Source organism: Ranitomeya variabilis, chromosome 1 (assembly GCF_051348905.1).
Source record: "Ranitomeya variabilis isolate aRanVar5 chromosome 1, aRanVar5.hap1, whole genome shotgun sequence".
Classification (NCBI taxonomy): Eukaryota; Metazoa; Chordata; class Amphibia; order Anura; family Dendrobatidae; genus Ranitomeya; species Ranitomeya variabilis.
The window spans coordinates 317,692,695-317,764,783 of NC_135232.1; the positions used below are offsets into that span (position 1 = coordinate 317,692,695).

The 72,089-nt window shown below is 44.9% G+C and overlaps 1 protein-coding gene across 10 annotated transcripts; it reads right to left on the reverse strand.

Annotated features, from left to right (window-relative positions):
• Positions 1-19,823: 19,823 nt before the first annotated feature.
• On the reverse strand, positions 19,824-39,787 carry LOC143816829 (heterogeneous nuclear ribonucleoprotein C). 10 transcript variants are annotated; one of them, XM_077297747.1, is made up of 10 exons: positions 39,505-39,765; positions 29,994-30,528; positions 29,392-29,503; positions 25,711-25,986; positions 25,323-25,401; positions 24,341-24,388; positions 24,125-24,258; positions 22,838-22,948; positions 21,620-21,756; positions 19,824-20,311 (listed from the first exon to the last, which is right to left on the reverse strand). In XM_077297747.1, the coding sequence occupies exons 3-10, from the start codon at positions 29,396-29,398 to the stop codon at positions 20,231-20,233; spliced, it is 873 nt and encodes a 290-aa protein (XP_077153862.1). In that variant the 5' UTR covers positions 29,399-29,503; positions 29,994-30,528; positions 39,505-39,765; the 3' UTR covers positions 19,824-20,230. The 10 variants fall into 10 exon arrangements, with proteins under 10 accessions (XP_077153862.1, XP_077153854.1, XP_077153829.1 ...); XM_077297739.1 differs by having other exon boundaries at positions 29,994-30,023; positions 39,505-39,763; XM_077297714.1 differs by having other exon boundaries at positions 24,101-24,258; positions 29,994-30,023; positions 39,505-39,763.
• Between the last annotated feature and the right edge of the window lie 32,302 nt (positions 39,788-72,089).

Below are 72,089 nucleotides of genomic sequence, written 5' to 3' on the forward strand. Positions count from 1 at the left end.
TTTGCTGGTCACTTTGCGGCCCTTAATTATATGCCTTTGTGCATAAAGAGGATATTGATTGTACCATGGGGCAGACTCTATCTGTGGCCAAAAGAGACTGACTTTGCTTTAGCTCTGGTGGAAATATTATTTTTTTCTCTTGAACCATTTTTTGTGTATTGACATATTGTTATTCCCCATGTCATTATTGTCTTATGTGAATTTTTTCCTAATTGGACAACAACTGGGGATTTTTTATGTGCACCTTATTTCTGTTTGTTGTTTTTTCCTTGCGCTTTATTTCATCTCTTTTCATAGCTCATTGTTTTCCCACCTGTAGCTATCTAGGAAGAAAACAGGGGTAGCAGTGGACAGCCACCGTTGAGTGGGGGCGCCAAAATCATTCTATCAGGGTGCCAACCTCCACTGCTAGGTAGGGAGAGCAGTTAAGTGCAGGGATAGCACTAGGAGAGGTGCACTTTTTTGATCCTGTTTTTTTGTCACTGGGATATTTGTAATTTTAAAGATATTTAATAAAAAACATTTTAAAGGGTTTACATGTTCACTCATTAATGGGAAAGGCCCTGCGTTTCTTTCTTTGTAAGACGCCGATCATGAGTTCGTGGGCCAACCTTTTAGCCTTCCCATAGTAGATCGCACTGCCTTATTTAACTTGTCCATAGCATCTACTGGGAACTTCCTCTGAACTACTCAGAGTATTGTGCGGCGTGGCTCTTTTCCTGCGAGCGCGACAGCTTTTCTGTCTCCTACTGCTGGTGAGGCTGCAATTGCTCAGGCGACAAGGTTTCCATGGTTGCCACCGAATGCATGCCTGTCACTCCTTTAAAATAGTTTTAGGACTCAATTAACCCCTTCAGGACCCAGCCTATTTTGACCTTAATGACCTGGCCATTTTTTGCAATTCTGACCAGTGTCCCTTTATGAGGTAATAACTCAGGAACGCTTCAACGAATCCTAGCGATTCTGAGATTGTATTTCGTGACATATTGGGCTTCATGTTAGTGGTAAATTTAGGTCGATAATTTCTGTGTTTATTTGTGAAAAAAAAGGAAATTTGGCAAAAATTTTGAAAATTTCGCAATTTTCACATTTTGAATTTTTAATTTGTTAAACCAGAGAGTTATGTGACACAAAATAGTTAAAAAATAACATTTCCCACATGTCTACTTTACATCAGCACAATTTCAGAAACAATTTTTTTTTTGCTAGGAAGTTATAAGGGTTAAAATTTGACCAGTGATTTCTCATTTTTACAACAACATTTACAAAACCATTTTTTTTAGGGACCACCTCACATTTGAAGTCAGTTTGAGGGTTCTATATGGTTGAAAATACCCCAAAGTGACACCATTCTAAAAACTGCACCCCTCAAGGTGCTCAAAACCACATTCAAGAAGTTTATTAACCCTTCAGGTGTTTCACAGCAGCAGAAGCAACATGGAAGGAAAAAATGAACATTTAACTTTTTAGTCACAAAAATGATTTTAGCAACAATTTTTTTATTTTCCCAAAGGTAACAGGAGAAACTGGACCACGAAAGTTGTTGTCCAATTTGTCCTGAGTACGCTGATACCTCATATGTGGGGGTAAACCACTGTTTTGGCGCACGGCAGGGCTCGGAAGGGAAGGAGCGCCATTTGAATTTTTGAATGAAAAATTGGCTCCAATCTTTAGCGGACACCAAGTCACGTTTGGAGAGCCCCCGTGTGCCTAAACATTGGAGCTCCCCCACAAGTGACCCCATTTTGGAAACTAGACGCCCCAAGGAACTTATCTAGATACATAGTGAGCACTTTAAAACCCCAGGTGCTTCACAAATTGATCCGTAAAAAATGAAAAAGTACTTTTTTTTCACAAAAAAATTATTTTAGCCTCAATGTTTTCATTTTCACATGGGCAACAAGATAAAATGGATCCTAAAATTTGTTGGGCAATTTCTCCTGAGTACACCGATACCTCACATGTGGGGGTAAACCACTGCTTGTGCACATGGTAAGGCTCGGAAGGGAAGGAGCGCCATTTGACTTTTTGAATGAAAAATTATCTCCATGGTTAGCGGACACCATGTCGAGTTTGGAGAGCCCCTGTGTGCCTAAACATTGGAGCTCCCTCACAAGTGATCCCATTTTGGAAACTAGACCCCCCAAGGAACTTATCTAGATGCATAGTGAGCACTTTAAACCCTCAGGTGCTTCACAAATTGATTTGTAAAAATGAAAAAGTACTTTTTTTTTCACAAAAAATTTCTTTTAGCCTCAATTTTTTCATTTTCACATGGGCAACAGGATAAAATGGATCCTAAAATTTGTTGGGCAATTTCTCCTGAGTACGCCGATACCTCATATGTGGGGTTAAACTACTGTTTGGGCGCACGGCAAGGCTCGGAAGGGAAGGCGCGCCATTTGACTTTTTGAATGGAAAATTAGCTCCAATCGTTAGCGGACACCATGTCGCGTTTGGAGAGCCCCTGTGTGCCTAAACATTGGAGCTCCCCCACAAGTGACCCCATTTTGGAAACTAGACCCCCCAAGGAACTTATCTAGATGCATAGTGAGCACTTTAATCCCCCAGGTGCTTCACAGAAGTTTATAACGCAGAGCCGTGAAAATAAAAAATTATTTTTCTTTCCTCAAAAATGATTTTTTAGCCCGGAATTTTTTATTTTCCCAAGGGTAACTGGAGAAATTGGACCCAAAATGTTGTTGTCCAGTTTGTCCTGAGTATGCTGATACCCCATATATGAGGGTAAACCATTGTTTAGGCGCACGGCAGGGCTCGGAAGGGAAGGCACGCCATTTGGCTGTTTGAATGGAAAATTAGCTCCAATCATTAGCGGACACCATGTCGCGTTTGGAGAGCCCCTGTGTACCTAAACATTGGAGCTCCCCCACAAGTGACCCCATTTTGGAAACTAGACCTCCCAAGGAACTAATCTAGATGTGTGGTGAGCACTTTGAACCCCCAAGTGCTTCACATTAGTTTATAAGGCAGAGCCATGAAAATAACAAATAATTTTTCTTTTCTCAAAAATGATTTTTTAGCCCGCAATTTTTTATTTTCCCAAGGGTAACAGGAGAAATTTTACCCCAAAAGTTGTTGTCCAGTTTCTCCTGAGTACGCTGATACCCCATGTGTGGGGGTAAACCACTGTTTGGGCACATGTCGGGATTCGGAAGGGAAGTAGTGACGTTTTGAAATGCAGACTTTGATGGAATGCTCTGCGGGCGTCACATTGCGTTTGCAGAGCCCCTGATGTGCCTAAACAGTAGAAACTCCCAAGTGATCCCATTTTGGAAACTAGACCCCCAAAGGAACTTATCTAAATGTGTGGTGAGGTGAGCACTTTGAACCACCAAGTGCTTCACAGAAGTTTATAACGCAGCGCCGTGAAAATAAAAAATCATTTTTCTTTCCTCAAAAATAATTTTTTAGCCCGCAATTTTTTATTTTCCCAAGGGTTACAGGAGAAATTTTACCCCAAAAGTTGTTGTCCAGTTTCCTGTTTGGGCACACGTCGGGGCTCGGAAAGGAGAGAGCACCATTGGACTTTTTCAAAGCAAGATTGGCTGGAATCAATGGTGGCGCCATGTCACGTTTGGAGACCCCCTGATGTGCCTAAACAGTGGAAACCCCTCAATTCTAACTCCAACACTAACCCCAACACACCCCTAACCCTAATCCCAACCCTAACCACAACCCTAACCCTAGTCTTAACCCTAACTCCAACCCTAACTCTAATTCCAACCCTAACCCTAAGGCTATGTGCCCACGTTGCGGATTTGTGTGCAGATTTTTCAGCACCGTTTTTGAAAAATCTGCAGGTAAAACGCACTGCGCTTTACCTGCAGATTTACCGCGGATTTCCAGTGTTTTTGTGTGGATTTCACCTGCAGATTCCTATTATAGAGCAGGTGTAAAACGCTGGGGAATCCGCACAAATAATTGACATGCTGCGGAAAATACAACGTAGCGTTTCCGCGCTGTATTTTCCGCACCATGGGCACAGCAGATTTGGTTTTCCATAGGTTTACGTGGTACTGTAAACGTGATGGAAAACTGCTACAAATCTGCAGCGACCAATCCGTTGCGGATCCGCAGCCAAATCCGCACCGTGTGCACATAGCCTAATTCTAACCCTAATTCCAACCCTAGCCCTAATTCTAACCCTAATTGTAACCCTAACCCTAATTGAAACCCTAACCCTAATTCTAACCCTAACCCTAAGTGCAACCCCAGCCCTAAGTGCAACCCTAACCCTAAGTGCAGCCCTAAGTGCAACCCTAACCCTAAGTGCAACCCTAGCCGCAACCCTATCCCTAAGTGCAACCGAAACCCTAAGTGCAACCCTAACCCTAAGTGCAACCCTAACCCTAAGTGCAACCCTAACCCTACCCCTAACGGAAAAACTAAAATAAATATATTTTCTGCATTTTATTATTGTCCCTACCAATGGGGGTGATAAAGGGGGGGTTTATTTACTATTTTTTTTATTTTGATCACTGTGATAGAACCTATGACAGCGATCAAAATGTACAGGCAACGAATCTGCCAGCTGGAAGATTTGGCGGGCGCACTGCGCATGCACCCGCCATTTTCCAAGATGGCGGCGCCCATGCGAGAAGACCGAGGACACCGGGAGGGACACCGGGACTAGGTAAGTAAGGGGGGTGCAATCGGACAGCGGGGGGGGGGGGGCAGAGGGGAGGATAGGGGAGGGTCAGAGGGGAGAGGAAGGCGCTTAGGACCAAACGGAGGGGTACAGAACACTGACGGCAGCTGCAGATCGCCACCGTCAGTCAGTGGGGGGCCAGATCGGGGTCTCCAGCCATGGCCGATGCTATTGCAGCATCGGCCATGGCTGGATTGTAATATTTCACCAATTTTCATAGGTGAAATATTAGATTGCTATGATTGGCTTTCACTTTCAACAGCCAATCAGAGCGATCGTAGCCACGGGGGGGCGAAGCCACCCCGCCTGGGCTGTAGTACCACTCCCCCTGTCCCTGCATGTCGGGTGAAATTGGAGTTAACCTTTTAACCCGGCCTGCAGGGACGCGATCTGACCATGACGCATATGCTGCGTCACAGGTCGGATTGGCACAGGTTTTCATGACGCATACGCTGCGTCAAAGGTCGGGAAGTGGTTAACAGAAGGGTGCCACCCCTTCCTTGTACACACCTGCCCAGTGTGTCATTTCTACCGATGCCGATTGCACTTTTCAATAGCGCTGCTCGTTGTCTAGGGGTATGCGCGCACCCCCGTGTGCTCCCTGAAGTGCGCCGGTTTTACCTTGCTGCGCACTCCCCCGCAGCCTCAGACACCGCGCGCACCCGGCATTTACTTCCGAATCACGCTCCCGTTGTTTCAGACTCTGCGCGCACCCGGCATTCCCCTTCCAGTGAGCGCTGGGGTCAGTTCCGGTGTGACTCCCCCACATGCTGCTGCTATGGTGCCTTGCGGCCATCCTCCTACCCAGGCCCCGGGACCACACCACCGAATGCTGTTATTCCTGTGCACCCCTGCAGGACCTTGATGCCTGTGAGGCAGAACGTGGAGGGCACGGTGGTCTGTCATGCCCGCAGGCTGAAGAGCCTCTCTGAGCCACCGGGAGGGCACGTGGCTTGGGGCTTCCTCTTCACCCGGGCACCGATGTGCCTCACAGGCTGCCATATTACACAGGGAGGGCATGGCTGATCTTTCTTCACCTGGGCATCGCCTCACGGGCTGTGGCCAGGCTTTCACTCAGGGAAGGGAACGGCGAGACATGGCCTCTGAGGCACGACCGCTACCTGGTGACAGATGAAGCAAACCACTGCCTGCCGAAACCCACCTGACCCAGCCATCCTCTTCTAAGGCTTCTTTCACACTTGTCTTTATTGATCCGTCACAATGCGTAGTTTTGGGGAAAAAAATGCATCCTGCAAATGTGCCCGCAGGATGCATTTTTCCCCATAGACTTGTATTGCAGACGGATCGCATACGTCGCGTCCATCGTGCACTGGATGTGTCGTGTTTTGGCGGACCGTCATCACGAAATACTCAAGCTACTTACCGGTAGCGGTGTTTTTCAGGAGCCCATGACAGCACTAACGAGAGAGGGGATCCGCCCTTCAGGGACAGGAAACCTACAGATAAAAGGGCGGCACTACTCTCCCGCATCAGTTGGATTACAGAGCATGAGAAGACCTCCTTGGTTAGTAGCACATAAATAATTTAAACATTTCACCCTGTGATTAAACTCCTGAAAAACACCGCTACCGGTAAGTAGCTTGAGTATTTATTCAGTCGCCATGACAGCACTAACGAGAGATTCAGAGAAAGGAGTCTTAGGGAGGGACTACTGCTTCCAGCACCCTTCTACCAAACGTGAGATCGGAGGAGCCACCCAGATCTAATCTATAATGCTTAAAGAAAGTAGACGGAGATGACCATGTGGCCGTCTTACATATATCCTCAATTGACACTTCCGACCTTTCCGCCCAGGATGTCGCCATGGCCTGAGTGGAATGAGCTCTTATACCTTCCGGGACTTCTAGGCCACCTGCTGAATAAGCCAAAGATATCCCTTCCCTAATCCATCTACCTAAGGTGTTTTTAGACACCCTAAACCCTTTCCTGACTCCCTGAAAGGATAAGAACAAAGAACTATCTTTTTTCCAAGGGTCTGTTAAAGTTATATATCTGAGTAGACATCTTTTAACATCTAATGAATGGAGTTTGAGTTCTTTTTGATTTTTAGGATTAGGACAAAAAGTGGGGAGATTTATTTCCTGAAGTCTGTGGAACTTTGATGCTACCTTAGGAAGGTAAAGAGGATCCGTTCTTAAGGCCCCGTCTCACATAGCGATTTACCAACGATCACGACCAGCGATACGACCTGGCTGTGATCGTTGGTAAGTCGTTGTGTGGTCGCTGGGGAGCTGTCACACAGACAGCTCTCTCCAGCGACCAACGATCAGGGGAACGACTTCGGCATCGTTGAAACTGTCTTCAACGATGCCGAAGTCCCCCTGCAGCACCCGGGTAACCAGGGTAAACATCGGGTTACTAAGCGCAGGGCCGCGCTTAGTAACCCGATGTTTACCCTGGTTACCAAAAAAAGCAAACAGTACATACTCGCCTTTCGGTGTCCGTCAGGTCCCTTGCCGTCTGCTTCCTGCTCTGACTGAGATCCGGCCGTACAGTGAGAGCAGAGCGCAGCGGTGACGTCACTGCTGTGCTCTCACTTCTCACTTTACGGCGGCAGTCAGTGAGAGCAGGAAGCAGACGGCAAGGGACCTGGACACCGAAAGGCGAGTATGTACTGTTTGTTTTTTTTTACATTTACGCTGGTAACCAGGGTAAACATCGGGTTACTAAGCGCGGCCCTGCGCTTAGTAACCCGATGTTTACCCTGGTTACCAGTGAAGACATCGCTGGATCGGTGTCACACACACCGTTTCAGCGATGTCAGCGGGGCCTCAACGACCAAAAAAAGGTCCAGGCCATTCCGACACGACCAGCGATCTCGCAGCAGGGGCCTGATCGCTGGTACGTGTCACACATAGCGAGATCGCTATGGAGGTCGCTGTTGCGTCACAAAACTTGTGACTCAGCAGCGATCTCGCTAGCGATCTCGCTATGTGAGACGGGGGCTTTAATACTACTCTATCGTCTCTAAACTGGATGTATGGAGGCTGTCTAGAGAGGGCTTGTAGGTCACTAACTCTTCTTGCTGATGTAAGAGCAACTAAAAGAGCTGTTTTAAAAGACAGGATTTTTATAGGAGCAGAATCAATAGGCTCAAAGGGGGGTTTAGTTAAAGCTGTAAGTACTAAGTTTAAGTCCCACGGGGCTAGTTTTTTCTTAACAATGGGTCTTGACCTAGCCGCTGCTTTGATAAATCTAGCAACCCAGTAATTGTTAGCTAAATTACAATTGTATAAAGCCCCTAAAGCTGATACATGGACTCTAAGGGTGCTAGTGGCTAGCCCAAACTCCGGACCCCTCTGCAGGAATTCCAGAACTTTAGTAATACTGACTTTCTGACCAATCTCTGCTCCTGAAACAGTTAAGAACTTTTTCCAGATTCTAACATAAATCTCCGTTGTGGAAACCTACCTGCTTTTAAGTAAAGTATTAAATCAGCCCTTGTGAAAACCCCCTCCTTTTCAGTAATGTCCCTTCAAATTCCACGCCGCCAGATGTAATTTGGACACTCGGGGATGGAAAATTGGACCTTGGGAGAAGAGGTCTAGGAGTTCCGGAAGAATCCAAGGCTGGGAAAATAGAATTAGTCTTACCGGTAATTCGGTTTCTAGGAACCTTCCACGACAGGAGGATCGGAGGTTGTCTCCCCGCCCTAATAGGGGACAGGAAACAAAGAGGTTAAATACCCCTCCCCTTCCTGCAACCACCAGTGTTTTTTCTGGACACAGTAGCATGAATAGTTACCACTTAAGTGCAGGAATCATCTAATAAATACATTTGATAGGGAGGGAAATTAGTGCTGTCGTGGAAGGTTCCTAGAAACCGAATTACCGCTAAGACTAATTCTATTTTCTCCAGTCACCTTCCACAACAGCAGTATCGGAGTTATACCAACCGCTAATTTCTTTAGGGAGGGACAACTGCTTGGAGAACGCATCTGCCAAACGATAGGTCCCTATTGAAGTTGAGCCTGGTGAATGCATGGACTGACGACCAGGTGGCGGCTCTGTATATCTGCTCCGATGATGATTTCCCCTCTCTGCCCAGGAAGTCGAGACTGAACGGGTAGAGTGGGCTTTAAGTGAAGCTGGAGGTGTAAGCTTCTGTGATGAGTATGCAAGACTAATGGCATTTTTAATCCAATTAGCGATTGTGCTTTTGGCTGCTTTCTTGCCCTTATTTCATCCTGACCACTGGATGAACAGGTTTTGGTCCAACCTCCAACTTTCTGTCTGTTGGAGGTAGAATAGGACCACTCTACGGACGTCCAGGGTGTGAAAGGCTTCTTCTTTTGGATTAGAAGGATTTGGACAGAATGAGGGTAATATGATGTCTTGATTTCTGTGGAAGTCCGAGACTACCTTAGGCATAAAGGAAGGGTCTAATTTGAGGATTATACTGTCCATGGTTATGGTTAGGAATAGCTCCTGGACTGATAAGGCCTGTAGTTCCCCTATGCGCCTGGCGGTAGTGATAGCTACCAGGAAGACGGTCTTAAGGGTCAGAACTTTTAAGCTGGAGGCTGAAAGGGGTTCAAAGGGGTCGCCGGTCAGACCTTTTAAGACAACGTTTAAGTCCCAAGGAAGGGTGTGGATGTGAAGTCTCAGACGGATTCTAGTTGCTGATGTTATGAATCGCTTGATCCATCGGTGGCTTGCTAGATCTTGGTCGAAGAAAGACCCAAGAGCTGACACCTGAACCTTTAAGGTACTAGGTGAAAGCCCCAGTTCCAAGCCCTTCTGGAGGAATTGAAGGATCTGTGCAATATTTGGATTGAATGGATCCGGCCTATTCGGGAAACACCATGACGAAAATCTTTTCCAGACTTTGCCATAAATGGCGTTAGTTATTGGCTTCCTACTCTTTTGTAGGGTTTCGATTACTTCCTGTGAGAGACCTCTGGCCTTCAGTATCTCGGCCTCAATAGCCAGGCTGCTAGTTTTAGCTTGTGTAGGTCCGGATGGATCAGGGGACCTTGTTGAAGAAGGTCGCGTCTTTGGGGAAGCAGAATCGGGCCCTCTAGACACATACTTGTTAGTGCGCTGAATCAGCTTCTCACTGGCCACCATGGGGCTATCAGAATCGTTGTAACTTGATCTATCCGGATCTTCTGTAATGTTCGGGGTAGCAAAGGGATTGGCGGGAAGGCATATGCCAGGGTAAACTCCCAGGGGTGGGAGAAAGCGTCCAGTCCCTGCGCCTTGTTTGAGGTCAGGGAGAAGATGTTTGATTTTGTATTCCGGTTGTTGGCGAACAGGTCCACATCGGGAGTTCCCCACCTCTGGACTAAGGATAGGAATACATCCTGATTTAGAGACCATTCTCCTGGATGGAACTCCCTCCTGCTGAGATAATCCGCCTGGGAGTTGTCCAATCCCTTTATATGAACTGCGGAGATGGACAGGTGATTCTCCGCCCAGGAAAAAATCCTTCCAGCCGTTATATTTAGGTTTGAATGTCCTGTGCCCCCTTGGTGCCGAAGATAGGCCACAGTGGTCATATTGTCGGACATCAGCCGTACATGGTAACCTTGGATGAGGGCAGATGCGGCTCTTACCGCCTCCTCCACTGCTTTTAATTCCCTCAGATTTGAGGAGCTGTGTCTTACATCTGGGGCCCACAGCCCCTGAAAGTGGGAGCCTTCGATCACGGCGCCCCAACCTCTCTGACGTGCATCTGTCGTGAGTACTCTGAGAGGGGTCTGATCCCAGCTGACTCCTCGATGTAGGTTTTGGGAGTTCAGCCACCATGAGAGGGAAGATCTCACATGAGAGGGAAGGGGAATCTTCCTGGTTAGAGCCATCCGGTGACCTCTTGAATACGTCAGGATGTGAGACTGCAGAATTCTCGTATGGGCTTGGGCCCAGGAGACTGCCTGGATGCACGATGTCAATGAACCCAGGATTGACATAGAGTCTCTTAGAGTCGGGTTTTTTTGGCTTCTGAACCTGGAGATCCTGTGGATAAGATCAATCCAACGGTCTTTGGGTAGAAAGGACATCCTTTTCTCCGAGTCCAGAAGGACTCCTAGGAATTTCTTCCGTGGAGATGGTCGGCGATCTGATTTTGCCAAATTCGGGATCCACCCGAGTGACTTTAGGGTATCGAGGACCTTCGTCACATCCTGATTGAGACGCAAAGGGGATGGAGTGATGATGAGAAAGTCATCCAAGTATGGAATGACAGACCCCCAGTTGACGGATAAAGAATACCGCTTCTGACATGATCTTGGTGAAGACTCGGGGAGCAGACGAGACTCCGAATGGAAGGACATTGAATTGGTAATGGCTGACTCGCTTGTTTTGGGAAATCGCGAACCTGAGAAACCTTCTGTGATCTGGATGTATTGGTACATGATAGTATGCTTCCCCCTCAGGTCCAGCGTCGCCATTACCCAGTCCTGACCAATCAGCGGGATTGCTGATTTGATTGATTCCATTTTGAATCTTCGGTACTTTATTACCTGATTTAGAGGTTTCAGGTTTATTATGATACGGTGTTTCCCCAGAGGGTTTTTTCACCAGAAAAAGGTGGGAATAGTGACCTTCTCCTATTTCCTGATGTGGTACCTGGGAAATTACCTCTGCTTGAAGCAGGCTTAGAATATCCGTCATCAGAGATTCTCGAAGTCCTTTAGACTGTAGAGGAGTGATGGTTAGACGGTGAGGAGGAGGACTCTCGAACTCCAATTTTAGGACCTCCCGAATGGTACACAGGACCCACTGATCCGTGGTGATCGTCTGCCACTGGGAGAGGAATCGCGAGAGTCGACCCCCCGACCGGAGAGCAGTCATTGCTTCTCAGAGGTCTGCTGGGGTTGGGGGACCAGGATATTTCTGGTTTCCCCCCTTTGAGGTAGCTCCACCGACCCGATTTGCCTTTGCCCCTGTAATTTTGTTGGGGAGCTTGGTCACGGGGGGAACGAAAAAAACGCTATCTAGGGTTCTTTTGTTCCGGAAGGACTTTTTTCTTATCTGAAGCTTTGTCCAAGATTTCATCCAGGACAGGCCCAAATACATAATGACCCTGGAAGGGAATACCACAAAGCTTGGATTTTGAGGTAATATCCCCTCCCCAGGATTTAAGCCATAAAGCCCTTCTAGCCGAATTAGTGAGGACAGCTGATCTAGCGGCTACTCGTACAGATTCTGCGGAAACGTCTGTGAGGAATCCAGTCGCCTTCTGAAGCAGAGAGAGGGAATTAAGAATCTTCTCCCTAGGAGTACCTTGTACAAGGTGATTCTCCAAGGTACGCAGCCAGAGAAACAAAGATCTGGCTACACATGTTGAAGCCACGTTAGATCTCAGCAAATTGGTGAAGTGTCCCAAGATTTCCTCAATAAGCTCTGTTTTCCGATCCATGGGATCTTTAAGCTGAGAGGAATCTTCAAAGGGTAGAGCCGTTTTTTTGGTTACCCTTGACACTTGCACATCCACTTTGGGCATTTCTAATAGGGAACAGTCTCCCTCAAGGGGAAAACGATTCTTAAACTCCGATGGGGCGTCTAACCCCTTTTCCGGTAAGCCCCACTCATGGAGGATAAGACCTTCGATATTTTCGTGAATGGGGAATCCTGTTGTGAATTCCGTTCTCGGACTCCCTCTGGTGGCTTTGAGTGGAACTGCTGGTCCTTGAGGTTGGCTTTCCTATTTAACTCCACTCAGATCGTTACTTCATGCCAGCTGTCAATGTCTCAGTATTGGTTCAGATCTCTCTTGGACTTCTCAGATGACCTGTCTACTCCAGCAGAAGCTAAGTTCCTGCTAGTTCATTTGTTGTTACTGCTTCTTGAATATACCTCCGCTTCATCCTGACCCTGACACAAAGCCAGCAAGATTTTCTCTGCCTGATATTCAAGAAGCAGTAACAAATGAACTAGCAGGAACTTAGCTTCTGCTGGAGTAGACAGGTCATCTGAGAAGTCCAAGAGAGATCTGAACCAATACTGAGACATTGACAGCTGGCATGAAGTAACGATCTGAGTGGAGTTAAATAGGAAAGCCAACCTCAAGGACCAGCAGTTCCACTCAAAGCCACCAGAGGGAGTCCGAGAACGGAATTCACAACAGAATCCCTTCACTGATTTAGGTTTCAAGCCCCCAAACATGTCATCCTGTACTGAATGACCCTCTACCTCGTCTTCTACTCGCATGGTGCCCCTCACCATGGACACTAACTCTTCCATGTCCTCAAAGGAGAAGAGATATTTTTTTATTGTCAGATTTGGGAGCGGAAGTAGAACCTTCATTCTCCCAACTGTCATCTGAACCAGAGTTATGTATCTCGCCCGAGTCATAGTCGGAGACTACCGGGGCCATCTTTCTTTTCTTAGGAGGGGGAGGCTGCGGTGCTGGGGTTTGAGAAAGGCCGCCATGGAGGACTGAACCTCTTGTCTAATGAGGGTTATGATGCTGTCCATGAGTGAGGGCTGTTCACTACGCAGGACTTCGTCTGTGCATGGTTGGCAGAGCTTCTTTTTATACGTGGAGGGAAGCTTGGATGCACATGCAGCACACTTGCGGCTGGGCATTTTATCCTTCCTATGGGCAGGGACCTTGTCTCCCTAAAACGAGAAAGGTGGACTAAGTCACTTGAATTTTTTTTTTTTTTTTTAAATGGACAGCAAGGCACATCATCCCACTACTTACAGTAGGGGGGTGTACGCTGGGCTCCGCAGGAGCGGAGTAGGGGTTTGTCGTCCATATGGTCAGTGGTCCAGGCAAGAGGGTCACAGACAGAAGGTCTGGGCAGGGGACGCTGGCCGGCGCGCGTGGGAGCTTCAGTGTATGGAGCCGAAGAAACCGGAAGTTCAGGTACGCGTCACTTCCGGTATGCGCGCGTCATCCACCAGCAGCGTGGAGGAAGCCGGGGAGCTGCAGGAGGACCCCGGCGCACCGCACCGCCCTGCTTTGCCTCCCGAAAAAGGTGTGGGTAGAGGTCCCAAGTCACGCAGTAGACGCGGAGATGGGAGCAGTCCAAGGAGGAGAGGGGAGCTCCCGACCTCAACTGCCCGGCTTCAGGTAACAGTGCTCCCGATCGCCGGCCACGGCAGCACTATCAGAGAACCTCTTCATGCCCCATAGGGGACAAGAAAAACACTGGCGGTTGCAGGAAGGGGAGGGGTATTTAACCTCTTTGTTTCCTGTCCCCTATTAGGGCGGGGAGACAACCTCCGATACTGCCATGGAATTAAGAGGGCGTCCACCACATAAGGATTGTCTCTGGGGTTTAGGGAGCAAAACTGGTGACTCTTTGCTGGCGAAGAGATCTATATCCGGGCACCCCCATAGAAGTGTGATCTGGTTGAAGACGGTTTGATTTGAGAACCCAATCTCCTTGCCTGAGTTCTCTGCGACTTAGGTAATCTGCCACGATGTTGTTTTCCCTTTATATGAAGAGATGTGAGCGACAGTAGATGAGATTCGGCTATCTGAAAGATACGACCCGCCACTTCCATTAAAGATCTGGATCGGGTTCCCCCCCGATGATTAATATAAGCTACCGTTACCTGATTGTCTGAAAATAGCCTGACGTGTTGGCCCTGTAAGGACATAAGCAAATAACTCTGAGCTCGTTCTACCGCCAGTAACTCTAAGGGTACTGTCACAGTGCCATTTTCATCGCTACAACGGCACGATTCGTGACGTTGCAGCGTCGTATGATTATCGCTCCAGCGTCGTAGACTGCGGTCACACGTTGCAATACACGGAGCTGGAGCGATAATTTCATGACGTATTTGCAATGTAGAAGCCGTTGGTTACTGTGCGCACATCGTATACAACCTGTCACACGATGCAATCATGCCGCCACAGCGGGACACTAGACGACGAAAGAAAGTTTCAAACGATCTGCTACGACGTACGATTCTCAGCGGGGATCCGGATCGCAGTATCGTGTCAGACACAACGATATCGTAACGATATCGCTAGAACGTCACAAATCGTGCCGTCGTAGCGATGAAAATGGCACTGTGTGACGGTACCCTTACGTTGAAGGATAGGTTTTGCTCGGGATGTGACCAAACTCCCTGGACCCACCCACGTATCACCCATATGTGCTCCCCAACCCCTGGGGCTAGCATCTGTGGTCCCCACACGAGATATATGGTTTATCCAGGGAACACCTGTCCGCAGGTTTGGCGTTTGTAACCACCAACGTAAGGATTGTATAGAAGCATCTGACAAGGAAAACCTACTTTCATGGTGGCCTTTAACTGACAAGTATTATACAGTATATCCCACTGTAGGACTCTGGTGTGGTACTGGGCCCAAAGAACCGCCGGGATACAAGACGTGAGTGAGCCTAACAGTGACACTGCCCCTCTTAACGTGACTGATGAATTGTCAACGATCTTGAGTATTTGCTGAGTAATTATGTCTACCTTTAAGAATAATCTTTATTTTTCTATAGAGCTAACATAGTCCGCAGCGCTTTACAGACATTATCATCGCTGTCCCCAATGGGGCTCACAATCTAAATTCCCTATCAGTATGTCTTTGGAATGTGGGAGGAAACCGGAGTGCCCAGAGGAAACCCACGCAAACACGGAGAGAACATACAAACTCTTTGCCGATGTTGTCCTTGGTGGGATTTGAACCCAGGACTCCAGCGCTGCAAGGCATTCTTGCAACCTGGAGTCTCAAATGAGACCCAGGAATTCTTGTACTGTTAGGGGTTGTAAACTGGATTTTTTAAAATTAATAATCCATCCCAAACTTTGTAAGGCTGCATTTACTTTTGCTAGTTGGGCCGAGCAGTGTGATTCTGAGTGTCCTATGATCAATAGGTCATCCAGATATGGAACCACTAGAATATCTTGTTCATGAAGTTACGCCATGACCTCCAACATTATCTTTGTGAAAACACGAGGGGCAACTGCAACACCAAAGGGGAGGGCCCTGTATTGGAAGTGTTTTATTTCCCTGCCTAGTGAGACTGCCACCCTTAAAAACTGTTGGTGGTCTGCGTGTATAGGGACATAATAGGCGTCTTTAAAGGTACCTTCACACTAAACGATATCGCTAGCGATCCGTGACGTTGCAGCGTCCTGGCTAGCGATATTGTTTAGTTTGACACGCAACAGCGATCAGGATCCTGCTGTGATATCGCTGGTCGTTGATTAAAGTTCAGAACTTTATTTGGTCGTCAGACCGGCGTGTATCGTCGTGTTTGACACCAAAAGCAACGATACCAGCGATGTTTTACACTGGTAACCAGGGTAAACATCGGGTTGCTAAGCGCAGGGCCACGCTTAGTAACCCGATGTTTACCCTGGTTACCAGTGTAAAATGTAAAAATAACAAACAGTACATACTCACCTTCGCGTCCCCCGCCGTCCGCTTCCCACACTGACTGAGCGCCGGCCGTAAAGTGAAAGCACAGCACAGCGGTGACGTCACCGCTCTGCTGTTAGGGCCGGCATTCAGTCAGTGCAGGAAGCGGACGCGAAGGTGAGTATGTACTGTTTTTTTTTTTACATTTTACACTGGTAACCAGGGTAAACATCGGGTTACTAAGCGCAGCACTGCGCTTAGTAACCCGATGTTTACCCTGGTTACCCGGGGACCTCGGCATCGTTGGTTGCTGGAGAGCGGTCTGTGTGACAGCTCTCCAGCAACCACACATCGACGCTGCAGCGATCGGCATCGTTGTCGATATCGCTGCAGCGTCGCTTAATGTGACGGTACCTTAAGACCTAAGACTACCATGAAACACTTGTCAAACAATAGTTTTATTGCTGTTTTTACAGACTCCATTTTAAACGACTGGACCCATAAGAACTTATTCAGGCCTTTAAGATTGATGATAGTACAAAAGGAATTGTCTGGCTTTTTAATCAAGAAGAGGGGGGAATAAAACCCCTTACCTCTAAGGGTACGTGTCCACGATCAGGATGGCCGGCGGTTTCGTCGGAGCGGCAAACCTGCCCAGCGCTAAGCCCCGCCCCCTTCTGGGACACGATGATGCCGGATGTGTTCATTGCACACATCCGGGATCATCGCACCCCACGCATAGGGCCCTGTTATTCCTTGCGGCAGATCAGCATCGCTGCAATGAACACGGACATGCTGTGATCTTAAAAGACACGCAGCATGTCTGGAGTCGCAGGGCCGACGGATGCATGTTACCACGCATAGTGGAGACGGGATTTCATAAAATCCCCTCCACTATGCTGGAACATCTGGACGCTGCGTGTTTGACGCTGCGGCCCCACGCAGCATCAAACACGCAGCGTTTCCTGAACGTGGACACATACCCTTAGTGCTTCAGGAACTTCCACCAATACACCCTTTTGTTGAAGTTCCAGAACCTCAGACTCTAATGCCAGCTGTTCTGCAGGTGAAGAACATATAGGTGGTAACAAATTTATCCCAAGGAATTTGCTGAAAATCAAACTTTAGTCCCGATTTAATAGTGTTTAGGACCCATGGGCTACAGGAAATTTTAAGCCAAGCCGGATAGATGGCCAAAAGCCTGCCTCCCACCCAGTCCGGCAGTCATTGTGGCTTTCTGTTGTCCCGAAAGGAGTTGAACATGTAACCTCTTTCTTTCTATTGGTGTCATATCTAGACCTTTCTCTATTAGTTCTTGCACGGTCAAACCATCTTCTATTAGTACCCCATCTGTAGGCGGGTCTTCCTAAGTAAGGGAAACTTTTGCCATCACCTGCTTTCTCCAATAGTTCATCTTGAACTGACCAGAACAAATGCACCCCCTCACACGGAATACTGCAGTTTTGATCTCGCCTGCATGTCCCCTGGCCAACATTAGCTAATTGGCTCTACGAGCAGCATTCGAAAGGGCCGCTGATTTGGCTGCCAGCTTCACCGAATCTGCAGATGCATCAGAAAGGTAAGCTGCTGCTCCTTGAACCATAGAAAGGAGAAAATCTCATTTCAGAGTCTTGTTTTTAAGCTGATCCTCTAAACCAGGGGTCCCCAACTCCAGTCCTCAAGGCCCACCAACAGGTCGTTTTCAGGATTTCCCTAGTCTTGCCCAGGTGATAATTGCATCACCTGTGCAATACAAAGGAAATCCTGAAAACATGATCTGTTGGTGGGCCTTGAGGACTGGAGTTTGGGAACACTGCTCTAAACTGTCCAACCACACCATCATAGACCGTGCTGGACAGGTGGCTGCAATTGACAGCCTGAGAGCTCCTGCTGACGTTTCCCAAGCCCCTTTAAGGAACATATCAGCGCTCCTGTCCAGCGGGTCCTTTAAAGATCCCAAATCCTCAAATGGTAGAGAGGATTTCTTGGAAGCTTTGGGGCTTTATCCCATGCTGAAGAGCAGCTTCCTCAAAAGGATATTTCCTTTTAAACGATGGCGGAAGAGCCTTTCCTCTCAGGTTTTTTCCCCATTCTCGTAGAATCAGGAAGTTCACCTTTTTAACCACTGGAAAACATCTACGAGATTTCCGGTCTAGACCTTTAAACATAACATCCTGCATAGATTTCTCCGACGGGGTTTCTTCAATTCCCATAGTATTTACCGCCTTGACCAGGCGGTCTATTCGTTCAAAAGAAAAACATGAATGACCAGACTCAGTCTCTGAAGATGAAGAAAAAAAGAATCTGATCTTAGCTCCCCTGAATCACTGTCCTCAATTGAAATCGGAGATCTGGGCTCTCTTCAACTAATCTCCCTCTCCTGGGAAAGGGATTTGGACGAACCTGACTTCCTGCCTGACCATCTGTCTCAGGCTGGTAAAGTCTGGCGTCTCCTCCGCTATCAAATGCTGAATACAGGGTCCACAAAGCTTCTTTATGTGGCTGTCCGGTAAAGGAACTCCACATTCAGCACATTCTCCATGTTTAGTCTTAGTGGACCGTTTCTTTCCCTGATAAATAAGGAGAGAGGGAACATAAGGGGAGACACATATCACCAAGTGAACTTTCTCAGATCACTTACCCCTAGAAGGTAACCGAGTGGTACTGTAGCCTGCGGGGGGTCCTTCACAGTCGGTGCATCATCCTGACAGCTTGATGATCTTCCAGGCTTAAGTTTCTGACTGGTCCTCTCTCTTTCCGGGTGACTACTGCCACTGGACCTTTGCTGGATAGTCGACACTTGGGGCTCCTCCAATGAATGACACTGCTTCTCCGGAGATTGCTGCAGCGCCTGGGACTCCATCTCCAAATGGATAAGAAGCATGCAGTAGCCCCTAGGGATTTTTTAAATAGCCTGGTCGCGCTTAGGTACCTCCCCTAGTCTATCTTCACCTTTCTCCATAAGGTATGTCTGTAGGGTCCCCTGTCAGGGACAGGAAACCAACTGATGCGGGAGAGAGGTGCCGCCCTTTTATCTCTGTAGGTTTCCTGTCCCTGAAGGGCGGATCCCCTCTCTCGTTAGTGCTGTCATGGCGATTGAATAATGTTCAAGAACGTTTTTCGTACGTCGCATCCTGCACTTTGGAGTGCGCATGCGGAGATCTCTAGCTCCTCCCAGGCACTTTAGAAAGGGCAGCGGATGCGTTGAAAAACTGCATCCGCTGCCCACGTTGTGCCAAATTTTAACAACTTCCGTCGGTACGTTGCGCCGACGCTTTGCAACAGCCCCGTACCGACGAAAGTGTGAAAGAAGCCTAAGGGTTTCATCTTGAGGGTTCCCCATCAAGGACAGGAAACCAACCGATGCGGAGAGAGGAACCGCCCTTTTTATCTTGAAGGTTTCCTGTCCTTGAAGTGCAGATCCCCTCTCGTGGTGCCATCATGGGTGATGGAAAAAGGTATGTTTGTTAATATAGCCGTTAAGCAAGGTAGTACTTATTCATCTAAAACTTGGCTTATGAAAGCAGCTGCTTTACTGCCAAGAGCAGGTTTTGCCTGCTGGAAAAATGCAAGGTGAATATCACAACAAGAGGATATCCTACAATAGAATAATATTCAGCTGCTCACAGGTAAGCAATAAAATTAGTGTATACCAGCTTACTAATGCTGCAGTTCAGGTTGATCACAGCACATTTATTTTTATTTCTGCACAAGACACTTTCTCCAGAACAGCATTTCCATACAGCTAAAGCTTAGTTTGGTTGCATACAGATTGGTCAAGTTACAAAAAACAAACCCAGAAGTAAGCATTTTTTGTACAAGTCTTTCTGCATGTTTCTTCTATTTATAGACAAGACTATTACGTTATAAAAACAAAGTTTATTTCTAAAGAAATGTAATTTTTCATTTCAAATTTTACACCAACTTCAACTGTAGCAACACAATGCTAAGAACATTGTCAAAGGTATAGCATAGTGGATATGTTTTATCATGAATAAAAAAAACTAAAATGACAGGATCTAAAATTAAAAAGAAAAAACCCAGGGGAAAAAACAAACAAACTAGTAGAGACCGCAAGACAACAATGTAAAAACAATACAGTTTTATTCTACAAGTCGCAAATAGGTATCAAAATGAAAAGGAGGCAAAGGAAATGCAGAGTGCATAATAAACAGGCTTGAAGAGCTGGTGGAACGACTGATGGTACAGGGTGAAGCTATGAATCAACTATACACAACAGGCTGAAGAGTTCATCGGGGACGGCACTTAAGATTCTTCCTCATTTACGCTGTCCCCTTCATCTTCTCCTTCTTCTGTTTCTTTGTCACCATCTTTTATTTCTTCAAGCTTATAAAAACAAAGAAATACATTTTAGTTTAACAGCTCAGCTTGAGAGAACCATGATGCAAGTGTGGTAAGGTTAAAGTCTCAAAAAATGTTCAAAATCCAAATAACCACAGCAACTTATCTGTCTGGATTTTATGCTCTATAAACATAAGGATGAATGACCTCGGGGAGATCAAAACATCCAACACCGCGGAGACACCATCACGTGTTTCTCAACGCAAGCAATGAATAGCCAGGTCTTTCACCGGGAAGGAACAACCACGGGAAGGGCAGCATCCAATAAAGGAAAACCACCTATGCCAAAACATGGTATCCATCCACAGACAACTTATCTGTCTGGATTTTATTCTCAACAGGACACATATAAGGAAGGCAAAATGTTTTTTTAAATAGAGATACTAGAAAAAGTGTAGACAAGTGGAAAACTAGACAAGTGGAACATTAGAGGGGTTGTCCACTACTAGCCCCTTGTCAATCTGAATGTTTGCCCCCATTAAAAATACCAATACTTACATGTGGGGCAGGTGCTTTTTCAGCAGTGTCAGCACTTTTCCCAGGGCTCACATGAGGTTGTTACGTCACGCATGCCTTGTACCCACTTAATTTCACTGTCCCTGCCTTCTGACAAATTGATTATCAAGAGTAAGTCAGAAACGCTGCAGCCCTGACTTCATGTTGGAGTTCTCCAAAGGAGGAGACCATGAAGCCAGTGCTGATTGGGTGCAGGGCTCACGTGATGTAACAACGTCACATGGGCACTGGGAACGCAGTATAGGCGTTTATATTTTAACAGGCCAAGCACTCAGATTGAGAAGGAGTAGTCCTAGTAGTTGACAACCCATTTAAGTTATTACAAGTAATAGTTAACTTAAAATGCTACAGGGGTTGCAAAGTGTTGCTAATCTGTCAAGATCTATATTCCAAGACAGGATTTCTGTAATTTGCTACAGCACAAATTCAGCAAAAAACAGTGGCCTTTGACAATCTTTTCATCCATTCAAGGCCATTATAAAATACAAAAAAACCCCCTTCATTTACTGGCCCCTCCACATCAGTCTGCTTCTTGATGACAGCACGAGAGGCCAGGGGATTTCAGAGCAAGGATGAGCAAAGAACAAGACAGGTGATGTGAGAGTGAATTTCCAATGTTTATTATACTCTTTAGAGACCTCAGAATAATGACGGACATGTAATTCATTCCTATATCAGATTTTCCAGGGAAAATCCATGTAAACAGTAAAATTTGAATTGTTTGAGCCACTTGTCTATTGTAACTATAATTGGTAGTTGCTAGAGATAAGTGCTTACCGTGTCTTCTCCCTGATCATCATCATCCAGCAGGTCTCCCTCTTCTCCAGATTCACCAGCTTCCTCCGCCACCATTTTCACAACTGTTTCTTCTTTCTTTACAGAGCTGCTACTCTGATCATCATCTAGTTTGGTCTCTGTAGTAGGAAAGGTTTTCAGTCACACTGCTGCACAGTAGCAAACATTCTGCTTTTAACCAGTTAACCCCTTCATGACATGTTTTGAACAGATGACATGTGCCCGCAACAGACAGGTGGAATCGTGATCCACCCGTGGCTATTAACCCGTTAAATGCCGCTGTCAAACTGACAGCGGCATTTAACGTGCAGCTTCCGACACGTGATAGTGGGTCACCGATGGGTTGTCATGACAACCAGAGATCTTCTACAGACCTCTATGGTTGTCATTGCCAGCTTGCTATGATCGCCACCCGGTGGTCAGCGCTCATAGCAAGTCAGCAATTCTGCTACATACAGGTGATCTGTTCATTGTCTATATGTAGCAGAGCCAATCGGGTTATGGCAGCATGCCAAGAGTGGAAAAAAAAAATGGTTAAAAATATTAATAAAAAAGTTAAACACTTTTTGCTTCATTCAAAACAAAATAGATAAAAAAAAAAAAAAACATTTGTCGTTCAGAACCGTCCAATCAATAAAAAAAAAATCTAACCTGATTGCACCAAAAGTGTATCAAAAACTTCAGCTCAGTGCTAAAAAAAAAATAAGCCCTCACCCAACCAGAGATCATGAAAAATGGAGACACTACGGGTCTCGGAAAATGCTGTAATTTTCTTTTTTTAACAAAATTTGGATTTATTTAAAAGAGCCTATACACGTTTGCTGTCTATGCACTTGTAATGTCCTGGAGAATAATAATGGCAGGTCAGTTTTAGCATTTGGTGAACATGGTAAAAAAAAAAAATCCCCCCAAAAAACGTTGTGGAATTGCACTTTTTTTTGCAATTTCACCGCATTTGCAATTTTTTCCCCGTTTGAGTACACGATATGGTAAAACCAATGGTGTTTGAAAGGACAACTTGTCTCGCAAAAAACAAGCCCTCACGTGGCCATATTGATGGAAAAAAATAAAAGTTATGGCTTTGGAAAGCAGGCGAGTGAAAAACAAATGCAAAAATGAAAAATAGCTGTCTTGAAGGGGTTAAAATAAGACATTTTCACATTTCAAGTCCCATTGTCCTCGATAGAGACAAATGCTTACCTTGTTTTGACTGCTCACTCTCAATACGTTCCAAACTTTCCAGAAGAGAATCCACCCTCTGCTTTATCTGACTGAGCTCCTTTTTAATGGTCTGTAGATCATCTCCCTTCACTGTAAAAAAGGTTATTTGTTAGAAATACATAGGGAAGTAGTGATATTTCTCTTTAGGTACCTACGGGCATATTTCATTGATACAGCAGTTACTTTTCAGACTTTTAAAGGTGCTCCAAATGTAAAACATACCTCATTTGGTATGAAATGTCAATTAGCTAACTCACTTCCATTACACCATCAGAAAGTGGCAGGAGTTTGAGCATACCATTAGTGCAGAAACAACTTATGTATAATAAAAAAAAAAAGTTGCAAAATTCATAACATTCATCCACTGCTGAGTAGTTGTTTTTTTTACCAGGGATCCATAAAGCTTTCCATAGTGCTGCACCTACCCTTATTTGCCATCTGTGCACTCTACATTCTGACAGTGATTTAAGACCAACTTCACAAACCAGGCTCTCCAATAACTTGGTACTGAACCAGTGCTACTGAATTAGTTCTCCTGGACTACTGATTAAAAGGTTTTCCTCATCCTGACTCATTCCCCCACTATGCCTTTATCTCAAACTTCTTGCATCCTAATGCATTTAATGGTGCTTGAAAGACTGGTTCACATAGCTTTTGCAACTATTCGTTTATTGAAAACAATCCGGTTGAACCAGTGTCCAAATAAAAGTACATTTTAACTTGGGTATCAACATACATTTCTAGCTCCAGAAAACCGAGTACTGACTTCTATCAACTGAATTGATAACTAGTTTTTATAGGGCTGCAATGTCTGATTTTGTGAGATGTGCAACCTAAATTAAAGGGGTTCTCTCACTAACAAGGTACATTTTAATCAATAAGTCTTGGATTAATAATAGGTTCCACAATTGGAAGAGTTTAAAACAATAATAAAAAAAAAAAATGTTCCGGTGCTGAGAATCTTATAAATGACCCCTTGCCATGTACGGTGTAATGACTAACCATACAGGGACATTGTCTGATCATTCCTCTCCTGCCCAGGAGATGTGGTACTATCAGACAACCATTACACAGTACACAGCACAGTCCAATTGTGTAAATTATTGCAAGATCTATTGATTAATATGAACTTTAAAATTAACTGTTTGTGGGTAAACCCCTTTAAGGGCTGCTGAATAGAATGACGCTGATTGAAAACCAAAAAAGTTTTGTTCACAAAATCATTAAAAATTCAGTGCTCACATCTAGTAGACTTTGAAGACCCACCACGCTGACCACTCTTTGAGTGGAATTCTCTCTTCAAACGACGGGAAACATTTCCGGAAACTCTCTGACGTTTTGAAGGTACAACAGCTCGGGCTATTGGGGGTGGTGGTGGTGGCACACGGGCTGCAGTATAGCTGTAATAATAGGCAGTAGTCAAATTTCCTGTACATGGTTACATCTGCAAAGCTTTCATTCTAATAGAGGTTATTCACATACGTGTCATAATAGTCCCGGTGAAAATCATAGTCCAAATCAAAGGAAGACCTAAAAAGACAAAAGCACAGTTTGAAAAAAAAAAAGTGAAGCTTTATTTAGGATTAAACACTGTCACACTTCTGCACAGTTGTCATGTTCTCCCCACCACACTCGAAATATACTGTTATGGAACGTAGATTGTTCTCAATGGGGACAGTGATAATGCCGGTAAAAAAGATCTATGCAGTGATGGCGCTAAATAAGCAAGAAAGTTCTTACATTTTGTTTGAGCCGAAACACGTTCATATAGAACTATTCATTTTTTTAATTTTTTTTAAAGGTATTTAAAATGTTATTCAGGGAAGGAAATTGAGCAGAGCAAAGTATGTGATCTTTTCCACACCAGCAGTATGTTTCAAACCAGAGAAGATGGAACTAGGATACTAACAAATACTTTTTTTCTTCTGTCAGACATGATCGGCATTTCTAAAATACTCAAGCAGATATCTAAAATTGTTTTAAGCACTCTATTGGCTCCCATAAGCAGCAAAGTTTTTTTTTTTTTTTTTTTTAAACCTCTTGTAGCCTTAATTTAAAAAAAAAAAAAAAACAAAAAAAAAACTTACAACTCCATTATCTTATAAGGGTTTACCACTTTTTTTTATTTTGAAAACCATTCAAGAATTGAGGGGAAAAAAAAATAAAAAATACAGCACAATTCATGACACAACACTACCCCCCTCTACTGGGAATGCTCAGTTAATACGGTATGTGACAGTTGTAGCCAGTCACTGCAGAGGTCACTGATTGCACTTTGTTACAGAGGTAACAACTCTGCATAACCAATCACATGGCAACAAATGCAAGTTAGGAAAGGTACAACAGTGTTTTGGGAACAGGAAACTAATGTTTTCTTCTTAAATACCATGCTCGGCCACTTATACCACAACTTTTTAAAGGGGTTGTAGAACACTGAAGCTTCCTTTGCCCATATATAACTCACCCATACATATCAGCTGCTGATCTCTTGATCCCTCCTCCTTTTCCTCTGTTCACTTTGGGCTCAGCAGCCAAGTTGATATCTGAAAGAGTGAAACAAAAAACAAACACCACTCTATAATGCGCTCATCGCAATGGTCAAAGTTTACTTAAAATAAAATTATATATTTACGGAAAATATGCCTCGGAGCTCAAAACCAAATGAAATTCCAGTTTGGCTGTTATACAAGATTCCAGTTTCAAAGCCATAAGAGACATTCACAAAAATAGACAATGTTTTACAAATATGTTAAAAATGTCAACCAAAGTCCTATTAAATGGCTTTGGAGAAAAAGAAAAGAAGAAAAAAAAAAAAAAAAAAAAAAAAAAAAAAAACTTTTCCAGTCACTCACCCAGGACCTGCCCAGCTATCATTCGTCCATCCTCCCCTGCTACAGCAGTACGGGCAGTGCGTTCATTGTTGTATTGCACAAATGCAAAGCCCTTGTGTACGGAGCAGCCCACAATCTTGCCATATTTAGAAAAGATTGCTTCTACATCTCCTTTCTTCACCACTAATGTGTTTAGGTTCCCAATAAATACTCTGGAGTTCATAGAGCGAGGGTCTGTTTTATTAGTGACATTGCTCGCCATGTCTCTACTACTATCTACAGTAGCAATTTGGAACCCTAGAAAAAAAAAATAGAAACTATTTAAAATACAAATTCGTTAACAAGAAACTTTATAAAAAATAACTGCTGCATTTTGAAGGCACATTAACCTAATAAGATTAAGAATCATCTCGTGTGAAAACCTAGTTTGTGTTCAACAAGTTTTACCTACAGATAGATGTGGGGGCAAAATTAGTATTTACACTGTAATTATATGTGTGCCTATGTGCAGCATTATGCCATGTGGCAAACACCACACACCGTTTACAGCAGTTTAGCAGCAAATACAGGCGATTCACTTGTTGTGAAACAGGGTGCTGTTTCTTTTTGCCAGTAGCGGTTAAAATCGAATACTATATGTACGGGCACCCTAACAGCCAGAACACAGGGTGTATCTATTAAAACAAAAGCACTCAGGGTCACTAAGCTAATTTATCAACATTGTGGAAAATCTCTGCCAAATATGAAACTGCTAATAGAAGAAATGATGTGATGCAAATATATTCAGAGCATCACAAAGTGTTAAAAATCAGGTGGTGGCATGTTGTACACTTCCTATTCAATGAATTTGTTTTGTACCAAAAGCAAGAGTTGATTCGAGATTTTTTTCTGCTTCTCGTGTTTCAGGCCAAAAAAAAAAAAACCTGACAAAAGTTATCAACTTGGTCTGAGTCCAATGTAAAGTAACTCAGATAAAAAGGTGGGACCTACAACCTAATTCATATAAGACCGAAGTCTGTCAAAACCACTGTCATCAGCAGGATAGCACCAGTCTAATGTGTACAGGGAGGGATGCCCCCACCTTCCCCTTATAGTTATCAAGGAGAGAAGGCTCAGTCCTGTTGGATTCTTATGGGAGCTAAGCTATCATAAGGATTCTGGCAGCGGATCTTGGAGAACACAGTAGCACTAAGGAAAGAGCCTGTGTATATCTATAACAGTCCACTAATCTAATGTGTATGAGGGTCTTAACATCAATGGGCTGTTAAAAGGGGTGGTCTTTTGAACAAAGCGCATTTGTTCTAATGCAAATCTCCACAATTAGATGTAATAAAAAGAAAAAGTTTCATTGCTGATATCTTATAAATGTGCCCCTGCTGTGTGACTAGAGGAACATGGTCTGATCAAACATTTTCTGGGAAGGGGAGGAAACAAAAGAGTACACCGACAGGACAGCAAAGGGTCACGGCTCCTGCTTTGTGGGAGATTAAAAACATTTTAAACAGGAAGGGAACTGTTGTCACAAAGTAGCAGCTGTGATCCCGTGCTGTAATGTCTGTATACCCTTTCTACTTCTTCCGCTGCACAGGAGCCGTGATATGATCAGACCATGTTCCTGAACGGTCAGACACAGCCGTTTCACAGTAGGAGCATATTTATAAGATTATCTCGGCACAGCAACTTTTAACTCATTTGTGAAACCTATTCCAAGATCTATCCATTAAAATGAACTTTAATCACAGGAAAAACCCTTTTAAAAATATTCAAAATGTGTTATGACACAGTTGGGCATAAATTCTCAGTTTAACGAATAATTGATCAGAACTCCAATGTTTTAGGGCAGTTATATGGTACAATGGGGAACATATAAAAAGGTCTAAGAGTAACCAATTTAATTTTTATTAAATAAATCAATAGTACACAAGAAAATAAGCAACTAATGTATATTATCAGATTTGCTTCTTTCTCTGCCAAAAACTGATCAGCAACCAAACTTCTCAATTCGGAGGTAAAGTGCGTATTCAGTGAAGACATTTCCCATTACCGAGAAAGAATCTTATACATAGCAACTACCATCTATGCAAAAGGAGAAGAGAGTGGAGCTCTACCTCTAACTCCTCTCCTCCACAGAAAATCTAATTAGCAGCCATCATCTCTCAGTAATGGGAGTGTCATCGCTGAATACAGATTTTTTTTTTATCCAAGAATTGAGTATATTGATGGATTGACCAATTTTGACAGAAAGAAGATTTCTCCGATAAGATACACTAAAGTTGCTTATTTTCATGTGTACAATTTTTTTTATTAAACAAAAATTAAAACAATTGCTACTCCGAATGAGTGGCATCATGCAAGGGCACCTTTCTCCTGGTCAGAATGTGAAATCTCCATTAAGGTTGAAGAAGCCACTAACAGGCCAATAAAGCAAACTTGTATGCCTATTTCTGCCTATGGGCCAGAGATTCTTCTGATCAGTGGTGCCAAGCAATACTACCAAAACAAAAACCTACCCCTAAAAACATTAGTCTTTATTAATAATCACGGACAATACCGTGATTATTAATAAAGACTGTTTTTAGGGGTAGGTTTTTGTTTTGGTAGTATTGTTGGTATACTCCCCTACAGTGAATTGTTATGATCAGTGGTGCCAAGCAGCAGAACGGCTGCAGGAAGACCCACTATGTCCATAAACAAGGCATGTTACATTGCAGCACATTAGGTGGGCCTTTTAACCCATTCTCCTGATAAGACTATTCCATGATCTTGTGCTGGCCATACACATTAGACAGTGGTCACCCCCACCATTTAGCAAAGTAGTAGTCACTGAAAAAACCTTTGCTGGCACCGATTATCAAAGGGAAGAAATGCTCTTTCATGAAAAACCTTTGCTTGCAAACACATTAGTACATCCCTTGAATCCATAAACCTTTATTGAATGTTTATGGCCAGTGAAAGATGTGGAATACTTCAGCTCTCTGAAAACCTTTAGGCTGCACACTCATATCCATGTATGGACAGCAATACCCATAACCATGTCTCCCAAGACTTCGTTCAGGTGAAGAGACCTATGGATAGTCCAGGTTTTGCAGCCTATACATGGTTGTGCAAATGCAGCCTTAGGCCGGATTAATACAACCATGTGTCATGGTCTGAGTAAGGACAAGCCACAGGTCTGACAAACTCATGAGCCTCCAAGACTTATATGAAGTTGTTGAGTTCAGGGCAGGAGTTCCTCAGCTGGTCCATGCTTGGATAGCGACAAATGGCTGTGAGAGTCCAGCCTAAGTCTGGATAGTGACTTTAGCAGCAACATACGTCACATCCAAATAACACAATAATATACGTGAACATAGTTGTGTTGCTCACAAGTTGCAGTAACTATGATGCATGTGCAGGTTGCACAAAAATAAAAAAAAAAGTTTGCGAGTTACAACATGAACATATTCAATTACATTATGGTGTGATGTAGCTGTGGCAAAGTAATTTTTGGTTGTGTATTGTCACCAAAGTCACTATTTAGTACTAGCTTTATAGCACATTCTAATGTCCTCAGAGTTGCTCAGCAATTACAGACAAAACTTTTTACAACTATGGAATAAGATGTATGAGCAAGTCTGAGGCAAATAAAGTAAAGGGCCTTGGTTAACAGTAACATGTCATTGATGTACATTTTTTTTTACCTTAGTAAACAACCAGTCTTACCAGGCATCAGTAGATTAACTTGTCAGTGGTCTTTCTCCGTTCTCTGCTGCAGATTGTCAGCGGTTGGGCAAAAAGGTATGGGAGGTGGAGTGGGGAGGGGCAGGGAAAGGGCCTAAATGAAGGGACATTAACTGCAACTGTCAAAAATGCCACTGCCCACAACGGTAATGCACAGTAGGAAAACATCACAAGTGTTCCAACAGCATTACTAAAACTTTACCAAGGCTTGAAAATATTTAAGTTTTAGCTGCATAAAGTAAAACGTACAACAAAGCAAGAAAAATTGTAACATCTACACATTATAACTGGGAGAAATTTAAATAGTTTAGCACAAAAATTGTAGATTAAGCATAATTAAAAATTATAGACTCCTTCCCAATCCAACCCCCACCATGAAAAATTTAAAAAAAAATAAAAAAAATAAAAATAAAAATTAACAGTGAAAAAAAAAATTAGCATCTGTACCAATATAAATACACACAGTTTATATAAAAACTATAAAAAAATTAGAAATACAGCAATGTTAAAAAGGAGACCAGTAAGGTAGGAAAAATCTTGAAAAAAAAAAAACAATTTAAAAACACAGGAAATGCGAGACTTACTGTAGTTGGCGTTTCAAAAAAAATTCTTCGCTGTGAAAAAAAAAGGAAAAAAAATTATGAAAATAATCCAAATCAGGGAAAAAAAATTGTAGAGAATTTCAGTAAAAAGTCCACTTAAAAATACTAGCAATTCTTAAAAATGATTTTCTTGTAAACCGTCACTTGTCAACATGATTAGGTAATATACCCCAAAAATACTGCATTGAAGGGATGGGAAGGGGAGGGTTGGGGGTAGGCAGGTGAAAGGTTGTTCTGAGCACTTAGGTGCAGCATTCTGTTCTTCTGTATTATATAAAAAGTTTAAATTCATAATAGCAGCAAATATTGGAGAAGTGGTAAGATTAATTTTCCCCCAAGTCTCCCAATGGGATGGTGCTTGAGCACTTCAGGCTATTGAAAGCACCTGAACTACTACATGTGCACTTCTCTATTGGCAATAAGGAGAAACAAGGGGAGTGGAACATATTTAAGTTCTTTCAGAACAGGTCAGGGAAGGTAGAGGGGAATTTGGAGAACTGCTGCTCAGATCTCTGTCCTGTGAAAAGGAGAATGGGAGAATAGTTTAGATTCAGGGGAATTGGAATAAGGAATACTTTAGGGGGTAGAAAGGAAAAAAAAAAAAATAATAAAATCAACATGTAGCACTGCCTCTATCCAAACATACATAAAGAACACAAACTAATTAGAGCACATACCAAATAATGATTTACAAGTATACAAAAACAATGACCCTACTGAGATTCAAGAGTGACAAGACAGGCATTTCATCCTTATGGTAAAGAAAAAAAAAAGCCAACACAAGAACATGTTTCTTGGAGACCACGTGGGTTACATCTGCCCATAAGAGAAAGAATAAATCCCTAATTGTTGGACTTTTATACTATTTTCTTTCAAAAGTCTAAAAGGAAAGCTTAGATTTGTTTAATTACAAAGGATGACGCACAAAGCACCAGTAAGGACTCTAACCAGAGTCAGCCGAGTATTGTCAGGTCATATTTAGCAATTTGTTCTAGGGTGGTAAACGACAGCACCCCTAATGAATATGCAACAGATCGCATTTTAGGGATGCAGTCAAAAATCCTGACAGGTAAAATTAAAGGGCCACTGTCACCCCCTCCAGCCGTTATAAACTAAAAGAGCCACCTTGTGCAGCAGTAATGCTGCAGTCTAACAAGGTGGCTCTTTTAGTTTTTGATTAAGTTATTAACTCAATAAAGCGTTTTAAAATTGGCCACAAATACCAGATATTGTACCAGGAGGCGGTCCGAATCGTCCTGTATGAATCTCCCAACTGCCGTCACTCTTCTCTTCAGGGGCGATGGTTGCCGCCCCCTTCGCGCTGTTGCTTCTTAAATCCGGCGCCTGCGCTGTGCGTGCCTGCCTGGGGCAGGCGCAGTCTTCATTGTCAGTCACAGCTCAGACGCCGGGTGCCTGACTGCGCCTGTGCGGGCAGTGCGGCCGCCCTGTTACTGAATCCCCGCACTGTGTTATTCATTATGCACAGTGCGGGGCTGGCATTCCTGGGCATGCGCACTGCGCTGTTCAGGCGCTCCCCCATCTCTGACGCTCCCCCGCCTTCCGGCATTGTTATTTGCACCTGCCCCAGGCAGGCACGCACAGCGCAGGCGCCGGTTTTCAAGAAGTAACAGTGCGAAGTGGGCGGCAACCATCGCCCCTGAAGACAAGAGTGACGGCAGTTGGGAGATTCATAGAGGACGATTCGGACCGCCTCCCGGTACAATATCTGGTCTTTGTGGCCAATTTTTAAAACGCTTTATTGAGGTAATAACTTAATCAAAAACTAAAAGAGCCACCTTGTTAGACTGCAGCATTACTGCTGCACAATGTGGCTCTTTTAGTTTATAACGGCTGGGGGGGGGGGGGGGGGGGGGGGGGAGGTGACAGTGGCCCTTTAAATGGAAGGTGTCACAATGAACGTTTATTAACAGTCAACTGGATAGTATTAATATCTGATTGCTTTAAGGCCTACACACTAAGGCTATGTGCACAGGTCAGCATTTCTACCAGAAATTTTCCTGACAAAAACCAGACATTTCTGCCAGAAATCTGCATGCATTTTTTTTCACGGTTTTTGACGTGTTTTTTCCAAATGCATACAATTGCAGGAAAAACGCGGAAAATCCGCAAAATTAATGAACATGCTGTTTTTCTTTTTTTTAACCACGATGTTTTTTTGTGGAAAAAAAACGCACCATGTGCACAAAATATGCAGAATGCATTCTAAATGATTGCATGCATAATGCATGCATTTTTTTATGTTTTTATCGCGAAAAAACCTGAACGTGTGCACATACCCCAAAACTGCCCGCAGACTTGTGAATCCATGCACTGCGTGCTGCGAGGACTCTGGTGCCAGCACTAGGCAAATGACCGCAAGTATGACCGCAAGTATGATTTGTATACATGTAGACGTGTCAACTGGATGGGCACGGTATCGCTCAATGTAAATGGATGGAGCAAGACCAGATACAATCTACTCAGAATGTGACCAGAAGTACCGAATGTAAAAATCACATGACATGTGACACGTGTCACATGACCGCCCACTCCAGAGAATCCTCAGGATGCGAGGACTCAAGGCTACAGTGACAACGTGACTGCAGACTATTATGCCAAGGCCGGACACCCCCCCTTTAAGCTCCAATGATCAATAGGACAGTGGAATTTTTACCCCATGGTTTCTCCTCAATGACAGTAAGGCCAAGTTCATGCAATAAGTATTTGACATGCTTTTAATGTTTCACATTTTCTACAAAGTGAACCTGTCAGCAGTATTTTGACAAGTAAACTATAGACTGTCAGATTGGTAGTGTCAAACGGACTAAAATAATACCTGGGGTGCAGAAATCTGTCTTGTGGTTCTTCTGTAATCAGTGTTAGAAGTTTTCAGCTAATGATATACTTGTGCATCAAGGACAGAATCAGCAGGCAGAGTTTCAGCTTCCTGCTCTGAGCCAAAGAAACCAAGGAAAGACTAGCCCACAAGCTGCCCTGAAGCACAGTCTCGCTCTATGATGAGGATTATGTTTGTGCTTCTGGGGCCTGTAGGCAGGTCTTTCCTTGGTTTCTCTGACTTAAGGTACCTTCACACTAAACGATATCGCTAGCGATCCGTGACGTTGCAGCGTCCTGGCTAGCGATATCGTTGAGTTTGACAGGCAGCAGCGATCAGGATCCTGCTGTGATATCGCTGGTCGTTTAAGAAAGTTCAGAACTTTATTTGGTCGTCAGATCGCCGTGTATCGTTGTGTTTGTTAGCAAAAGCAACGATACCAGCGATATTTTACACTGGTAACCAGGGTAAACATCGGGTTGCTAAGCGCAGGGCCGCACTTAGTAACCCGATGTTTACCCTGGTTACCATCGTAAAAGTAAAAAAACAAACAAACAGTACATACTCACCTTCTGATGTCTGTCACACGTCCCTCGCCGTCCGCTTCCTGCACTGTCTGAGCGCCGGCCGTAAAGTAAAAGCAGAGCACAGCGGTGACGTCACCGCTCTGCTGTTAGGGCCGGCACTCAGTCAGTGCAGGGAAGCGGACGCGAATGTGAGTATGTACTGTTTGTTATTTTACATTTTACACTGGTAACCACGGCATCGTTGGTCGCTGGAGAGCGGTCTGTGTGACAGCTCTCCAGCGACCACACAGCGACGCTGCAGCGATCGGCATCGTTGTCTGTATCGCTGCAGCGTCGCTTAATGTGAAGGTACCTTTAGAGCAGTAAGATAAGACTGCCTACAGTCCTGCCCCAAAGCAAGAGAATCTCATTAACCCCAACAAATCAGTTTAACACTGCCAACCTGACAGTCTGTAGTTTACTTAGCAAAACCCTGCTGAGCGAATAGCTTTAAATTAACTACATTTGAGTTATTTTAATTGCATTTTGTGTTTGTTTAGGTCATGTTGTAGATAAAGCTTTTGTTTTGGATATGTCCGATTTCTTGTATTTGATAAAAGTATTGATCAAGTCATGTGCGGATTATGGTGCTTTCACAATGCGTTTCTGCAACAGTTCAGTGGCCCCGTCGAAGTTTAAGTCCAAACCCCTTGCAAATTGGGGTTTGAACATATGTGAAGACGGGGTCATAGACAGTAATGGTGATGGCAGAGCAAACATGCACTGACACGCATCATTTTTTGGGAGCGTACGCCTACAGGAAGTGGACACAAGATGCAGTCTACGTCATCTGAGTGTCCTCTTGTAGGTGTACACTCACGAAAATTATGCACAGCAGAGAACACGTTCGCTCCATCATCACCATTACAGTCTATGGCCCCATCAGCGCATACGACTGACCATAAAAGTCTGAAGGGCCACTAAACAAGTGCAGAAACGCAATGTGAAAGCATACATATGTTTTTAGGGTATTTCTGCTATGGAAGTGTAATAAAACTGCATATGCACTTTAACTAAATTTTCTTCACTTCATTTAAGTTTATGGGAAAATTTGCAATTAAAAACACATTAGGGCAAGAGAAATCAACAGGTTGCAAATTTCAAAATGCATTGCAGTTCAGGTTTTGTAGTGAAAAAAAATAAGGAAAATGGGCATGAGACTTCCATAAATCCCATACGGTTCCAGAAAAGTGAAAGATGCTGTGTTTTTTGGTACGGTACATAAGCAGCACCAAAAACGCATAAAATACTAATTGTGTGAACTGAGAGGTCCCACGCCAATTAGATTGTCAGCCAATACCGTTAAGGCCCTTAGACCTGGGGAGCATTCTTTCTGGTCCAAGGGCCACATTGTCAGATTGAATCGACCCCATAGCTTGTAATACATCATAAATATTTAATAGGTACCAATTTCAATTTAGTTTCCCACATATCTGGAGGATCTCTCCCATTTCCAGTCCAGAAAGGAAGAGACCATGGATACAGCTTTCTCCATTGTAGTTTATGGAAGATGCTGACAAAAGTTCAGTTTCCCAGAAACTACAGCGAATTAGGCAGTATACATACCTGTCCATTTTACTTCATATACCCCATACCTAGATGAAGACTTGGTCAAGGATGGGCCACACATGCACCATTAATAACCCATCCATACAGTGCTGTTTGACACTCTACTACCCAATGTGAAAAATACTTCCGACAAGCCACCAAATAGTTGGGAGCAACTCAAAAAAAAATTGTAAAGGTCTGTAATGGTATGTGGACACAGCATCTTTTAGCCACTATAATAGCTACATCGTTTTTGAAGCAAAAGATGCTTCAGGAAAATGCAGGCGGCGTTTTAGGCCTCTTTCACACTTCCGTCTTTCCGCTCCCGTCACAATCTGTCGTTTTTTGAGAATGCAGGATCCTGCAAAAAAACTTGCAGGATCCTGCATTTTCTCATAGACTTGTATTAGCGACGGATGGCCATCCGTTTCATCAGTCTTTCACTGGATCCTGCATAAAAAAACGGTCCGTTGGGCAGAGAAAACGTTCAGATGAACGTTTTTTCTGCACGTCGGAAAATCGGTCCACTGGCTACAATAGTAGCCTATGGGCGCAGGATGCGTCGCTGCCTGTGAAAAGCAGGAATCCAGCGACGGGTCCCGCCTTTTCAAAGAGCATGCGTGGAAGAATTTCCCGTCAGGGAAATTCGCTCTCTTTACTATTGATGCTGCCTATGCAGCATCAATAGTAACAACATATGTTAAAAAAAAAATAAATAAATCGCAATATTCTCACTTACCGGCGTTCCCGATGCTCCCGGCAGCTAGCGTTACTTCCTAGTAATACATTCTTCTCGCGAGATTTTGCAATGTATTACTAGGAACGCTAGCTGCCGGGAGCATCACTGCGCAGGAACGCCGGTAGGTGAGAATACTGTGATTTTTTTTTAACCTGTTTTGTGCGTTTTCGCTCGTTGTAATCAAAATAAACCTCCCTGCCCAAGAACGCGGTCCCTGAGAATCTGCCTGGGTGCCTGATAAAAGATCATCGAGGGCTACAAATGGCTCTGGGGCCTGAGGTTCCCCACCCCTGCCCTAACGTATCCAGACTCAGCCAGGAAGTGTGCACTTTTGGGTTCGGAGAGGTGGCAGTCAGCTATCTAATGTATATGACCAGCTTTTCACTACCCTTTTTACATGCCCCTAATTAGCTAAAGCATTGTACATACACAGACTATTGAACATAACTGAAGCCATTTCTGGCAATGCCACAGACTTAATGGAGGTGGTAAGCAATCAGGGCCATTTCTCCATTTATACAGAGTGATTCCCTTTTCTCAGGATAAGCAGGTCCCAGTGATCAGCAAGTTATTACCTTTCCACAGGGCTGAAGAGATTGACCAAACTTGGCATCAATGATATGGTTTTGACCCATTACTAATAATGCTACAACATCCCTGATGTCACAATAGTTTCTAGTTGTTTGGTTCGTGAATGGTGCTCAAATCAATGAAACTTCAGTAAAAAGTTTGAAAATCCATGTTCCATGCGATTTCTTCAAATCAAAACCTGAAGCAGTGTACACTCACATTGGGGTGAGGAGGGACTTGTGCAAGTTTCAGTATGACAGCTCTATACAAGCATTATACAAACATCTGTCAAGGGAAAAAATATATATTTCCAGTAGAAAAGTGCAACCGACCAGTGAGCCTTGTGTCAGCGGCAGATTTTAAACACAGACCTGGGAAACAGCACATGTGCTGGGAAATAGGAAAAGCAAGTATTGCTTTGTTTTATTTCTTTTCCCCCAAAAGAGTGCTCTTTTACAAAGGAGACCTCAGACAGGCAGTGCAGCAGGGCAGGAATGGGGCAGTGGGTCCCTCTTGACACCCTCACCATATGACAGCGGACTCATATGGGAGGGGGGCGACATTTATGAGCACAAAAAAGTGACTTGTCTGAAATGCAACTTATCCACCCTTACTCCCTAGCTCATTAATAAAGGGTTGTCTGTCCTGCAGTGGAAGAACCCTATACAGCTATAAATAAAACACATACAAGTCTGTCTATACTGTACCTTTGTATGGCATAATGAAAACACAGAAGAAAAAAAAAGGTGTCCTCCATCAGAGTCTTATTAGATAGTCCTCCCTTGAGGCAAAACTAACAGCTGTAGTACTTTTTTTATGTAACCAATTGCCAGCGTAGTCTTCAGTATTATTTCTTCATACATGGAAAATTTGCACAGTGCTGGATTTAAAGACACCCCCTCTCAATGCAAATCACACATTACAGCAGCAAGGAATGCTGGGAAATTTCAGCTCTGGCCTATAATGCAAGCTAGAGCTTAGAAACAAGATTAGCAGTGTAAAATAGACAGTTTAAATGGCACACAACATAGGCAGTCACAATCTTTATTTTTATATATTATTATTCACTATGTATTAAAAAAAAAAAAAAAAACACATTGCATTTGATACTATCCTGCCATCCATTATCAGGGGGTTGAGCCTAGCCTCACATTTGCCATTTGTAATCGGATGGGGAAAGAATGAGCCTAGCATCACAACCAGCGTCCCTAATCTGGGAGAGGAGGGGTGGGCCTAGCCTCACATACGCTGTCCACAATCAGAGATGGCACAGGGTAAGCCATACAAACGCTATCTGCAATCGGGGATAGGGTGCAGGCCGAGCAATATATACCCCATCCAAATTGGGAGAGGGGGTTAGGCCTAGCCTTATAAACATCGTTCGTAATCAAGGAGGGGGTGGAGGTGTCAGGCCTAGCCTTAGGGCCCCTTCACACTGGTCGATTCTGCTACGATTATGACGCATTTGCGTCATATTCGACATCGCAGTACGAGCTCGTAGCCAGCGGTCACACTCTACGATGTTAACGCTTTTTCTGACGTAGTTGCGATGTGAACGTCACGCGTCGCAATCGTACGCTACCCTTCACACCGCCATAGTCCTACGACTCCGAGTGTGACGTATTACCAGCATGGGCGTGCTAAAACGTCACGCCCAATCAGGAGACAGGTATGCGGAAGCCCAACCCACGTAGTCGCATTACGAGCTCGTATGACCGCCGTCACATACTACGATTTCGACCGCCACAGCGAGACATTTACGACGAAAGAAAGTTCTGCTCTTTCTTTCACATCGTACGATGCTGGGCTGCGTCGCAGATCGTAACGCCATGTCACACTTTGCAACCTCGGAACGAGGACGGATAAACGTCACAAATCGAACGCTCGTTCAGACTTTGATTGCACAGTGTGAAGGGGCCCTAATACACACTGTCTAATTGGGGGAGGGGGGGGGGGTCAAGTGCTATCATTACATATAAAGAAAATAAGGGCAGTGGTTTCCAACATCCGCCTTAAGTAAAGTCGAAAGATGATTTAATGATACAGAATAAAATAGTAAGAACAAATCCATGGCAACAAAAATAAGGAAGTGGGGTGGGGAACAGGAATTAAGGAAAAGTGTCAACGTGTTTCGTGCCTGGAGCTTAGGCTATGTTTCCACGTTCCGTTAAGGCAGCGCTTTGGACGCAGTAGATACCCGCTCCGTCCAAAGCGCTGCCGGCTTTTGTAGGGGCGGTGATTCCGCATGTGTTCATTGAATACATGCGGAATCACCACATCCAATACATAGGACGGTGCTATTTATCTGAGACTGAGCGTCTCCGCAAGATAAATAGACACGCTGCGGTCTACAAAGACGCGCCACATGTGCGTATACGCAGGTTTGCCACCTGCGTCATAAAATCCACTCCATTATGCTGTAACATCTGGCCGCAGTGTCCAATCCGCAGCAAATACACCACGTGGAAACCCACCCTTAGTCCAGACACCTGTCTTAGTTCCCATCTACACCCCCTCATTCTTATCACCATGGGCTCATTTTAATCTGCATCATTATAAGTAGGGTTTTAACTTTTTTTTTTTTAATCTCTGCCTGTTGCCCAGCTGCCCGCCTGGAGTCGGCACACTGTATACCTTTGATGGAGGCTTAAATTATCCACACTTGGTGGGCTGAACGTCCCCCACCGCCCAATATCATTACATATGCCATTAGAGGGGAGAAGTGAACAGGATGAGCCTTACATTTGCCATCTGCGAGGGGGATCAGGCTTGGCCTTATATGCACATCGTCTGTAATTTGGTGGTGTGCAGGGCTATCATTACATATGCCACCAGTAATAAAGGAAGGGGGCAGACCCTATCTTGAATACGCCGTCCATAGCTCGGGGGTGAGCAGGCCTTCATCAGATATTCCCTCCCTAATCAGGGTAAGGGGCACAGGACAAGCCTCACATATAGGCCAGCCGTAATAAGGGGGGGCACGATGGCCACTAGGCCTAGTATTACAGGCACACGCGCAGTCGCTAGTTACCTCAAGGCTCGGCGGGCGCCATATTCTAGCCACGACGCGTAATGGACGCCAGGCAGCCGCTCGCTCTGTGGTAAAGAGGTCAGAGCAGAGGCGCCATCCCGCCCACACATCCCCGCACCCTCACACGAGGCACCGTCGCTCTGACTTCCCCGCGGCCTTTGCACAGAGGCCATTTTCCGACACGTCTGGGCTCGATGACTCACCTCTTTCCGCCGCTCTCCTGGTCAGCAGCGCGGAGTCTCTGGCTTTAGCGAGTCGAGGACAACACGGCTAAAGGCTACGGATACAAGGAAACGAGCTGAGAACTAGCGGGAACCGTCTGCTGCTCTCTGCGCCTCTAGCACAAAATGGCGGCCACACAATCTCCTCGCCTGCACCGTTTAGTAAAGGAGAAAAAAATTGAGGACGTTATGAAAGACTAACGCGAACTCGAAAGCCAATTGGACAGGCGAATCGCCAGTCATAGGAAAAGGAAAATGGGTCCTCCAATAAAAAAATGAGGGGCGGGGCTTATCAGTAACGCGTCACTCTGGAACTAGAGCTGACCAATCATTCTTTCTAGCGCTCCCAGCCGCCCGGTGATGTCACCATGGTGCACGTTACTATGGCGCAGGCTGTAAGGGAGCGCATGTGGGGGAGGAGCAGTGCTTCTCATTGTGTGTGGCACGGAGGCTCACAGCACGTAGGAAGCCGGTGTAAAAGGCGGGAATTCTGGAGGAAATGTCCCACAGCTCTAATGCGGAGTCCAGTCACATGTCACACATGGAGGCAACCTGGGAATATTGGGGCTCATACGAATGGCCATGTGGTTAGACTGTACTGCTGCACTATAGCAATAGATGAATGCTGAGCTGCTCCACAAAGAGGTTTTTCCCTCAGAGTCTGTAAAACCCTGTAGCATAGAGCATGACACGGGCAGCCACATGTGTACGGGGTGGTCACAAGCGTACGGTGAGGGCTACGTGTGTGTGGCGAGGGCTACGTGTGTACGGCGAGGGCTACGTGTGTACGGCGAGGGCTACGTGTGTACGGCGAGGGCTACGTGTGTACGGCGAGGGCTACGTGTGTACGGCGAGGGCTACGTGTGTGCGGCGAGGGCTACGTGTGTGCGGCGAGGGCTACGTGTGTACGGCGAGGGCTACGTGTGTACGGCGAGGGCTACGTGTGTGCGGCGAGGGCTACGTGTGTACGGCGAGGGCTACGTGTGTACGGCGAGGGCTACGTGTGTATGGTGAGGGCTACGTGTGTATGGGGAGGGCTACGTGTGTACGGCGAGGGCTACGTGTGTACGGCGAGGGCTACGTGTGTACGGCGAGGGCTACGTGTGTGCGGCGAGGGCTACGTGTGTGCGGCGAGGGCTACGTGTGTACGGCGAGGGCTACGTGTGTACGGCGAGGGCTACGTGTGTACGGCGAGGGCTACGTGTGTACGGCGAGGGCTACGTGTGTACGGTGAGGGCTACGTGTGTACGGCGAGGGCTACGTGTGTATGGTGAGGGCTACGTGTGTACGGCGAGGGCTACGTGTGTACGGCGAGGGCTACGTGTGTACGGCGAGGGCTACGTGTGTACGGCGAGGGCTACGTGTGTACGGCGAGGGCTACGTGTACGGCGAGGGCTACGTGTGTATGGTGAGGGCTACGTGTGTACGGCGAGGGCTACGTGTGTATGGTGAGGGCTACGTGTACGGCGAGGGCTACGTGTGTATGGTGAGGGCTACGTGTGTGTGGTGAGGGCTACGTGTGTACGGCGAGGGCTACGTGTGTATGGTGAGGGCTACGTGTGTACGGCGAGGGCTACGTGTGTACGGCGAGGGCTACGTGTACGGCGAGGGCTACGTGTGTATGGTGAGGGCTACGTGTGTGTGGTGAGGGCTACGTGTGTACGGCGAGGGCTACGTGTGTATGGTGAGGGCTACGTGTGTACGGCGAGGGCTACGTGTGTACGGCGAGGGCTACGTGTGTACGGCGAGGGCTACGTGTGTACGGCGAGGGCTACGTGTGTACGGCGAGGGCTACGTGTGTATGGTGAGGGCTACGTGTGTACGGCGAGGGCTACGTGTGTATGGCGAGGGCTACGTGTGTACGGCGAGGGCTACGTGTGTACGGCGAGGGCTACGTGTGTACGGCGAGGGCTACGTGTGTATGGTGAGGGCTACGTGTACGGCGAGGGCTACGTGTGTATGGTGAGGGCTACGTGTACGGCGAGGGCTACGTGTGTATGGTGAGGGCTACGTGTGTGTGGTGAGGGCTACGTGTGTACGGCGAGGGCTACGTGTGTATGGTGAGGGCTACGTGTGTACGGCGAGGGCTACGTGTGTACGGCGAGGGCTACGTGTACGGCGAGGGCTACGTGTGTATGGTGAGGGCTACGTGTGTGTGGTGAGGGCTACGTGTGTATGGCGAGGGCTACGTGTGTACGGCGAGGGCTACGTGTGTACGGCGAGGGCTACGTGTGTACGGCGAGGGCTACGTGTGTATGGTGAGGGCTACGTGTGTACGGCGAGGGCTACGTGTGTATGGTGAGGGCTACGTGTACGGCGAGGGCTACGTGTGTATGGTGAGGGCTACGTGTGTGTGGTGAGGGCTACGTGTGTACGGCGAGGGCTACGTGTGTATGGTGAGGGCTACGTGTGTACGGCGAGGGCTACGTGTGTACGGCGAGGGCTACGTGTGTACGGCGAGGGCTACGTGTGTACGGCGAGGGCTACGTGTGTATGGTGAGGGCTACGTGTGTGTGGTGAGGGCTACGTGTGTACGGCGAGGGCTACGTGTGTATGGTGAGGGCTACGTGTGTACGGCGAGGGCTACGTGTGTACGGCGAGGGCTACGTGTGTACGGCGAGGGCTACGTGTGTACGGCGAGGGCTACGTGTGTACGGCGAGGGCTACGTGTGTATGGTGAGGGCTACGTGTGTACGGCGAGGGCTACGTGTGTATGGCGAGGGCTACGTGTGTACGGCGAGGGCTACGTGTGTACGGCGAGGGCTACGTGTGTACGGCGAGGGCTACGTGTGTACGGCGAGGGCTACGTGTGTACGGCGAGGGCTACGTGTGTGTAAGGCGAGGGCTACGTGTGTGTAAGGCGAGGGCTACGTGTGTACGGTGAGGGCTACGTGTGTATGGTGAGGGATACGTGTGTGTGGTGAGGGCTACGTGTCTATGGGCTCATTGCATGAAAGCTGGCTGGTTATATATCTCCCTATCCTCAGGGCTCGATCAGAAGAGTATTCAATCATGTGCTGCCGACAGCACACACACCCATTAGGCCATGTTCACACGTTTAGTATTTGGTCAGTATTTTTCATCAGCATTTGTAAGCCAAAACCATAATGTCGAGCCCTAAAAATATAAAAATCAACATTTTCACCACCAATATGTTTTTAGCACAAAATATAGCATTTTCATGAGTGAAACGGGAGAAATTGCACCATACAATTTGTTGTGCAATTTCTGACTACGCCGATACCCAATATGAGGGAGAAAACTACTGTTCGGGTGCACGGCAGGGCTTGGAAGGGAAGGAGCGTCATTTGACTTTTTGAGTGTAAAATTTCATGGAATCATTAGCGGGTATCATGTCCCATTTGGAGAGCCCCTAAAGTGCCTAAACAGTGGAAACCCCCCACAAGTGAACCCATTTTGTAAACACCTTAAACTCTCAGGTGCTTTACAGAAGTTTATACCATTGAGCCGTGAAAATAATAAAATCACATTTTCCTCATTAGAAGGCTGTGACCACCAATCAAAAAATATTGTAAGAAAAAGCAGGGTGTGATTAATTAGTTAAAAATTAACTTTTAATGTGTTCATTTAAAATAGTATACCAAAGGTAGTGACAAAAATATATATAGGACTCACAATATATCACATTCCAAAAGAAATGCCAATTAAACCACGATACCACAGACCTTAATCTGTAAAGGGTCTTATTACACAATTCTCTCGACAGTTGAAGAGAACTAAACAATTTCACACCAAATGTCTTTCAGTAAACCAAAATAAATGTAAACAATGTATACTCTCCATACAAACACCCAATGCTGGGTATGATGCAATAATTCCTTTCAATGGTTTCTGAATGGTGCGTTAAGCAACACAAAAGGGGAAAGAAGTGAGACAGTCTCACCCTATTGTCATAATAGGTAAGACGGTAACCGTTTATATCTGGTGCTATGTCTGGGGAGATGGCACATTCTCAACCATACAAATACCCCATCACTAAATGTCACCAGTTCTCATTGAAACTCCAAATAAATAAAGTATACTTCCCTACGCGTTTCGTTTTCTTATACTCATCAGGGGAAGGTTCCTGTGTCCCTCCATTCGTGTGGGAGGTTTGTCCAAAAAGTAGGGGTGCTGTGACGGTCTTACATGTCTCTTACCGGCTGCTGTTAAATAGCCCACCCGCTCATTTCTGTGTCCCATAATCTGGCGTCACTTCCTGTGCGTCCGCTGTGAGGCGCACAGCTGAACCGAACACTTCATTTCCGGTGACGCGTACCCAGTGTTTCCATGACAGCACATGGCTGACCCGTAAATATCAATTCCGGTTGAAGCGTCTATGTCATTTAGTGACTACCGGAGTCCTCCTAATAGAAGCGCTGTGCTGGAACATTAAGTCTCGTATCCCAGGGCCGCACTATGAATTGAAAAACTATTGACCCCTCCTGGTTATAGCATCGCTGGATAGAGCGTGCATAATCCATCTGTTACCGGGGACTATTTTTTATATATGAAAATAAGATTCTACCTATACCTCCTTCTAGGAAGGAGAATCTTTTGTCAAGGGCACGTGCTTAGTTCATCCAAAAAAAGGAAAAATGTAAATTAAGCATAATTCATCCACTTATCTATACTTTTCTATGGTGGCAGACTCTTACTCCTGGAAGGGATATACAACTATGCAAAAAAAATGAAGAAAAAAGGGGGATTTGTTTGAGGATAAAGGAGCGATGCAAGGGGAGAGAAAATAAATTTCTTGAAATATACCCACATTATGTGCCCAGAAAAAAACAGTTTGAGGGATAGTATAATGTACGGGCCCACGCCTTTTTCTATCCATCTCCTGATTCTGATGACCTACCTAACAATGGAGGTTGGCACCCTAGGATAGAAAGTACAAAAGAAAAGGCGCCCCCATTCCACGGCGGCTTTCCCTATTCTTGGCCCTGCATATCCCTGGTGTAAAAAAAGTGAGAAGGAAGTATAGGGTTAGTGCCCATATTGGTCAAGTCCTTCTGCTTCCCGCACTGACTGTGAGTGCCGGCCGTAAAGTAAAAGCAGAGCACAGCGGTGACGTCACCGCTGTGCCCTGCTTTCCGGCCGGCACTCACAGTCAGTGCGGGAAGCAGACGGCGAGGGACCTGACGGACACCAGAATGTGAGTATGTACTGTTTGTTTTTTTTTACATTTACGATGATAACCAGGGTAAACATCGGGTTACTAAGTGCGGCGCTGCGCTTAGTAACCCAATGTTTACCCTGGTTACAAGCGAACGCATCGCTGGATCGGTGTCACACACACCGATCCAGCGATGATAGCGGGAGATCCAGCAACGAAATAAAGTTCCAAACAATCTGCTACGACGTATGATTCTCAGCGGGGTCCCTGATCGCTGCTGCGTGTCAGACACAGCGATATCGTATGGATATCGCTGGAACGTCACGGATCGTACCGTCGTAGCGACCAAAGTGCCACTGTGAGACGGTACCCTTAGGTGCATTCATTTTATCAATCCCCATGAACTTTAAGTTACAGCTTTCTCCATTGTGTTCTTTGTTAACATGTCTGGCCAAGGGTGTATCTCTTTTGAGGGCAATGTCTCTCAAGTGCTCCCCCACTCGTCTCCTAAACTCACGTATCGTTTTGCCTATATATTTGCCACAAGGGCATACTACCCTGTAGATTACTCCCCTTGATTTACAATTAATAAAGTGATATATCCGGTACTCTTTTCCCGTGATTTCACTCGTAAATCTCGATCCCACTGAAATCACCGGACATGCCACACAGCCACTGCATTTGTGGCATCCCTTCGGTCGATTAGGGAGCCATTTTCCTTTTACAGGTGGAGAGTAATGACTGTGTGTCAACCTGTAGCCGATAGATTTCCCCTTTTGGAAATTAATTCTCGGAAAATCACCTACCATCTCTCCAATATCCTCGTCCATATGTAATATGGGCCAATGTTTTTGTAGAATTGACCGGATTTTTTGTGCCCCATTATTGTATGTAGTGACATATCTACAAACAGATATCTCTTCTTCTTTTGGAGTTGGTACCAACAAGTTGTTTCTATCCATCTTAACGACCCCATTGTAGGCTTTTCTCAAAATGCCGTCAGGATATCCCCTGGCCTGGAATCTCATACGTAAATCATCTGCTTGTGTTTTAAATTCCTCTATAGAGGAGCAGTTTCGTCTGATTCTTAAGTATTGGCCTTTAGGAATGCCCTTCTTCAGGGGTACCGGATGATGGCTGTCTCACCTGAGAAGGGCATTCATGGAAGTCGGTTTTCTATATGTCTTAGTGTACGGATGTCCATCCGACCTTTTTTGTAGATGTAAATCCAAAAAGGGAAGTACCTCCTTATGATGTTCAAAGGTAAAAAATAATCCCAATGGATTCTCATTCAGTTTAGACACAAAAGTGGTTAAACTTGCCACGTCCCCGTTCCATATCAGTAGCACGTCGTCGATATAACGTGACCAAAAAGATATTTTCGACTGTTCTTCCACATATGAGTCCCCAAAGATTATGGTTTCCTCCCACCAGCCCAGGAGCAGATTTGCGTAAGTGGGCGCGCAAGAATTTCCCATCGCGGTGCCCCTGAGCTGGTGGAAGACAGAACCGTTAAACATGAAAACATTCTTGGTTAGACAAAATTCGAGTAGATCTAATACCAGTTTGTTGTGCTTTGTATATTGTTGGCCTCTACTCCTAATGAAGTATGCTGCCCTCAGACCATCCTCATGTCTTAAAGGGAACCTATCACCCCGTTTTTTTCGGTATGAGATAAAAATACTGTTAAATAGGGCCTGAGCTGTGCATTACAATAGTGTAGTTTGTGGACCCCGATTCCCCACCTATGCTGCCGAAATACGTTACCAAAGTAGTCGTTTTCGCCTGTCAATCAGGCTGGTCAGGTCGGATGGGCGTGGTTTCTTCCCCCAGATATTGCGTAGTTTTCCGTTGGTGGCGTAGTGGTGTGCGCATGTCCAAGGTCCCGAATCCTGCACAGGGGTGTGAAAATAGCAGCGATGTCCGTTATTCCATTGGTGATCGGTGGGCGCGGCCATCTTGCTTTGGCCGCGCGTGCGCAGAAGAGGCGCTCTGCTGGCCGCGGCTTCAGGAAAATGGCCGCCGCGATATCCATCTGCGCACGCGCGGCATCCCGCGGCCATTTTCCTGAAGCCGCGGCCAGCAGAGCGCCGCTTCTGCGCACGCGCGGCCAAAGCAAGATGGCCGCGCCCACCGATCACCAATGGAATAACGGACATCGCTGCTATTTTCGCACCCCTGTGCAGGATTCGGGACCTTGGACATGCGCACACCACTACGCCACCAACGGAAAACTACGCAATATCTGGGGGAAGAAACCACGCCCATCCGACCTGACCAGCCTGATTGACAGGCGAAAACGACTACTTTGGTAACGTATTTTGGCAGCATAGGTGGGGAATCGGGGTCCACAAACTACACTATTGTAATGCACAGCTCAGGCCCTATTTAACAGTATTTTTATCTCATACCGAAAAAAACGGGGTGATAGGTTCCCTTTAAAGAGTAGAGTGCCTCAACATCTATACTGCACAGTAGAGCATCTGGTTCCAAGGTTAGACCGTCTATCTTCCTTAGGAGATCTGTCGAGTCTCTCGTGTGTGAATTAAGGGATGTCACATATGATTTTAAAATTTCATCAAGATAGATTCCGATATGGTGACATAAGCTGTTAATCCCTGATACTATGGGTCTTCCCTTTAGGGGAACCAAACCCTTATGTACTTTCGGAAGGCAATAAAAAGTCGCAGTTATTGGGTACTGTGGAAGAAGAAAGTCATATTCATTTTTGTCAATCAACGATTCTCTCAAACCTCTATCCAGTATCTCCTTAAGTTGTTTTTTGAATAACGTGATAGGATTGGAGTTAAGTTTTTCATAGTTTTTTGTGTCTTTCAGGATTCTCTCACACATATCGACATAATCCCCGTGATTCATAATCACTGTATTTCCCCCTTTATCTGAGGGTTTGATTATGATATTGGGGTCCTTCTCCAGACCTTTTAATGTTTCAACCTCAGATCTGGACAGATTATACTTTCCCTTTATGGGTTCTTTTTCTAATTCCTCCAAATCTCTGGTCACCAACTCCTCAAAGATATCTATTGTAGACCAGTCACTTTGAATTGGGGGCATTTTTTTACTCTTTTCTTTCAATTTGGTGAAGGTCCCCTCACCTGTGTGTTGCGGATTAGAGTCTGCCAATCCATATAAAAATCTGACATCAGCCAGTAAAGAGTCAGGGATGTCCATATCTCTGCACATTTTTTTGTCCTCTTTGATGAAAATTTTTTTCCACTTAAAGGGCCACTTTCACCCCCTCCAGCCGTTATAAACTAAAAGAGCCACCTTGTGCAGCAGTAATGCTGCATTCTAACAAGGTGGCTCTTTTAGTTTTTGCTTCTGTTATTCCCTCAATAAAGCGTTTTATAATTTTCCCTAAATACCTGTCTTTGTACCTGGAGGCAGGTCCGAAGCCTCCTCTGTGAAGTGCCCAACTGCCGTCACTCATCTCTTCTGGGGCGATGGTCGCCGCCCCCTGCGCGCTGTTTTTCTTAAATCTGGCGCCTGCGCTGTGCGTGCCTGCCTGGGGCAGGCGCAGTGTTCATTGGCCGTCATAGCTCAGATGCCGGGTGCCTGACTGTGCCTGCGCGGGCAGTGCGGCCACCCTGTTACTGAATCCCCGCCCCGCACTGTGTTATGCATTATGCACAGTGCGGGGAATCCCAGCCCGCACTGTGCATAATGCATAACACAGTGCGGGGCGGGGATTCAGTAACAGGGTGGCCGCACTACCCGAGCAGGCGCAGTCAGGAACCCGGCATCTGAGCGATGATGGCCAATGAACACTGCGCCTGCCCCAGGCAGGCACGCACAGCGCAGGCGCCGGATTTAAGAAAAACAGCGCGCAGGGGGCGGTGACCATCGCCCCAGAAGATGAGTGGCAGCAGTTGGGCGCTTCACAGAGGAGGCTTCGGACCTGCCTCCAGGTACAAAGACAGGTATTTAGGGAAAATTATAAAACGCTTTATTGAGGGAATAACAGAAGCAAAAACTAAAAGAGCCACCTTGTTAGACTGCAGCATTACTGCTGCACAAGGTGGCTCTTTTAGTTTATAACGGCTGGAGGGGGTGACAGTGGCCCTTTAAGCTTTCATGTAAAAAGATGGAGGTCTTTAACACTGTCAAAAATTTTAAATTCGAGGTAGGTATGAAATTTAGACCTTTATTCAAGATCCCTATCTCTGAGTCACTTAGAATTTTAGATGAGAGGTTGATCACTTGGGGGGCTAAGGGTTGTATTAATTTGTGTTGGGGTTGGACCTGTTCCTCAGGAAGTAGTCTAGGTCTAAAAAATGAGCACCTCCTGATCTATCATTCAGGCGTCCCCTTTGATTCCCCCTCCCTCTCTGTCTCCCTCTGATGTTTTTTGGACGTGTGTCAGGGTCAGATACGTCTGTATCCGTGGATGAAATGTCTGTTTCAAAAATCCTACCCGGATGCCTATTGGGTTGGAGTTGATAGGCCTTATTTTCTTTGAACTCCTGTAAATCCCTTACAAAATTGTGATGCTTTCTTTCTTTTAAGTGGAACTGATATCGTTCCACAGAATTTTGTAAGGTGGTTTCTTTAGAGGAGAAATCCGGTTCTGCTGAGAATTTTTTCGTTATTTCGATTTGTTCTCTGAGGTTTTCATTCAAAACTTCCAATGTTTTTTTCTCTTCTTCCAAAAGAAGATTCATGAATCTCAGTGAACTCAAAGTGGCCTCTTTTTCCCACTGTTCATTTAGATTGGAGCTCCTATATCGGAAGCCTGGTTGTAATGATATTCTTAAGTGGCGGGGAACTATGCCTGTTTTAATATAATTCTCGAGACTCTGAACCTCCCACCAACTTGCAATTTGGTTTTTGTAAATTTTTGTTAGTTCTTTAAAGGCATTATTATAGGTAGGTGTATACTTGGGCTGTACAAAATTATGGTCTGAAAAGACCTCTTTCGCTTCTGCCACCCAAGAGTCAGTATTAATCCCTCTAGTTAGAAAACCAGCCATGCCCTATTCAAAAAAGTCTTTAGAAGGCTGTGACCACCAATCAAAAAATATTGTACGAAAAAGCAGGGTGTGATTAATTAGTTAAAAATTAACTTTTAATGTGTTCATTTAAAATAGTATACCAAAGGTAGTGACAAAAATATATATAGGACTCACAATATATCACATTTCAAAAGAAATGCCAATTAAACCACGATACCACAGACCTTAATCTGTAAAGGGTCTTAGTACACAATTCTCTCGACAGTTGAAGAGAACTAAACAATTTCACACCAAATGTCTTTCAGTAAACCAAAATAAATGTAAACAATGTATACTCTCCATACAAACACCCAATGCTGGGTATGATGCAATAATTCCTTTCAATGGTTTCTGAATGGTGCGTTAAGCAACACAAAAGGGGAAAGAAGTGAACAGTCTCACCCTATTGTCATAATAGGTAAGACGGTAACCGTTTATATCTGGTGCTATGTCTGGGGAGATGGCACATTCTCAACCATACAAATACCCCATCACTAAATGTCACCAGTTCTCATAGAAACTCCAAATAAATAAAGTATACTTCCCTACGCGTTTCGTTTTCTTATACTCATCAGGGGAAGGTTCCTGTGTCCCTCCATTCGTGTGGGAGGTTTGTCCAAAAAGTAAGGGTGCTGTGACGGTTTTACATGTCTCTTACCGGCTGCTGTTAAATAGCCCGCCCGCTCATTTCTGTGTCCCATAATCAGGCGTCACTTCCTGTGCGTCCGCTGTGAGGTGCACAGCTGAACCGCACACGTCATTTCCGGTGACGCGTACCCAGTGTTTCCATGACAGGACATGACAGCACATAACTGAGCCGTAAATATCAATTCTGGTCGAAGCGTCTATGTCATTTAGTGACTACCGGAGTCCTCCTAATAGAAGCGCTGTGCTGGAACATTAAGGCCATGTTCACACTTTGCGGTTTTTACCTCGGAACCGCGGCGATTTTGATGCTGCGGGCCCGCAGCAGTTTCCATAGCGTTTCCATTTACATGTAAACCCTATGGAAACCGCAAACCACTGTGCACATGCTGCGGGAAAAACCGCACAGAAACGCAACGGTTTAAAACCCGCAGCATGTCACTTCTTTGTGCAGAATCGCTGCGATTCTGCACCCATAGGAATGCATTGAACCGCTTACTTCCCGCATGGGGCTGTGCCCTCGTTGCGGGAAGTAAGCGGTTAATGTGCGGGTGGTACCCGGGGTGGAGGAGAGGAGACTCTCCTCCAGGCCCTGGGAACCATATTTGGGGTAAAAAAAAAGAATAAAAATAAAAAATCATGTTATACTCACCTCTCAGCGCTGCACGCGGCCGGCCGGTCAGAGTTGCTGTGCGAACAGGACCTGCGGTGACGTCGCGGTCACATGACCGTGATGACGCCGCGGTCACATGACCGTGACGTCACGAAGATCCTTCTCGGCACAGCATCTTTGGAACCGGAGCGCCGCGTGCAGCGCCGAGGAGATCGGACGTCAGAGGGTGAGTATAACCAATTTTTATTATTTTTAACATTACTATTGATGCTGCATATTGCTGCTTATGCAGCATCAATAGTATAGGAGTAATCCCGCAGCGGAAACCGCGGAACAAACCGCGATAAATCTGCAGGGATAACCGCAGCGGTTTTGCCCTGCAGATTTACCAATTCCGCTGCGGGAGAACCCGCAGAGGGACGCCGCAAAGTGTGAACGTGGCCTAAGTCTCGTATCCCAGGGCCGCACTATGAATTGAAAAACTATTGACCCCTACTTAATGTTCCAGCACAGCGCTTCTATTAGGAGGACTCCGGTAGTCACTAAATGACATAGACGCTTCGACCAGAATTGATATTTACGGCTCAGCCATGTGCTGTCATGGAAACACCGGGTACGCGTCACCGGAAATGATGTGTGCGGTTCAGCTGTGCACCTCACAGCTGACGTACAGGAAGTGACGCCTGATTATGGGACACAGAAATGAGCGGGTGGGCTATTTGACAGCAGCCGGTAAGAGACATGTAAGACCGTCACAGCACCCTTACTTTTTGGACAAACCTCCCACATGAATGGAGGGACACAGGAACCTTCCCCTGATGAGTATAAGAAAACGAAACGCGTAGGGAAGTATACTTTATTTATTTGGAGTTTCTATGAGAACTGGTGACATTTAGTGATGGGGTATTTGTATGGTTGAGAATGTGCCATCTCCCCAGACATAGCACCAGATATAAACGGTTACCGTCTTACCTATTATGACAATAGGGTGAGACTGTTCACTTCTTTCCCCTTTTGTGTTGCTTAACGCACCATTCAGAAACCATTGAAAGGAATTATTGCATCATACCCAGCATTGGGTGTTTGTATGGAGAGTATACATTGTTTACATTTATTTTGGTTTACTGAAAGACATTTGGTGTGAAATTGTTTAGTTCTCTTCAACTGTCGAGAGAATTGTGTACTAAGACCCTTTACAGATTAAGGTCTGTGGTATCGTGGTTTAATTGGCATTTCTTTTGGAATGTGATATATTGTGAGTCCTATATATATATTTTTGTCACTACCTTTGGTATACTATTTTAAATGAACACATTAAAAGTTAATTTTTAACTAACCCACATTTTCCTCACAAAAATGTTATTTTAGCCCCAAATTTTCATTTCCATAAGGCAAACGGGAGAAATTGCACCATATAATTTGTTGTGCAATTTCTCCTGAGAACGCCGATACTTCATATGTGGGGGAATACTGCTTTTGAGGCACAGTGCAAAGCTCAGAAGGGAAGAGGCGCCATGTTGGACTTCAGATTTTGCTGGAATGGTTTGAGGGTGCCATGTCACATTGGCAGAACCCCTGAGGTGAAGGAACAACAGAAACCCCGTATATGTGATCTCATTTTACAAACTACACTCCCCAATGAATTCATCTAGGGGTGCAGTGATCATATTAACACCACATGTGCCTCACTGAGTTTTATACCACTGAGCTGTGAATAAAGAACAAATTACATTTTTACCACTAAAATGTTGTTTTTGCCCTAAGTTTTTATTTTTTTTAAGGGCTAATAAGAATTTTTATTACAACAAACTGAGGTCTATTTTTTCGACAGTGCGCCAATATGCTACATGTAATCGGGTAATATTTTTCAGGCACAGTGCAAAAGCTCAGAAAGCAAGGAGGGCAAGATTTTACTGTTATGGTTTGCAGGTGCCGTGACCCACCGGGAGAGCCCATGAGGTACCAGAACAGCAGAGCTCCCCATAAGTGACCCCATTTTACAAACTACACCTCTCAATGAATTCATCTAGGGGTGCAGTGATCATATTGACACTACGGGTGTATCACAAAAGTTTATACCATTGGGCAGTGAAGACAAAATAACTACATTTTTACCACCAAAATTTAGTTTTAGCCCCAGATTTTACATTTTCACACAAGAAGTGGGTAAAAATAGCACCACAATTTGTCCCACAATTTCTACTGAACGTGGCAATACCCCATATGTGGCTCTACAGTACTACTTAGCCATACGGAGAGACTCGGGAGGCATGGAGCGATATTTGCCTCCTGGAACGCAGATGTTCCTAGAACAGTTTTGCAGACTCCATATACAAAACCCATAATTGCTAGAACAGAATCCATCCTCGAGTGAGCCCATTTTGGAAACTATAACCCTTGGGACATTTATCTACAGGTGTAGTGACGATTTTGAGTTCATGGATATTTACCAGAAACAAGCAGCAATGAATAATGCCAAGTGAAAATTGCAAACTGTTGTTGTCACCAGTATGTTATGCCCAGCTCGTGCTTCTGGAGGCATTCACATATAAGTTAGGTGGGCTCTCATCGCTTCAGAAATGACAAACGTGGATGCAATATGTGGTTTAGGTACACTGTGGGGCTCAGAATGGAGGGGGCATTTGGATTTGGGAGCGCAGAATTTGCTGAATTTCTTTTGACATGTGAGGAGCCATTTCGCTTTTCCAGACCCTTTGTGCTACCAGTAACGTGGAAGCCCGCTATATTTCCATTAACAGAAGACGGACCCAAGTGAGCGTTTGCTTTTTTTGTGGATTGAGTTGAAGCTTATACTGGGAACATTTTAGATAACGTTTAGGATCACATTTATCTGGCTCTCTACACTGAGCACTTACTTTAGGATTTCCATCTAAGGGTACGTTCACACAGGACTTTTTTGCTGCTTTTTTTTGCTGCTTTTTTTATGCTAATTTTCAGCTGCTTTTTACAGTACCAGTAAAGCCTATGAGATTTCAGAAATCTCATGCACACACGTTGGTTTTTTGTTTGATCAGTTTTTTCTGCTTTGCTGCTTTTTTTGGACATAGGGCATGTCACTTCTTTCAGCGTTTTTGCTGCGTTTTTGCAGCGTTTTTTCACCCATTGACTTGAATGGGTGATGAAAAAAAACGCTGAAAAAAACGCATGTAGCATTATTTGCTGCGTTTTTTGTGCAGAAAATCATGGCCAGCAGGAAGGGATCTCACAGCCAAGAGCTTAGGGGTGTGGTTAGTGAGGTGTGAAGAGCCATTGTGAGCCATTGTGAGGTGTGAAGAGCCATTGTGAGGTGTGAAGAGCCATTGTGAGGTGTCCTGGTTGTGATCTATTCTGAGGGAGTTCCTGGTAGTGAGGTGTGAAGAGCCATTGTGAGCCATTGTGAGGTGTGAAGAGCCATTGTGAGGTGTGAAGAGCCATTGTGAGGTGTCCTGGTTGTGATCTATTGTGAGGGAGTTCCTGGTTGTGAGGTGTGAAGAGCCATTGTGAGCCATTGTGAGGTGTGAAGAGCCATTGTGAGGTGTCCTGATTGTGATCTATTGTGAGGGAGTTCCTGGTAGTGAGGTGTGAAGAGCCATTGTGAGCCATTGTGAGGTGTCCTGATTGTGATCTATTGTGAGGGAGTTCCTGGTAGTAAGGTGTGAAGAGCCATTGTGAGGTGTCCTAGCAGCTGAAAATTGGCATAAAAAAAGCAGCAAAAATCTGCAGCAAAAATCTGCAGCAAAAAAGTCCTGTGTGAACGTACCCAAAAAACGCACCAAAAACGCACCAAAAAAACGCACCTAAATTAGCATAAAAAAAAGCAGCAAAAAAGTCCTGTGTGAACGTACCCTAAATCTCCTAGTGACATGATTCAGATGAAATTCACTATAATGAGGCAGCAGAGTTACTCTGGACTCCGTCTGGCCTATGTTCAGCGGTGTCCTTCTTTTCAGAAGTGCACAAAACTGTGGCCAACGGCACTTTTATACAATCCTATAAAGGCGGACACCGCCGGATCACAGATCACACGGTTTCCACAGTGCCTCCATCTGCTTCATTATAGGGAATCTTCTGCCAGGGGTTCAGTCTGATTCAGGTATTTCAGAGATTTACATGGAAACCCCGATGTAAGCACTCAGCACTGAGGCTTACTGTGATCTTTGGGACGCAGAATGAAAAAATCAACAGCATGTGAAGAATTGATTTTATTTTTTTTACTCCTTTCTGTATAAATAAATAGGCGACTTTATTCTTTGGATCGGTGCGATTACAGCGATACCAGATTTATAGCGGGTTTTTATGTTTGGCAGCTGTCACACACTAAAAGATGCTTTTTATTGCGAAAACTAGTTTTTGCATCACCACATTTTGAGAGCTATAATTTTTCCATATTTTGGCCCACAGAGTCATGTGAGGTCTTGTTTTTTGCAGGGCGAGTTCACGTTTTTATTGGTACCATTTTCTGGCACATGACATTTTTTGATCGCTTTCTATTCCGATTTTTGGGTGCCAGAATGAACAAAAACCAGCAATTCGGGAATTTCTTTTGGGGGGTGTTTATGCTGTTCCGTGTGTGGTAAAATTGGTAAGGCAGTTTTATTCTTCAGTGCAGTACAATTACAGCGATATCTCATATCTTTTTTATGTTTTGGCGCTTTTGTAAAATAAAAACTTATGGAAAAATAAATATTTTTGCATCGCTTTATTCTGAGAACTACAAATTTTTTATTTTTCTGCTGATGAAGCTGTGTGGCAGCTTGTTTTTTTCAGGACAAGATGACGTTTTCGGCGGTACCATGTTTATATCTGTCTTTTTGATCGTGGTTTATTCTACTTTTTGTTCTACAGTATGATGATCAAGCATTGTTTTTTGCCTTTTTTTATGGTGTTGACTAAAGGCATTAACTAGTGAGACAGTTTTATAGATCGGGTCATTGCGGACACGGCAATACCAAATATGTGTACTTTTATTGTTCAAATTTTTTTTCATTCAAATATTTATTTACAGATACAATGAATTTGTTTTTTAGTATTTTTTAAACCTATTTTTACAATTATTTATAAACTTTTTTTTACTTTTTTCTAACTTTCTTGCTTTGTCCCACTATGGGACTATCGTTTTTTGCAGGCTGATCGCTTCTACAGCATGGGGATGCATGCACTGGGCATGATCACCAAGTTTCCTAGGTCTGGTGACCTGGATGTCGTCATGACGACATCGGGTCTCCATGGCAACGATCGGGACCATATGTCACACCGTGGGGTCTCCGATCCAAAGGAAGAGAAGCTGAATCCAACGATCTATCACTTAGATTGCTGGGTGCAGCAGTTCTGACACAAACAGAGTTTTTAGATTTAGACTGAAGCAGAGCTGAGAAAGCTGCCCCCGCCCACAGCAGGCTCTCAGTATACAATATCTATAGACAGTATGTTGCTTATCACAGGAGGGGGCGTTGCCACACTAATGTAGGCAATGATAATCTCTTATTGAAAAATGCTTCACAGTAGTAAACATGAACTTTGAATAGTGACACATCCCAGAATTCTGTGTTTCAGCCTCTTTCTCCTGCTGTCTTCAGAATACATAGCAAAAACCTGCTGATGGATTCCCTTAAACTACCATCCTCCGATCCGAGTACTTCAATTATAAAAAATACTTTTCCATTGTTCTCATGGCGATTGCGGATGCTGTAAAAATGGATTACAGTCTATGGGAACGCAGGCGTATGCAAGCACACGCGTTCGCTAGCGTTTTCATGTGTTTTTCCAGAGTAAACCTGTCTAGACACTGATTAGCCACCCCCCACACAAAGATAGATAAAAAGAAGGTGTGGGCACTGGCAGTCCACTACTCTACAGACTTGGAACCAGAGTGGAACTTCTTCCCCTCTGAAGAACAACAACTTTGGCTAAAAGGAGTTTAAAAGCGAATGTCTGTCTGTTCTTTTTTCTATCTTTAGTATGTACTAATTTCTGTCTCTTTTTTCTTGCAGCATTCATAATGTCTTCTTCTGAGGAGCGCCCTGCCCCTGAACGTGCTGCACAGGAAAGTGAAGTGAGTACATTCCCTACTGATTGGTAAGTATTCTGTCACATATACACGTGGCCTCATTTTTTTTTTCTTTATCAGAACAGTTCTTCCACTGCAGCGGAGGCAGAGCGAGAGCAACCAGCACAAGTTCGGGTGGCAAGAAGGCGTGTAAGTATACTTAGAAAAAAAACAGAATTATTCAGCTCACCCATGAAAGTTCAAAAGCTGTGGTTATAGCATCCGAGCAGGGAAAAGACGTCTCCTCTGTGACGTGGATGAAGCACCAAACAAAGCAAGATTTCCAGCTCCAGGACGTAAATATAAAAATATTAAATCTTTATTCCATACTTTAAAATAGCAAAGGCTGACAAAAAAAACGGAGAAAAGATCACACGGCAGTCATAACTGAACGCGTTTTGAACACTAGGTTCTTAGTCCTCAGTACAAAGAGAGGCAGGTCACATTTCCTTATGTGAAACCTCCACAGGTGAAGGAATAATAACACACCCAAGAAAAAAAAAAAAAGTGAATTTAAAATCCAAATCTAGGACAGCAAAATAACCAAGGAAATAACAGTAGCAAAAGAATGACAAGTAACAAAAACAAGAAAAAATAACAAATACATGGACAATTGTTAAAATACATGGAGAAAAAAAAACAGGAATACATAAGATCAATCAATATTAGTAAAATAGCATAATTTCCTTTCTGAGATTTAATCCTAAAGGGGTCCTAGAATTAAGATTTAAAATCCAAAAGGCTTCCCTGTCTCGTAATGTTCGTTCTCTGTCCCCACCTCGCATGTTTTTGTCCTGTTCTAGATTTGGATTTTAACCCCTTCCTGACATCGGACGTACTATCCCGTCGAGGTGGGGTGGGCCCCCATGACCACGGACGGGATAGTACGTCCAGCGCGATCGGCGGCGCTCACGGGGGGAGCGCGGCCGATCGCGGCCGGGTGTCAGCTGCCTATCGCAGCTGACATCCGGCACTATGTGCCAGGAGCGGTCACGGACCGCCCCCGGCACATTAACCCCCGGCACACCGTGATCAAACATGATCGCGATGTGCCGGCGGTGCAGGGAAGCATCGCGCAGGGAGGGGGCTCCCTGCGGGCTTCCCTGAGCCCCCCGCAGCAACGCGATGTGATCGCGTTGCTGCGAGGGTCTTACCTCCCTCCCTGCCTGCTCCAGACCCGGATCCAAGATGGCCGCGGATCCGGGTCCTGCAGGGAGGGAGGTGGCTTCACAGAAGCCTGCTCAGAGCAGGCACTGTGAAGCAGCCTCCACTTCTCTCAGATCGGTGATCTGTCAGAGTGCTATGCAAACTGGCAGATCACCGATCTGTATTGTCCCCCCTGGGGCAAAGTAAAAAAGTTTAAAAAAAATTTCCAAATGTGTAAAAAAAAATAAAAAAAAATATTCCAAAATAATGAAAAAAAATATATATATATTATTCCCATAAATACATTTCTTTATCTAAATAATAAAAAAAAACAATAAAAGTACACATATTTAGTATCGCCGCGTCCGTAACGACCCGACCTATAAAACTGGCCCACTAGTTAACCCCTTCAGTAAACACCGTAAGAAAAAAAAAAAAAACGAGGCAAAAAACAACGCTTTATTATCATACCGCCGAACAAAAAGTGGAATAACACGCGATCAGAAAGACAGATATAAATAACCATGGTACCGCTGAAAGCGTCATCTTGTCTCGCAAATAACGAGCCACCAAACAGCATGATCAGCAAAAAATAAAAAAGTTATAGTCCTGAGAATAAAGCGATGCAAAAATAATTATTTTTTCCATAAAATAGTTTTTATCGTATGAAAGCGCCAAAACATAAAAAAATAATATAAATGAGGTATCGCTGTAATCGTACTGACCCGACGAATAAAACTGCTTTATCAATTTTACCAAACGCGGAACGGTATAAACGCCTCCACCAAAAGAAATTCATGAATAGCTGGTTTTTTATCATTCTGCCTCACAAAAATCGGAATAAAAAGCGATCAAAAAATGTGACGTGCCCAAAAATGTTACCAATAAAAACGTCAACTCGTCCCGCAAAAAACAAGACCTCACATGACTCTGTGGACCAAAATATGGAAAATTTATAGCTCTCAAAATGTGGTAACGCAAAAAATATTTTTTGCAATAAAAAGCGTCTTTCAGTGTGTGACGGCTGCCAATCATAAAAATCCGCTAAAAAACTCGCTATAAAAGTAAATCAAACCCCCCATCATCACCCCCTTAGTTAGGGAAAAATAAAAAAAATGTATTTATTTCCATTTTCCCATTAGGGCTAGGGTTAGGGTTAGGGTTGGGGCTAGGGTTAGGGCTAGGGTTAGGGCTAGGTCTAGGGTTAGGGCTAGGGTTAGGGCTAGGGTTGGGGCTAGGGTTAGGGCTAGGGTTAGGGCTAGGGTTAGGGCTAAGGTTAGGGCTAGGTCTAGGGTTAGGGCTAGGGTTAGGGCTAGGGTTAGGGTTGGGGCTAGGGTTAGGGCTAGGGTTAGGGCAAGGGTTGGGGCTAGGGTTAAGGCTACAGTTAGGGTCGGGGCTAAAGTTAGGGTTAGGGTTGGGGCTAAAGTTACGGTTAGGGTTTAGATTACATTTACGGTTGGGAATAGGGTTGGGATTAGGGTTAGGGGTGTGTCAGGGTTAGAGGTGTGGTTAGGGTTACTGTTGGGATTAGGGTTAGGGGTGTGTTTGGATTAGGGTTTCAGTTATAATTGGGGGTTTTCCACTGTTTCGGCACATCAGGGGCTCTCCAAACGCGACATGGCGTCCGATCTCAATTCCAGCCAATTCTGCGTTGAAAAAGTAAAACAGTGCTCCTTCCCTTCCGAGCTCTCCCGTGTGCCCAAACAGGGGTTTACCCCAACATATGGGGTATCAGCGTACTCAGGACAAATAGGACAACAACCTTTGGGGTCCAATTTCTCCTGTTACCCCTGGGAAAATACAAAACTGGGGGCTAAAAAATAATTTTTGTGGGGAAAAAAAAAAGATTTTTTATTTGGTGGGTCAAAGCGCTCAAAACACATCTAGATAAGTTCCTTAGGGGGTCTACTTTCCAAAATGGTGTCACTTGTGGGGGGTTTCAATGTTTAGGCACATCAGTGGCTCTCCAAACGCAACATGGCGTCCCATCTCAATTCCTGTCAATTTTGCATTGAAAAGTCAATTCTGCGTTGAAAAAGTAAAACAGTGCTCCTTCCCTTCCGAGGTCTCCCATGCGCCCAAACAGTGGTTTACCCCCACATATGGGGTATCAGCGTACTCAGGACAAATTGTAAAACAACTTTTGGGGTCCAATTTCTTCTCTTACCCTTGGGAAAATAAAAAATTGGGGGTGAAAAGATAATTTTTGTGAAAAAATATGATTTTTTATTTTTACGGTTCTGCATTATAAACTTCTGTGAAGCACTTGGTGGGTCAAAGTGCTCACCACACCTCTAGATAAGTTCCTTAGGGGGTCTACTTTCCAAAATGGTGTCACTTGTGGGGGGTTTCAATGTTTAGGCACATCAGGGGCTCCCCAAACGCATCATGGCGTCCCATCTCAATTCCAGTCAATTTTGCATTGAAAAGTCAAATGGCGCTCCTTCGCTTCCGAGCTCTGTCATGCGCCCAAACAGTGGTTTACCCCCACATATGGGGTATCAGCGTACTCAGGACAAATTGTACAACAACTTTTGGGGTCCAATTTCTTCTCTTACCCTTGGTAAAATAAAACAAATTGGAGCTGAAGTAAATTTTTTGTGAAAAAAAGTTAAATGTTCATTTTTATTTAAACATTCCAAAAATTCCTGTGAAGCACCAGAAGGGTTAATAAACTTCTTGAATATGGTTTTGAGCACCTTGAGGGGTGCAGTTTTTAGAATGGTGTCACACTTGGGTATTTTCTATCATATAGACCCCTCAAAATGACTTCAAATGAGATGTGGTCCCTAAAAAAAAAATGGTGTTGTAAAAATGAGAAATTGCTGGTCAACTTTTAACCCTTATAACTCCCTAACAAAAAAAAATTTTGGTTCCAAAATTGTGCTGATGTAAAGTAGACATCTGGGAAATGTTACTTATTAAGTATTTTGTGTGACATATCTCGGTGATTTAATTGCATAAAAATTCAAAGTTGGAAAATTGCGAAATTTTCGAAATTTTCGCCAAATTTCCGTTTTTTTCACAAATAAACGCAGGTACTGTCACAGAATTTTTACCACTATCATGAAGTACAATATGTCACGAGAAAACAATGTCAGAATCACTGGGATCCGTTGAAGCGTTCCAGAGTTATAACCTCATAAAGGGACAGTGGTCAGAATTGTAAAAATTGGCCCGGTCATTAACGTGCAAACCACCCTTGGGGGTGAAGGGGTTAAATTCACTTTTTTTTTTTTTTTTTTTTTTTTTTTCTTGGGTGTGTTAATTATTCCTTTCCTGTGGAGGTTTCACATAAGGAAATGTGACCTGCCTCTCTTTGTACTGAGGACTAAGAACCTAGTGTTCGAAACACGTTCAGTTATGACTGTCGTGATGTTTTCTCCGTTTTTTTTGTCAGCCTTTGCTATTTTAAAGTATGGAATAAAGATTTAATATTTTTATATTTACGTCCTGGAGCTGGAAATCTTGCTTTGTTTGGTGTAAGTATACTTGACTGATTGTACTCTGTTTATTTTTCCTGACTGTAATATTCTCGCCTGTTTTTTACTTCTTCACTTTGCTTCTATCTTCCCTTTTTTGTCTTGACTACTATTTTTTTTCTTGACTTTACTTATTCTTTCCTGTATCTCTTGTTTTCTTTCTTTTTCTTATCTTTACAACATTAATGCCTTTCTTTCTTTTTTAGGTTCCAGAACAGGATGAAGACCTCCTCGATAATGACCTCCTAATTTCCCTGGTCGAGGAGCAAGTCCCGTTGTGGGACACCCGAGTTCAGCTGCACTCAGACAATGTGGTGATCCGGCGGCTGTGGAATGAGGTGGCCCGAGCGATGATGGATGGCTGGGACAACACCATGCCACGGGTCCACAAGGAATTTTGTAAGCATTTAAATGTTGTGTGATGCGGCATTGACCTTGGCTGGGATCACACCACTGTGTGTGATGCGATAAACTCCTCCGAGTTTCTTCCATCACACACAGTTGTGTGATCCTGGGTGAAAGTGTATTGTCTAGCAATTTTTTCTTTTTTTCACAGTGAACAAAGTCAGAACCCTTTGGCGTTCGATGAAGGATCGCTTTAACAAGGACCTTTGTCAGGAGAGCCAGGTTCACAGTGGTACTGCAGCAAGGATGAGAAAATACAAATATCACCGCATGCTGGCGTTTTTTAGACCCGTCCTTGCCCAGAGAACGTAAGTATTTTTGTGGTGTATTGAATTGTGTTGTATTCCCTAATCTGTATTTTTCTAGTCCACAGGAGTTGGTGCTTTTACTATTGTAAATTTTTGGTACTAATGTTTTTCGTTTCTTTTTACAGAACCTGGGGCAGCACCCTCCAACCTGGATCTGGAGTGGTCCTTCTTCGAACAGCCACGGACCCGTCCCAGCCATCCACCAGCGAAGCAGCAAGTGGGCCGGCAACACAGACTGGAGACCAGGAAGCTGGTCCATCAGGTGTTCCCCTGTCCCAGGCGTCTACCACTGGTTTTTCGGGGTATTCCTGCCAGTGGCAAAAGGCCTCGGACAGGACACTCATGCCCGAGTTCATTCACTTGAGCTCGATCTTCCAGAATGGCCTCAAGGCGCTGGGAGACAGACTGGAAAGTGGTTTTAGCCCTGTTACTACACTTTTCCAGGTTTTTAACCAACGCCTTGAACATCTGAAAGCCAACCTCCAGAGACCAGCACATCATTTTTATAATCAAATAGAACAGGGCATGTTGTAACACCTTACTCCTGATCTCCAGCTCAATGTCATGCAAGCCTGCAATGCTGCTTACATGCAGTCTATGCAGCAGACTCGGTACTTGCAGCAGTCAGTGGGGGCATTTCCACCTCTGCCAACACTGACACGCTTGACCTCAATACCGAGTTCTGCTGCATACCACTGCACTGCCACCACCATTCCAAGCACCACTACACTACACACCACTACAGCGCCCCCATCATGCCGAGTGCTTCTGCACAGTCCCCCACCACAACCATGCCGAGTGCTGCTCCTGCTTGGACTCCTCCACCACCACCAACATGCCGCAGCAACCAGACCCTGGCAGGCCGTCCACCAGCACCAGGCCACAGCAGCAGCACCAGGATCCTGCCAGGCCGTCCACCCGCACCATGCCGCCAGAAGACACCACGCCAACGCTCCCCAGAAGACAGCAGCGCAGAACACAGGAGAAGAAGAAAAAAAACAGCGGACTCTCTCACTCCCTCCCCCTCACCTCTCAATGTGTCTGATGTCCAGTTTGTCTCTTTTTACTGCCTCATATCTCCAGGACTGACACAACTTGAACACTGCAGCTTTGCTTCTTGTGTCTGTCATGGAGCTATGAGTTGTCAAAAACAAATATGACTTGAATTTTCTCCAGCATCTCTTCAGTCTGCGTAATCTATTGGACGCAGCATGAAGAGACGATGGAGGTAATATAAGGCATATCTATGCTCACCTGGACAGGTGTCAGAAATAGTGAATTCAGGATGCACAAAACCCAGCATCCTGAATTAACTATTTCTGACACCTGGCCTTGTGAGTATAGATATGCCTTGTATTACCTCCATCATCTCTTCATTCTGCGTCCAATAGATACTGCAGACTTAAGAGACGCTGGATCGAATCAGAAGTCACCTACCATAGCACTGACATCATACAGTTAAGTCCATATATATTTGGACAGAGACAACATTTTTCTAATTTTGGTTATAGACATTTCCACAATGAATTTTAAACAAAACAATTCAGATGCAGTTGAAGTTCAGACTTTCAGCTTTCATTTGAGGGTATCCACATTAAAATTGGATGAAGGGTTTAGAAGTTTCAGCTCCTTAACATGTGCCACCCTGTTTTTAAAGGGACCAAAATTGGACTGATTAAATAATTTTGAATAAAATGTTCATTTCTAGTACTTGGTTGAAAACCCTTTGTTGGCAATGAGTGCCTGAAGTCTTGAACTCATCACCAGACGCTATGTTTCCTCCTTTTTGATGCTCTGCCAGGCCTTCACTGCAGTGGTTTTCAGTTGCTGTTTGTTTGTGGGCCTTTCTGTCTGAAGTTTAGTCTTTAACAAGTGAAATGCATTCTCAATTGGGTTTAGATCAGGTGACTGACTTGGCCATTCAAGAATATTCCACTTCTTTGCTTTAATAAACTCCTGGGCTGCTTTGGCTTTAGGTTTTGGGTCATTGTCCATCTGTAGTATAAAATGACGACCAATCAGTTTGGCTGCATTTGGCTGGATCTGAGCACACAGTATGGCTGTGAATACCTCAGAATTCATTCGGCTGCTTCTGTCCTGTGTCACATCATCAATAAATACTAGTGACCCAGTGCCACTGGCAGCCATGCATGCCCAAGCCATCACACTGCCTCCACCGTGTTTTACAGATGATGTGTGCTTTGGATCATGAACTGTACCACGCCTTCGCCATACTTTTCTCTTTCAATCATTCTGGTAGAGGTTGATCTTGGTTTCATCTGTCCAAAGAATGTTCATCCAGAACTGTGCTGGCTTTTTTAGATGTTTTTTTTTAGCAAAGTCCAGTCTAGCCTTTTTATTCTTGATGCTTATGAGTGGCTTGCACCGTGCAGTGAACCCTCTGTACCTCTGTATTTACTTTCATGCAGTCTTCTCTTTATGGTAGATTTGGATATTGATACGCCTACCTCTTGGAGAGTGTTGTTCACTTGGTTGGCTGTTGTGAAGGGGTTTCTCTTCACCATGGAGATTATTCTGCGATCATCCACCACTGTTGTCTTCCGTGGGTGCCCAGGTCTTTTTGCATTGATAAGTTTACCAGTGCTTTCTTTCTTTCTTAGGATGTAACAAACTGTAGATTTTGCCACTCCTAATATTGTAGCAATTTCTCGGATGGGTTTTTTCTGTTTTCGCAGCTTAAGGATGGCTTGTTTCACCTGCATGGAGAGCTCCTTTGACCGCATGTTTACTTCACAGCAAAACCTTCCAAATGCAAGCACCACACCTCAAATCAACTCCAGGCCTTTTATCTGCTTAATTGAGAATGACCTGTCCATGAAATAGCCTTGGAGTCAATTGTCCAATTACTTTTGGTCCCTTTAAAAACAGGGTGACACGTGTTAAGGAGCTGAAACTCCTAAACCCTTCATCCAATTTTAATGTGGATACCCTCAAATGAAAGATGAAAGTCTGAACTTCAACTGCATCTGAATTGTTTTGTTTAAAATTCATTGTGGTAATGTCTATAACCAAAATTAGAAAAATGTTGTCTCTGTCCAAATATATATAGACTTAACTCCAAGTGGATTAAAGACAGAGGGCACTCGGTACAGGTATCAATGCAGGTTTTTAGTTACACCAAACAATACAGGAAGATTTTAACATTACAGGTGCATACACAAACACAGCAGAACATTTTATTAAACCATTTCATCTTGCCATGCCACACGTCCGATATCAGAAACCAAGTAGGCAGCAAATTGGTCCCTCACTTGGGCAACTTCTACTGTTGACCGCAGAGGGAGATGACGGTAATCTGGCAATGGGTTTGAAACAGGTTCATCAAGTTCAATGTTGGGTCGCTCTTTAGCCATTATGTAGTTATGCAGAACCACACAGGCTTTGACAACCTCATCCACTGTCTCCATTTTTAGATTAATGGCTGTTCCAAGAATGCGCCATTTGGAGACAAGAATCCCAAAGGTACACTCAACAGTTGTTCGTGCCCTGTTCAGTCTGTAGTTAAAATGTTTTTGGTGTGGTTCAAGTCCCGACTGGAGTATGGTTTCAGTAGGTTTTCACACATCTGAAAGGCCTCATCCCCAACCATAACAAATGGCCTTGGCGGGCCTTCAGTGTTGGGAAGAGGTCGTGGCAGGGGGAAATTAAAATGTTTTCCATGCAAGCATTGGCCCACGTCTGAATTTTTAAAAGTCTGGGAGTCATTGCCACTGCCAAAAGCTCCAATGTCCTCGGCGACAAAGTGACAGCATCTGCAATCGCCATGAGCACTACAGAAAAATATTTTTTGTAGTTGAAGTACTTGGATCCAGTTCTGGCCGGTTTGGTAATCTGAATGTGTTTTCCATCCACTGCTCCCAAACAGTTGGGGAAATTACACACTCGCCAGAATTGTTTGAAAATTTCCAGCCACATTTCCGCAGTGGGTAGGGGGATAAATTCATCCTGGAGAACGTTCCACAAAGTACGGCAGGTGTCCGCAACTATTCCAGACAAAGTGGAAATTTCTAGCAGGTACTGAAAATGGAACGATGATAAGCTCTCTCCGGTAGCTACGAATCTGCCAAACGGAGAAAGAAAAAAATTACAAACAATAATATTTATGATGGGGTTTTGCAAAACACATAAAGGAAAAAACAATACATGGCAGAACAATAATAATTATGACAGACGTTTGTTTTAAAATATTACGTACCTTAATGTGACCAGGAGACGTTCCTCAGCAGGAATCGCTCTACGGAGCTGGGTGTCCTGTCTCCTGATGGCTCCTTGGACATGACCAAGTAAATCCTGGAAGGTCTCTTGAGACATCCAGGTTTATTCCACAAATTTCTCCGGGTTGGCATGGAGCTCGCCGTATAGATTGAGGTAGGCTCCACAGCTCTCTCGGACTTCGATAATGGGGTGTCTCCAAAAACGCCGACGCTGTCTTCTCCGTTTCTTTGTTGCTCACAAGCAAACGCAAAGGCAAGAAACAGCTTTATATCCAAATCCAGGTTGAAATAAAAGCTCTCCATGCGAAGATCCATCGTGATGCAGGATACAGGAGCAAAATCTGAAGATTTCAGCTGTACAAAGAGTCTATATAAAGAAATCCCATGAGACACGCCCATTGGTGTCCCATTGGTGGTGTCTGTTTATCTAGATTTTTCTCCTGGTAAATTTTTCACCTTTACAACTCATGTGCATAAAAACTGCAAACGCATTCAAATATTTTGTTTTTTTACCGCATGCATAAGCTGATGCGGATAAAAAATGCTGCATTTGCATGTGGTTTTTCGTGCATTTGTGGTTGCAGACACAACCGCAAATGTGAAACCAGCCTTACTGAAAGGTTGAATGATGCTTTGGCAGTGTATGAAACCCCTGAATCCTTGGAGGCTGCTATGTCATTGGCTATATGTGTTCATAGACGCCTTCAGGATAGGTGGGTAAGACCACTTTCTCAGGAGCCTCTTTTTCAGGGTATTGCCCTTTTGTCAGGGGAGCGGTCAAGCAGTGAACCAGTTCTGGGGAAGGAGGAGAAGCCATGCAATGCAATTAGGGGTGCCTCTGCATCATACATTTCCCCAGAGATTCGCAAAAAGAAAGGAGTGTGTTTTTTTTTATGGAAAAAAAGGGACATTTTATTGGGGCCTGTCCTTTGATGCCTAAGCAAAAGGAGACTCATTTAACCCTTGGTAGTCTTGAGTTGAATAAGCAAGGGGTGCATTTATCGTCAACCTGCTTTTCCCGGTTTGCTCTGACAGCAGAGGTGGTGATGTAGAGCAAAACCGAGGTGATTTCTGTGTTTGATAGTGGAGCTGGAGTCAACATGATTGATGCTGAGTTTTCTAGAACTCATGGGCTGGCTTGCTGTACTTTAGTTAAGCCCATTCCCATCTTCGCCATCGACTCAGCGCCAGTTGCACAGAAAGCTCTGACTCAGATTGTACATAATTTAAGACTGAGGGTGGGGTCGATACATTGTGAGATAATTCCTTGCTATTTCCTGGATGGGCTTCCCACCCCATTTGTATTGGGTCTTCCCTGGTTGGTGATTGGCATGCCAGGGAGATCGTTGAGTGGGGAGATTACTGCCATGAGAACTGTTTAAGGTTTTGATTGCAGAAAGTCTGGAGACGGGACATATCCGACTCTCATCTTCGCCCGTTGCGGCAGGGTTCTTCTTTGTGAAGAAAAAAGATGGCAGTCTACGCCCCTGTTTAGATTTCCAGGAATTAATTCACCATCTGAGATCCATACCCTCTTCTCTGATTCCAGATCTGTTCAGCCAGGTCATGGGAGCTAAGGTGTTCTCCAAATTGGATTTAAGGGGGCCTACAACCTGGTTAGAATCAGAGAAGGGGATTATTATTTATTTATATAGCACCATTAATTCCATGGTGCTGTACATGAGAAGGGGTTACATCAAAATACAAATATCACAGTAAACAAACTAACAATGACAGACTGGTACAGAGGGAAGAGGACCCTGCCCTTGCGGGCTTACATTCTACAGGATTATGGGGAAGGAGACAGTAGGTCAGAGGTTGCCGTAGCTCCGATGGTGTTGAGGTGAACGTGTGGTCATTACAGGTTGTAAGTAGTGATGAGCGAGTGTACTCGTTGCTCGGGTTTTCACGAGCACTCTTGGGTGGTCTCTGAGTACTTATGACTGCTCGGAGATTTAGTTTTCATCGCCTCAGCAGCATGATTTACAGCTATTAGTCAGCTTGATTACATGTGGGAATTCCCTAACCAACCCCAACATGTACTCAGCCTGGCTAATAGCTGTAAATCATTCGTCTGCCATGATGAAAACTAAATCTGATGAAAACACTAACAAATACTCGGAGGTCGGAGCGTGCTCGGGAAAACACGAGCAATGAGCACACTCGCTCATCACTAGTTGTAAGCTTTCTTGAAGAGGTGGGTTTTCAGGTTTCTTTTGAAGGATCCAAATGTAGTGGATAACCGGATGTGTTGGGGCACAGAATTCCAGAGGATGGGGGATATTCCAGTCTTGGAGGTGATTGGGTGAGGAGTGAATAAGCATGGAGGAGAGAAGGAGGACCGGAGATTACGTGAGGGAAGATATTGAGAGATTAGTTTGGAAATATGTGGAAGAGAAAGGTTATGGATGGCTTTGTAGGTCAGTGTTAGTAGTGTATACTGGATACGCTGGGAAATTGGGAGCCAGTGAAGGGATTTGCAAAGAGGGGAAGCAGGAGTGTAGCGAGGAGAGAGATTAATTAGTTGGGCAGCAGAGTTAAGGACGGACTGGAGGGGTGCGAGAGCGAGAGAAGGTAGGCCACAAAGGAGGGTGTTGCAGTAGTCGAGGCGGGAGATAATTAGGGCATGCACAAGCAATTTGGTAGAGTGAGAGTTGAGGAAAGGACAGATTCTGGAAATATTTTTGAGCTGGAGACAACAGGAGGTGGCAAGAGCTTGGATGTGCGGTTTGAAGGACAGGGCAGAGTCAAGGGTTACTCCGAGGCAGCGGATTTTGGGGACAGGGGAAGCGTGAATTCATTTATTTTGATAGATAGATCAGGTAGGGAAGATATGCGAGATGGAGGAAAGATAATTAGTTCAGATTTGTCCACATTGAGCTTGAGGAAGCGAGAGGAGAATAAGGAGGATATGGCTGATAGACACTCTGAGATTCTGGACAGCAGAGAGGTGACGTCTGGGCCATAGAGGTAGATCTCAGTGTCATCAGCATATAGTTGGTACTGGAAGCCATAGGACCTCATGAGTTGTCCCAGGCCGAGTGTATAGATTGAGAAGAGTAAGGGTCCTAGGACAGAGCCTTGAGGGACACCAACAGAGAGGGGGCAAGATGAAGAGGTAGTATAGGAGTAGGAAACGCTAAATGTGTGGTTGGTAAGGTAGGAGATCCAAGATAGGGCAAGGTCTTTGACACCAAAGGAAGAGAGGATCTGTAGTAGGAGGCAGTGGTCAACTGTGTCGAAGGCAGAGGACAGCTTTGGCTGTAAGTAAGTCGTTAGTAATTTGGTCAGGGCAGTCTCAGTTGAATGGTGGAGTCGGAAACCAGATTGTAGGTTGTCAAAGAGAGAGTTAGATGCAAAGTGAGAGGAAAAATCAGCATGGACGTGCTGCTCAAGGAGTTTGGAAGCAAATGGGAGCAAAGATATGGGGCGATAGCTGGACAGAGCGCTTGGGTCAAGGGATGGCTTTTTGAGGATAGGTGTGATTGTGGCATGTTTGAAAGCAGAGGGGAAGGTACCAGAGGTTAGTGATAGATTGAAGAGATGGGTTAGGGATGGGATTAGTGTGGTGGTGAGGTTGGGGAGGAGGTGGGATGGGATGGGGTCAAGCGCACAAGTGGTGAGGTGTGATTTGAAGATAAGATGAGAATGCTCCCCTTCAGTGATTTTGGAGAGGGAAGTTATGGGGTTAGGGCATTGGTCTGGTATACAAAGGGGTTGTGGTGGTTTGACAACAAAAACTTGCTTTGTTTGGTCTATCTTATTTTTGAAGTGCATGGCAAAGTCTTCGGCAACGATTAGGGAACTCGGAGGGGGCAGTGGTGGGTGGAGGAGGGAGTTAAAAGTGTTGAACAACTGTTTGGGGTTGTGGGATAATGAAGATACGAGGGATGTATAGTAGACCTGTTTAGCAGAGGTGAGAGCTGATTTGAATGCGAGTGTTGCTTGTTTGAGTGCAGTGAAATCATCTTGCAAATGTGTTCTCTCACAACGCCGTTCTGCAATTTTGGATACTTGCTGAAGCTTTTTAGTGATGTTATTGTGCCAGGGTTGACTACTGATTTGTCGCACTCTGCTATGCATGACGGGCGACCGAGTGCACATGAAATAGGCCAGGTGTGATCAGGAGGGAGGAGCAGCAGGGAGACTGATCAAAGACACAGGAGGGGATAAATTAGAAGTCAGAAGGGAAAATGCAAACAGGAAATAGTCAGATCCAAATGGAAATATAAAGCCAACTATGTGTTGGCATCAAGGCATTAAGGTGAGAAAACATGCAGGGGAAGAAAAAAAAAACAGTACTAGCAGCCAGCGGACATACCAGGAATAGCAGACAGATACAGGGTGAGAAGGATCAGGAAAGTTGGGTGACGGTGATGGGATTAGGGTTGCAGCCAGCGGACATACCAGGAATAGCAGACAGATACAGGGTGAGAAGGATCAGGAGAGTTGGGTGATGGTGATGGGATTGGGGTTGCAGCCAGCAGACATACCTGAGGATGAAGCAGATCGATTGTCAGATTGATAGCAATAACAAAGCATAGTAATATGTTATGGTTCTCAATGGCAAGAGAACATAGCCCAGCATACATAGGAACTAGCTCTTGGAAGGATGGAAACTTAAACTGACCATGAACTAAACCTGCCGCACAACTAACAGTAGCCGGGTAGCGTAGCCTGCGTTTTATCCCTAGACGCCCAGCGCCGGCCGGAGGACTAACTAATCCTGGCAGAGGAAAATATAGTCCTGGCTCACCTCTAGAGAAATTTCCCCGAAAGGCAGACAGAGGCCCCCACATATATTGGCGGTGATTTAAGATGAAAATGACAAACGTAGTATGAAAATAGGTTTAGCAAAATCGAGGTCCGCTTACTAGATAGCAGGAAGACAGAAAGGGTACTTTCATGGTCAGCTGAAAACCCTATCAATACACCATCCTGAAATTACTTTAAGACTCTAGTATTAACTCATAACATCAGAGTGGCAATTTCAGATCACAAGAGCTTTCCAGACACAGAAACGAAACTGCAGCTGTGAACTGGAACAAAATGCAAAAAACAAACAAGGACAAAAGTCCGACTTAGCTGGAAGTTGTCTGGTAGCAGGAACATGCACAGAAAGGCTTCTGATTACAATGTTGACCGGCATGGAAGTGACAGAGGAGCAAGGTTAAATAGCGACTCCCACATCCTGATGGGAACAGGTGAACAGAGGGGATGATGCACACAAGTTCAATTCCACCAGTGGCCACCGGGGGAGCCCAAAATCCAATTTCACAACAGTACCCCTCCCTCAAGGAGGGGGCACCGAACCCTCACCAGAACCACCAGGGCGATCAGGATGAGCCCTATGAAAGGCACGGACCAGATCGGAGGCATGAACATCAGAGGCAGTCACCCAAGAATTATCCTCCTGACCGTACCCCTTCCATTTGACCAGATACTGGAGTTTCCGTCTGGAAACACGGGAGTCCAAGATTTTTTCCACAACGTACTCCAACTCGCCCTCAACCAACACCGGAGCAGGAGGCTCAACGGAAGGCACAACCGGTACCT

Coding starts and splice junctions, on each gene's coding strand:
- LOC143816829 (XM_077297714.1), bottom strand. Junction 22,949..24,100: donor GTCTTCAAAGTCTACTAGAT/GTGAGCACTGAA, acceptor CCTTTTTTACAG/TGAAGGGAGATGATCTACAG. Junction 20,312..21,619: donor ATGATCAGGGAGAAGACACG/GTAAGCACTTAT, acceptor TGTTTTTATAAG/CTTGAAGAAATAAAAGATGG.